The 72,089-nt window shown below is 40.8% G+C and overlaps 2 protein-coding genes across 3 annotated transcripts; both read left to right on the top strand.

Annotated features, from left to right (window-relative positions):
- Positions 1-10,893: 10,893 nt before the first annotated feature.
- Positions 10,894-13,504, top strand: LOC131279235 (disintegrin and metalloproteinase domain-containing protein 21-like). Its single transcript, XM_058301131.2, has one exon. The coding sequence runs from the start codon at positions 10,971-10,973 to the stop codon at positions 13,218-13,220; it is 2,250 nt and encodes a 749-aa protein (XP_058157114.1). The 5' UTR covers positions 10,894-10,970; the 3' UTR covers positions 13,221-13,504.
- Positions 13,505-23,133: 9,629 nt separating this feature from the next.
- Positions 23,134-50,780, top strand: LOC131279236 (uncharacterized). Of its 2 annotated transcripts, XM_071216490.1 has the most exons (4): positions 23,134-30,485; positions 34,583-34,753; positions 44,598-44,694; positions 49,938-50,780. In XM_071216490.1, exons 1-4 carry the CDS (start codon positions 30,148-30,150, stop codon positions 49,968-49,970), a joined length of 639 nt encoding a protein of 212 aa, XP_071072591.1. In that variant the 5' UTR covers positions 23,134-30,147; the 3' UTR covers positions 49,971-50,780. The 2 variants fall into 2 exon arrangements, with proteins under 2 accessions (XP_071072591.1, XP_071072592.1); XM_071216491.1 differs by lacking the exon at positions 44,598-44,694 and having other exon boundaries at positions 49,938-50,776.
- The last annotated feature ends 21,309 nt before the right edge of the window (positions 50,781-72,089 follow it).

Here is a 72,089-nt window from a genome sequence, read left to right as displayed (position 1 = left end):
GGGAAGTCTAAACATGCTTTGTGCATCATAAGCTCCCAAATGGTAATTTCTCAAGCTTTGCTCAGTAACTCTTAAGAATAGAAATGCTGACTTAAAGGGGGAAAGAACTGGAAGGATTGTGGGAAAATATATATGCAAAGTCATGCATATATACTACACCACATCAAATGGCAATTCTATATTTAGCTTCCTGAGGAGCCACCACACTGTCTTGTGGTGCACCATTCTACATTCCCAACAGCAGTGAATGAGTGTTCCTATTTCTCCACATTCTCTCCAACACTTGTAGTTTTGGGAATTTGGGTTTTTGTTTTGTTTTGTTTTGTTTTTTTAGCTTTCTTTTGTCTTGTTTTGTTTTTGTTGATGATGGCCATTCTAGCCGTTATGAAATGGTATGTCATGGTTTTGACTTTCATTTCTCTAGTAGGTAGGGTTGTTGAGCATTTTTTCATGTGCTTTTTAGCCATTTGTATTTTCCCTTTGCAAAAATGTCTGTTCTAGTCTTTTGTCCATTTTGTAATTTCTCTTTTTATTGTAGAGTTGTGGGATCTCTCTATATATGCTGGTTATTAGACCCTTAAGGGATATGGGGTTTCCAAATATTTTCACCCATTAAGTAGGCTGCTTATGTAGTTTTTTGACAAACTTCTTCGAAGCACAAAAGTTTTTAATTTTGAGCAGGTCCCATTTATCTAATTTCTCTATTGTTGCTTGTGCTTTGGGTGTGAAATTTGTGAAACCACTGTCTAGCACAAGATCTCAAAAAGGCTCCCCTACATTTTCTTCTACAAGTCTTATGGTCCTGTTTCTTATATTTAGGTCTTTGATTTATCCTGAGTTGATTTTTTATAGGGTGTGGGAGAGGGGTCCTCTCTCATTCTTTTGGGTATGGATATCCAGTTCTCCCAGAACCATCTGTTAAAGTGACTATTCTGTCCCCGTTCTGTAGTCTTGCAAGTCTTATCAGACTGTAGACTGTAGACTGTACATGTGTGGGTCTATTTCTGATCTCTCAATTTTATTCCATTGGTCAAGGTGTCTATCCTTATGCTACTACCTTGCTGTTTGATACTGTAGCTTTGTAATATGCTTTAAAGTCAGGTAGTGTGCGTCCCCCAACGTAGTTCATTTTTAAGGGGTCCATTGAAGGCCCCTTACCCTTCCAAAAGAATTTGATGATTGGCTTTTCCATTTCTGCAAAAAAGGATGATGAAATTTTATTGGGAATGCACTCAATCTGCAAATCAATTTGGATAAAATAAACATCTTAATATTTTGTCTTCCAAATATTTGATATAATTTGTCTAATTTGTTGGCATACAGTCCTTCCATTTATTTAGGTCTGCTTTGATTTCTTTTAGAAATGTGTACTTTTACATGTACAAGTCCTTTATATCCTTGGTTAAATTTATTTCTAGATATTTGATTCTTTTTAGCTGCTATTTCAACTGAATTTTTTTTTCTTGATTTCTTCTCAGCTTGCTCTTTACTAGTATGTAGAAATCCTATTGATTTCTGCTTTTCGATCTTATATCCTGCCACTTTGCTGAACTCATTTATTGGTTCTATTAGCTTTGAGGTAGAGTTCAGGAAATATATATATATATATATACATATATATATATATATCCTCTGCAAAGTGAAAGTTTTACTTCTTCCTTTGCAATTTGGATGCCTTTTATTTCTTATTCTTGCCTCACTGCTCTAGCAAGAACATCTCATACGATATTGAATAAGAGTGGTGACAGTAGGCATCCTTGTCTTGTTCCACATCTAAGAGGGAAAGCTTACAGTCTTTCACCATTGATTCTAATGGTTAGCTGTTGGATTTTCATATATCCACTTTATCACATTGAGGAAGTTTCCTTCTATTCCTAACTTTCCAAGGTTTTTTGCCTTTGTTTTGTTTGTTTTCTTTCCTTTTTTAACAAAGAAATGGTGCTAGAGTTTGTCAAATGCCTTTTCTGCATTAATAGAGATGATCATGTGGTTTTCTCCTGCAATTTGTTAATGTGGTATATTATATTAATTGATTTTCTGGTGTTGAGCCACCCTTGCATATCTCAGATAAAACCCACTTGATCATGGTGTATATTTCATTTACTTTGTTACTGGATTCTATTTGCCAGTATTTTGTTGAAGATTTTTGCATCAAAGTTCATTGGAGAGATCGGTCTGTAGTTTTCTTTTCTTGTAGCATCTTTATCTGGTTTTGGTATTAGAGTGATGTTGGTTCCTGGAATGAGTTAGGTAATGTTCCATCCTTCTCAATTTTTTTTTAAAGATTTATTTTTTATTTATTTCTCTATCCTTTCCTACCCCCTACCCCAGTTGTCTTCTCTCTGTGTCAATTCCCTGTGTGTTCTTTTGTGTCTGCTTGTATTCTTGTCAGCGGCACCTGGAATCTGTGTCTCATTTTGTTGTGTCATCTTGCTGCATCAGCTCTCTGTGTATGCGATACCATTCCTGGACAGGCTGCACTTTTTTCACTCTAGGTGGCGCTCCTTATGGGGTGCACTCTTTGCATGGGGCTCCCCTACACAGGGGACACTCCTGCATGGTATGGCACTCCTTTCGTGCCTTAGCACTGTGCATGGGCCAGCTCATCACATGGCTCAGGAGGCCCTGGGTTTGAACCGTAGACCTCCCTTGTGGTAGGCAGACACCTTATCCTTTGAGCCAAATCCGCTTCCCCCTTCTCAATTCTTTAGGAGAGTTTAAGCAGGATTGGTAATAATAATTCTTTTTTTGAATGCTTGGTAGGATTCACCTGTGAAGCCATCTTGCCTTGGACTCCTCTTTCTTGGGAAGATTTTGATGACTGGTTCAATCTCTTTACTTGCGATTGGTCTATTGAAATCTTCTATTTCTTCTTTCATCAGTGTAGGTTGTTTATGTATTTCTAGGAATGTATCTGTTTCATATAATTTGTCTAATTTGTTGGCATACAGTTGATCATAATATTCTCTTTTGATCCTTTTTTATTTCTGTGGAGTCAGTGGTGATGTCCACTCTCTCATTTCTGATTTTATTTATTTGCATCTACTTTCTCTTTCTTATTAGTCTAGCCAAGCATTCATCAATTTTATCAATTTTCTTCAAGAACCAGTTTTTGTTTTTGTTAATTCTTTTTTTTATTTTCAATTTTGTTGATTTCTAATTTAATCTTTATTTCTTTCCTTCTGCTTGCCTTGGGATTAGTTTGCTGTTCTTTTCCTAGTTCCTCCAGATGTGCACTTAGGTCCTTGATTTTAGTTCTTTCTACATTTTTAAAAGTTTATTTCTCTCCCCTTTCCCCCCACCCCAGTTGTCTGTTCTCTGTGTCTATTTGCTACGTCTTCTTTGTCTGCTTCTGTTGTTGTCAGCAGCATGGGAAACTGTGTTTCTTTTTGTTGCATCATCTTGTTGTGTTAGCTCTCCGTGTGTGCGGCACCACTCCTGGACAGGCTGCATTTTCCTTCATACTGGGCTGCTCTCCTTATGGGGTGCACTCCTTGCATGTGGGGCTCCCCCACATGGGGGACACCCCTGCATGGCAGGGCACTCCTTGTGCACATCAGCACTGTGCATGGACCAGCTCCACATGGGTCAAGGAGGCCTGGGGTTTGAACTGCAGACCTCCCATGTGGTAGACGGATGCCCTAACCACTGGGCCAAGTCCGTCCCCCAGCTTTCTACTTTTTTAATGCAGGCCTCTAGGTCTATAAAGTTTCTTCTTAGCACTGTCTTCACTGTATCCCATACGTTTTGATATGTTGTGTTCTCTTTTCCATTTGCCTTCACATACTTACTGATATCTCTTGCAATTTCTTCTTTGACCTACTGATTGTTTAGAAGTGAATAGTTTAACTTTCATATATTTGTGAATTTTCCATTCTCTGCCCTTTATTGATTACCAGCTACATTCCACTGTGGTCAGAGAAAGAGTTTTGTATAATATGAATCTTTCTAAATTCACTGATAATTGTTCTTTATCTAACATGGGGTGTAGCCATGACCCATGAGCACGCAAGAAGAATGTATATCCTGCTGTTTTTGGGTGCAATGGTCTTTAAATGTCGGTTAGGTCTAGTTCATTTATCATTTTATTCAAGTTTTCCTGCATCATATGTTGATAAGTCTGTCCATCCTGCAATGAATTGCTTTTGCATTTTTGAAAAATGGCTTCACTCTAAGGTCTAAAGACCAATCAGAACCTGATTCAGTGTACAAGGGAGATGGACCAAGAGTGGATGACTTGAGTAGGGGTCTACCCACAGTGGACAGGACCAGCATTGCATTCCTGTATGTCTTATTTTTGTTTCCTTTTATTAGAGAAATTGTAGGTTTACTGAATGATAATGCATAAAATACAGGATTCCAATCCACCAATCTACCAATATCACTTGGCATTGGTGTGAAGCATCTGTTACAATTGATAATATCACTTATTTTTAATTGTACTAATAATTAAATCCATGATTAGAAATACAGCTCAATGTTTGTGTGGTGTAGTTCCATGTTTTGTTTTTTTTAAGGTTTATTCTGTTACCTTATATACAATCTACCATTTCCCCTTTAATCATATTGAGATATATATTGCAGTGCCATTACTTGCATTCACAATGTTGTTCTGCCATCACAGTATCTATTACCAAAACATTCCCATCATTCCAAAATAGGACATTGTGCATTTTAAGCCTTAACTTCCTATTCTCTATCCCTACCCCATCACTTGGTAACCTAAATTCTAGAATCTGACTCTGGTTTGCTTATTCTAATGATTTCCCTTTCGATTTTCACTATTTGTGGGTTCTCTCTCTTTATTCAATTGTATTGATTTTTTCAGAGAACTAACTTCTGTTTTTGTTGATTCTCTCTATTGTTTATTTTCTATTTTATTTATCTCCACTCTAACCTTTGTTCTGGTTACTTTGGGGATACTTTGCTCTTTCTTTTCTAGTTCATCCTGTTTTGAGGTTAAGTCTCTGATTTGAAATCCTTCTTTTTAAAAATATGTTTTTATTACAGATATTGTGAGCTTACAAACACTCCTGTGTATGTGAAATTCCCATACAATAATCCTTCACCACCACACCACACAATTGTGGTTAGATTATGAGATAATTTCATCAGATTCCTACCACTAACTATGGTCCATAGCATAATTTTGGCATATTTTTTCCATGCCTCGCTTATTATTAATACAATACATCTTTGGCTTTGATACAAGAATATTGCAGTATTGCTCATAACTATAGTCCATCGGTTACATTAGTTGTATTTTTTCCATGCTTCACCACATCCCCCCACCCTGCAATAGTGAAATAGAGCCAGTCTAATTCACAGAAGGACATTCTTGCATTTGTACTATTAACCAGAATTCTCATCTATCTCTGAGTTCACTGTATTCTTCAGGTCCTAGATTATTCTCTAGTTTCCTTTCAGTTGACATTTCCATCCCTAGACTACCCTTTTCAGCCACAATCCCATGTATAAACCAGCTGGTACTCACTATAATGTGTTGCCATAAACTCTATACATTTCCACATATTTACTGTCAAATTAATTAAAACTTCTACATATATTAATCATCAGTACCCAGCACAGCCCTCCTCTTATCTCTTAATAAACTATACTCTAGGTTTTAAGTCCATGTGTTTATTCTTCATATTTAGTTCAAATCAGTGAGACCATGCAATATTTGACCTTTTGTATCTGGTCTGGTTTTATTTCACTTAGCATAATGTCGTCAAGACTTCTCCATGTTATCAATATGGGTCCCAAATTCATTTTTCCTTATTGCAGCACAATATTCTATTGTATGTATATACCACGTTTTGTTTATCTATCTATTGGTCGATGGACATGTCTGTTGATTCAACTTTTAGCAGTTATGAATATTGCTGCTATGAACATCGGTGTGCAGATGCCTGTTGGTATCACATATGTCCAGTTCTTCTGGACATATTCCTAGTAGAGGACTTGCTGGATCATATGGTAGTTCTTTTTTTTTATGTAAGCCTTTAGAGTTGTAAATTTCCCTCTCTCAGCACACTGCCTTCATTATCATTGCATCCCTTAAGTTTTGGTATGTTGTCTTTTCATTTTAACTTGCTCCCAAGAGATTCCCTAATTTCTCTTAAGATTTCCACTTTAGCCCATTGGGTGTTTATGAATATGTTGTTTAGTTGCGACATATTTCCCATTTCTCCCTCTGTTATTGAGTTCTAGCTTCATTCCATTGTGGTTGGAGAATATATATGACATGATTTCAGTAGTTTTGAATTTATTGAGGCGGCGGACTTGGCCCAGTGTTTAGGGCATCCATCTACCACATGGGAGGTTCACGGTTGAAAGTCCAGTCCTCCTTGACCCGTGTGCAGCTGGCCCATGCACAGTGCTGATGCACGCAAGGAGTGCCATGCCATGGAGGGGTATCTCCGCGCTGGGGAGCCCCACAAGCAAGGAGTGTGCCCTGTAAGGAGAGCTGCCCAGTGTGAAAGAAAGTGCAGCCTGCCCAGGCATGGCACTGCACACACGGAGAGCTGACACAAGATGACACAACCAAAAGAAACACAGATTCCCATGCCGCTGACAACAACAGAAGCTGACAAAAGAAGACAAAACAAATAGACACAGAGAGCAGACAAGCAGGGTGGGGGAAGGGGAGATAAATAAATAAATAAATAAATAAATAAATAAATCTTTTTAAAAATTATTGAGACTTGTTTGGTGACTCAATAAATTGTCTAATCTGGAGAATAATCCATGTGCACTTGAGAAAATTGTGTATGCTGTTTTTGTTGACCGCAGTGATCTATATATGTCTGTTATGACTATTTGTTTTAGCGTGCTGCTCAATTCCTATACTTCCTTACTCACTTTCTGACTAGTTGTTCTATCCATTATTAAGAGTGGTGTTTTAAATTCTCTTATTATTGATGCAAAATTGTCCCTTTCTCCCTTCAAACCTGTCAATATTTCCTTCATGTATTTTGGGGCTCTGCTGTAAGTTTCATATATATTTATAATTGTTCCATCTTCCTGTTGAATTATCTCCCTTATCAGTATATGATGTCCATCTTTGGCCCTTGTTATTAGCCAGCCAAATGGGTGCTGATGCAAAATACCCGAAATTGGTTGGTTTTTATAAAGGTTATTAATTTTGGGTAGGAGCTTACAGATACCAGGTCACAAAGCTTAAGTTACTTCCCTCACCAAAGTCTATTGCCACATGTTGGAGCAAGATGACTGCCGACATCTGTGAGGGATCAGGCTTCCTGGGCGTCTCCGTTCCTCAGTCTTCTTTTTCCTGACTTCAGGGTTTCTCTCTTCCTGGGGCTTGCTTCTGCTTCCTCTGTGAGCTTACTTTCCAAGGCTCCAGCTTTAGGCTTCAGCATCAAACTCCAACATCAAAACACCAACATAAAAAAACACCCAACTCTGTTCTTTTCCATGCCTTTTATCTGTCAGTCCCTACCCACCAAGGGGTGGGGATTCAACACCTTAATCACAACTCAATCTTACCCAGGTACAGATCAGATTACAAGCATAATCCAATATTTCTTTTTGGAATTCATCAATACTATTAAACTGCTACACTCCACCCTCTGAATCCCAAAAAGATATTACAATATTCAAAAGAAAACTTACTGTTTCCACTATACAAATGGACAGGTATAAGATAAACATTTTCATTACAATAAGGAGAAATTGGGAGGGAAACATGAGCCACAGGTAGTCTACACTTCAGTAAACCTGCTCAGCATCCTCTGTTTGATTTCAAAGACTGAGCCATTCTTAAGAAGATGGTTTCTTCTCCTTGAGTCCATATGGGGAGGGACCCACCCATTCCACTGGCTTGTCCTATAGCCATTTTCGTGGTTCCACCTTCATCAAGCATCTAGATGTTGACCAAGCTCCAGAACTCTCCTTCCAAGAATGTTGGGTGATTGCCACATCTTATCCAATATCTGGGTTAATATATATTTTTTTATTTATTTTTTCCTTATTTCTCTCCTCTTCCCCATGCCTCCACCCAGTTGTCTGTTCTCTGTGTCCATTCACTGTTGTTCTTCTCTGTCCATTTATATTCTTGTCAGCGGCACCTGGAATCTGTGTCTCATTTGGTTGTGTCATCTTGTTGCATCAGCTCTCTGTGTGTGCAGTGCATTACTGGACAAGATGCACTTTTTTGTGTGCTGGGCGGCTCTCCTTACGGGGTGCACTCCTTGCGCATGGGGCTCCCCTACATGGGAGACATCCCTGCATGACATGGCATTCCTTGCAGGCGTCAGCACTGTGCATGGGCCAGCTCACCACCTGCGTCAGGAGGCCAGAGTTTGAACTGTGAACCTCCCATGTGGTCCACATGGAGAGAGTTGTGCCAGTATGCCAAAGGATAGGGGGAATGTTGTCTTCACATCACTGTACTAGGGGGGTTAAGACTAACCCAGAGAAGCGGATTTGGCCCAATGGATAAGGCCAAAATGCATATGTTTCTTCCCTCATCAAATTCTATTTCCACAAGTTGGAGCAAGATGGCTGCCAACATCTGTGAGGGTTCACCTTCCTGTGCTCCTCCCTTCCTCAGGCTTCTTTTTCCTGGGCTCAGGGTCTCTCTCTTCCTGGGGCTTGCTTCTGCTTCCTCTGTGGGCACCCTGCCTTAAATTCCCTTCATCTTCTCTGCTTCCATCCTTGAAACCACCGCTGTCCTGGATTTATCTGGGGCTGGCTTGAAACAGTGGCTGCCCCACCTTTGTCCAGGGCAGGTTGAAACAATAGCTGCTTTCAGAGCTGGGCACCCAGCAATCCAATTCACTCATCAAAAGCCATGAACAGTGATTAGCCTTGCCTGCCCCTGTTCTTGGAGAAGAGGATTTTTATGTTCCTTTATGAAACTAGGGAGCTAGCCATGGACTGGACCCCAAAGTCACATGTTGTGAGAGTACAGGATGGGTGCTGGTAGCTGTGCAGAGAGAACAATTTACTGTTCTTCAACTGTAGTGTATCAGCCTCTTCCTCCCACCCTTCCCTGCATGCTGAATTGTGTTCTTCTGATGACCTCCTGAGTTTCAAAATACTTGTGGTAAGTTTCTGCCTGTTTAATAGTTGTTTTGCTGGAAGGACTCTGCCATCTTCCTTGGAAGGCCACACATGTCTTCTTGGCCCCTTCTCTCCCTGTTCTTCCTGAGAGCTAAAGGCCTGAGAACATGATATGGCAGGGACCAGCATGGAGGAGAGCATTGGGCTGATGTAGTTCATAGGCTGCATGGTCTGGTTTCCCTCAACAAATGCATTCCTGGTCAGAAAACCATTGTTCACTACTTTATTCATGGATTTCTTCAGATTTGGGAACTTGACAAACATAGTACTACTTCATTGACAGGCATTTTCCAATGTCCTATATCCTGCCTGATGGGTTAGCGTAGTGTGAAGCAATCCACTTATATATCCTGGACCTGGGCCTTGTTGGAAGCTGCTGTATTATCCTGTTCATGACATTTACAGCATGTCTACGGTAACATAATTAACAAGGTTCATGGGACACACTTAGCTTGTGTGGTGGCTTAGAGCAATGTAGCCCAGGAAAATGGAGTCTTATGCTTAATCCATTCTGATGAGAGTGAATCTATTGCAAGTAGCATCTTTTGATGAAGTTGCTTCAGATAGGGTGTGGGCCAATTCAGTCAGGATGGCTCTAAAGCTGGAGTCCTTTATAATCAGTCTGAAATTCAGACAGATGGAGAGAAAGCCATAGAAAGCAAGAAAGTGAAACCAATAGAACCCCAAAGTGAATGGAGAGGCTGACATGGACATTGACATGGGACAGAGCAGCCTAGGATGAAGGGTCACTGGCAGCCAAGCCAAGAATGCCAGGCCTTGGAAAGAGAACATCACCTTGATGACAGCTTCATTTGGAATTTTTCTAGCCTTAAGACCACAAGCTAATAAATTCCCATTTTTAAAGCCTACCTACCTGTTGCATTGTATTTGCTTGAGCAGCCATTGAGTTATGAATGGTATCAGATTGCCACATGAAAATATGAAAGAAAAGAGGAAAATAAGAAAAGTAGGACTGAATAATAGTAAAGGATTAATTCAAGATCCTGTAATTAGGAGATCCATCAATGTGGAATGGAAAATGGTGGAAGTTCAGTTTTCCTTCATCTACTACATCACAGGTTGGTGGCATTGGGGAGCAAATTTGTCTCTAAGCATAGTATCATCCTGTGAAATCCTTTTTACTCCTTTTGACCTCTGTTGTTTCTCTGGGAGCTGTCTCCTGGCCGAAGTGATATTTCACTTTCAGGGTGAGTTTACACTCACTCTGTCTAGAATATTTGGATTCTGGAGAGTATAGATGGGTTTCTGGAGAAGCAGAAAGACCTGCCTGGCAGTTACCACAATAAGAAATAGACACAATTTTCTTTGACTGTGCTGATTCTTGCTATGACTTTACAAATTGAAACTCCCTTCATAGGGAAGGGAAGCAATTACTGTCAGTCAAACAGAGGCTGGGGCAGCCTGAGGCAGGGACAAGACACTAAAATGGTAAAACCAAAGTTTGTCTGGCTTCCTCCTAGGTTTCTGACGTGGTATTGTGTCTTGTGGGTAATCCACCTGACCACAGAAACACCTGTTTCCTGAGCTACACCAGCAAGGATAACAACCATGATGCCAGTGATTTTCCATGAAGCTTGCTCAGGATTGCTGAATGTGCCTAGACAAAACACCCCTGCTTCCCTCACTCTTTCTTTTCAAGTTTGATACCCAATGCCCAGACTCTTACCTATCCCACCTAAGGCCAGGAATTACTCTCCAGACCCACCCACTGCCACACCCAGTGGTTGTGACCTAATGCATTCAGGTTACCAGGTGACCTGCCCAGGGATAGGATGCCCAGAGCCCTGAAGCAGCTCTTTGTGGCTAGTCAGGGCCTCCGAAGGTGGCATGCATCCTCAGCAGATGGCTCAGTCCTGGATTCAATGAATATATACCCTTTATACATTTTCTTTGGACAGGTATCACTGTGTTGGCACATGAAGCTGGTGGAGGACCAGGACACCCTCAAGGTAGCCATCTTCCTGCTTGAGCTCTGGGCACACCTGGGTTCTGCCCAGTGTTCTCAAGATCATCTCTCATGGCGCTACATCTCCTCCGAGGTGGTGATTCCCAGGAAGCAGATGTTCCGTGGCAAAAGTTTTCAGGTACCAGGCTGGGTCTCCTACAGCCTAAAATTCGGTGGCCAGAGACACGTCATCCACATGCAGCTCAAGAAACTGCTCAGGCCCAGATATCTACCGGTGATATCCCAGGACGACCAAGGTGCCCTACACACTGATCATCCCCATGTTCCTCGAGATTGTTACTACATCGGCTACCTGGAGAAGATTCCTTATTCCCTGGTCACTGCGGACATGTGCTATGGAGGTATCGAAGGTATTATGAAGTTGGATGACCTTACCTATGAAATCAAACCCCTCAAGGATTCCCACAGGTTTGAACACATCATTTCTCAGATAGTGGCAAATGGAAATGCAATGGAGCCTGCATATAAACCAGGAACCCAAGAGGAAATAGATTCCTTGTTCTCTGCAGAAAACATCACTGTAGCCCCAAAGTTGTCTAGCACACGATTTGCATCCCATGAACTCAGTATTCAAGGCCTTCCTCAATGTTCTCATGCAATGTATAGAACAATGAACAACTTTACAGAATGTGTCAAATATATGGTAGGTTATACTAATGTAGTTGACTCATTTTTGTGGGGTTTACATGTACGTTACTATATTATTGCTTTGATCATATATAATGTAAGGGATCCGGCCACTCTGACTCCTTATGAGGTGCCAGGAAGTCCATTTTATACATTTTATCAACAGACCATCTATCAAAATATTCAACACAAGTCATCTTTCATGGTGGATAAAGATGGACCAGAGGACTATGCTTTTAGTACGAAATTTTCTCGTGTGTGCCATCGTGACAATCTGGTAATGATTGGCCAGCTAGGGAGGCCGTATATACTGCTTTCTACGATTACAGCACAAAATATTGGGCTATCATTGGGGGTGCCTTTAGATGGGGAATTTTGTGTTTGCCAGAGGAGGGCCACCTGCATTATGCAAATATACCCGGGGATAACAGATGCATTTAGCAACTGTTCCTTTAACCATACAGTAACTATACATCTGTATGGACCTAATTGCCTTGCTGAAGATCGTTACCCCCTTTTTAATGAAACATTAACAGAATTTCGTTGTGGAAATGAAATAGTGGAGGAGACAGAGCAATGTGACTGTGGCTCCTTCAAGAAGTGTTATAGTAATCCCTGTTGTACCACTAACTGTGAACTGACGCCTGGGAGTCATTGTGACATCGAACTATGCTGTACAAATTGTACTTATACCCCAACTGGGACGCTCTGCAGACCTATACAAAATATATGTGATCTTCCTGAGTACTGCAATGGGAACACCCATACATGTCCTGTAGACTTTCATATGCAAGATGGAACCCCCTGCAGTGAAAAGAGTTACTGCTTTAAAGGCAACTGCACAGATCGTGACTTGCAATGCAAAGCCATCTTTGGTAACGTTGCTATGGATGCTCCAGATGTTTGCTATACATTAAATACTGAAGGAGACCGATTTGGACAATGTACGAGAAAGAAAGATGTTAGATATAAAACTCCATGTCCAGAAGAACACAAGTTTTGTGGAAGGTTGCAGTGCACTAATGTCACTCATCTTCCACAGTTGCAGGAACATGTTTCATTCCATCAGTCTCTCTTAGAAAATGCCTTTTGTTTTGGGGTGGATGAACACCGTCGAACAGGATCTAATGATGTTGGAAGACCGAATGATGGTTCCATCTGTGCCCCTGGAAAGTACTGCAATTTTGTCTTTTGCAATGGATCTGTGGCAAATATCGGCTATGACTGTTTCCCTGAGAAGTGCAATTATAGAGGAATTTGCAACAATCTAAAGAACTGTCACTGCCATGTAGGCTGGGACCCACCACTATGTCTAAAACGTGGTGCTGGTGGAAGTATAAACAGTGGACCCCCTCCAAGGAAAATGCGGTCCGTGAAACAAAAAACAGACATAGTGATATATTTGAGAGTGGTCTATGGTCGCATTTATGCCTTCCTATTTGCATTACTCTTTGGGTTGGCCACAAATGTACGAAATATCAAAACTACCACAATCATAGAAGAGGGAACAGAGTCTTAGGATGAAGAGAAAATGAAAGAGAAAACAAAAAGTGGTAAGCCTTAAGGGGGAAAGAAATAGAACAAAAATTCAGTCCACTCCAAAATGACTGTAAAAATATAGGGCATACCAAAAGAACATTTGTGAAGAAAAACAGAGCAACTGTAATGAGACTGAAAAACTTAAGTAAAAAACTATAGACAGCAAGAAATAAAGGAATCCTACCACCAGTTATGGTAAGCACTGATGATAAGAAGTCAGTTCTCTTCAAGAGATCCATGGCATTTACTTGGAATAAATTTCAAATCACATGAAGGTTGGTGTACATGTTTTGTAAGGTATTGATAGCCCATACTGAACCTGAGCTTCTGAAAGCTAGAGAATACCTGAGTAAGCACCTGGGCCATGGCCTCAGATTTTTGGGCACGGAATTAATGGAAGTTGGCCAGAGAATCCTTTGGGGACACATTCAGGACATTTTTCCAAAACCACCTTCTTGAGTGCAGAGGTTTTCCTTATTCCCTAGGCAATCTGTGCTTCTCTAAACCCAAGGTGAGTTTAGGGCAATTGGAGGCTACCCTTAATGCACACTGCCTGCTACTTGCTGCTGTGGAAGGGATGGGGGTCCAAATCTCCACCCAGCACCTGCTGTGCTGACTTGGGGTACACATTACCCATGGGGGACCCAAGGGTCTGAAGGAGGAATGTGGCCCCAGTCACATCCTGTGAGAATTTAGGTACATGTGACTCATAATGCCTCTGGCATCAGTGGTTGCTGATTAAATGTTACTTCCTGCCTTCTTTTAGCCTCTACTGTCAGTGAGCTGAGGTGTGCTTTTAAGCCCAGGATAAGTCAGGATAAACAATGTCTAAGTCAAAAGACTTTGGATATCAATTGAAGACAGGTGTTCTTAACAAGGGGTTGGAGAGCTTGAATTGAAATTAAAAAAAAAAAAAATTCTTGTGTGGACGTGTTGGTGTGGGTGAGCTATATTTAATAAGTCACACACAGTCTTGTGTGGAAACAGTTAGGAGTCCATGGTTTTCATCTGACTGGCAAAGGGTTCTGTGGAACAAAAATGGTTAAGAACCCCTGCATTACGAATGAAATTCACTTATGTTTTTCAATGCCATAAAGGAACAGCTCAGAGAATTTAAATGATAAAATCTCCCTAGCATAACCTAAGAAATTTCACTCATGATATCATTCTCAGTAAACAACTTTTAGCCTGTAGTAATATTTTCTTTCTTTTCTAAATACATGTATAGTTAAATATTACTACCCTCTGTCTGAATTGCTCTGAAAATCCTTCCTCTGCAAGTGCACCTTGATACCATATCTTGAATATTCTTCCAAATTTACAAATTGAGAAGAAAGTGTTTAGAAAAAGGAATACAAAGAAATTTTCAAAAGAAGTTGTTTCATTTGCTATAGAGTGATGGGGGAAATAGGTACCAGAAATGGGAGGGTTTTATATGGGATTTAAGTTATAAGTTTACAATTCCAAGACTGAAAATGTCCAAATCGAGTCATCATCAGAAATGCTGACTCACAAACGTTTGGCTGCTGTTGACCCTGGACTCTCGCCATATGGCCAGACACCATGGTGGCTCTCCAGCTTTCATCTCTGTCTTCTCCTCCAGGCTCACTTTTTCCCTGAGCTCAGATTTAGGTGATCAGGCATATGACTCTTCTCTCCCATCTCCTCTGGGCTATGTTTCTTTCTGCTTCTCAGAGTTCACTTTCCATGCCTCTGTGCTCTACTCATCTGTCTTTGGCCTCTGGCTCCTCTCCCTCAGCCTCTTGGGATTTCTCTGTCTCTGACACATTTTATCAGTGTGCCTCTGCTTTAGGTCCTCTGTTTATGAAGAACTCCAGCAAGAAGACTTAAGACCCCTCTTGGGTCATGTCTCACTCAAGTAATTCAACCAAAGCCTCCCCAACTAAATCCACTCCAATCAAAGTGTTCCACATCCACATGAGCTAAGTCCTAAGGTCATGATTTTCTGGGATCCACAGAGCTTGAAACTGTTACAGAAATATTTTTTTATATTTTAATTATAATTCTTCTGTGTAACTCTATTTTTTCACATGACAATGATCTATCAAATAATCTGTTATTTGTACATTTCAGAAAATATATATGATAAATGATAATTTATTAAGATATAAAGTAATTGTACAGAATTCTCAGTAACCTGAAACATAACAATTTAAAAATCACCTCCTGGTTTTCCAATGGGCATTTTGGGGTTTAGGACAATGAGGAGGAGGCCAGGCAAGAAGGATCCCTCAGCCCCAATCCTGGTTCACCCTCAGTTATTGGTTGTCTGTTGTAAAATTTGGGTTTGGAGGAACTTTATTTCAACAAAGGAATCCATAACCAAATCATTTTTTAAAACTGTTACATCTATCATGCTACCTCACAGGAGTCATCCTCTGTAATTCACCTTCACCATTTTTCCCCACACAAAGCACAAGGTATGTGAGGGTGATACAATGAACAGCCATGCAGAAGAGCCAATATGAGCCAGTGACCCAATTCTACCATGAGGATGACTTTCATTCATGTCATAAGTTCTACAAAGCAGTAAATAGAAGGATGAGATTGCACCTGAGTTAATATCAGTGGATGGCCTGGTGAGGGGCCCCAGATCACATGGGGTAACCAGGAATTATTTTGCACTGGGCAGACTGACACAGTAGATTCCATACTAAGACAGTGACCTTGTACTGGAGTGGCAGACCCAGCATTGCCTGAGAACACCACCTGCTGCCACTCCTCAACCAATTTTCATGGGTGTTGTTGATCCAGGTGCTCTCAGGCGTTCTGATGAAGTAAGAAAAAGATTAGCTTCCCCATCTGCCTCCCTTGCCTCATATCTCCCGTGGCTGTCCTATTACTTGAGGAGAGGCCTGCCCCGGTATTATGAGGCAGACTGTCTAAGCCTTGAGGCTGCAATCTTTCCAGGGGCCCAGTATTCCCGTAACTGTAACATGACCAATAACTTCTGAGAATGGTCATCTAAGTCTGGAATGAGTAGTCACATCCTGAGCAAATTTGTCGTGCTCTGTAATTTCATCCAGGTTTATTGATGAGTCAGGCACTCATGACAACACCAAAGAATTGTTATTGCCTTGGTATGCCCAGGTCCCCTCACCTTCCCCATGAGTTCTCACCACCTGAGTCATCAGGGTCAATATAGCTTTGGATTGGAATCAGGGTTCCTGCCAGGGATACCAGTGCTGTGTCAATGGCAAACCACCTGCAGGATTTCATTTAGAGTGAAATAAAAAAAGAATCACTGAGTATACTGAAGATGGGATTGTGTAGGCATAGACTAGGGAGGTGATTTCCTAGTACTTCTCCAAACCCACCAAGCTCAGTATTTCAGAACATGCTTTGCCAGGGCTATGTTTCTCTCATTTAGTAGTGTTAAATGTCCACACTGACCTAGTTAGCAGGAAGTACCATCGTATAAGCAGCCATCCTGATGTCCTTTCTCCAGTTTTGCTTTTAACCACTTGTTGACCCCTTTTGTTACATGGGTAGTCCAACTTATTGTACATGAATGTGCTCATTGCTTGTTTGTGCAGTAAAAGATATCCCCTGATGAGAATGCAATCTCATAGCATCCTGCAAAGCATGGCACAGACACTTTTGCAATGCAACTACTGTGTATTGCATCTACATTCAACTCCTTGCAAAGCATGGACATGCCACAACACGATAGTGGTTCCATAGCTATGGTAGGTATCAGTGGTGGTGAGGTGTCATTGGTATCCATGACTAGGAGCCACTGATCTGATGTAGTGGAGTTGCCAGACTTGTGTGGAGTCTAAGCTCCAGCTGATGTGGCCCAATTTGCCAGGTGCATGTCCTAAGATCATTTGCAGGAATCACATGTCTGTGCAATATCTTTAATCCCACTTCCTCTAGGGTGAGTTTGCATGATTTATCCCATTCTCTTATCTAAGATGGGCTTCCATGATCCATTCAGTTGTGAATCCAGTGGCTATTCATGGCACCTGTTGAGCACACACTTCTTCAAGGCAGAATATTATTCATGTTCTGCAATAAATCATCCTTTTTCAGAGGGATCGTCATGTGTACCAAAGATATCCACACCTGAGCTGACAAGCTCTTGTCTTTGTCCTAATATTGAGAGTCCTTTTATAGTTAAGTCATCAGTTTGGCAGTACCAGGGCTTATGGCAGACTGTTTCCAGTGACCATGAGTCTTTAAATATTTTCAGGAAGTTGTTGGGGTGGCCTGCACAGCCATCTCCACCACATGGAAATCAACTCAATGTTCAGAATGAATTCATCCAGAGGGTGGTAATCCTTAGATCAGATGCCAGATAGCCCAAAAGTACTCCATCTGTCTTAACTTTGTAGGTTGATACAGTCCATATCATCAGGAAGAATGTCTTTAAACTAGATCCCCACTTAGCCAAGGGAGGTGCAGCAGGGTCCTCTACATTTAGTCTGCATCCTCTGGCAAAGAATTAATCTCTTCATGGAGCCATTGAGTTCTGGAGGTTTCAGCCTTGGATAGACAATTTCCATTTAAAGACGGAGCTTTGTTGATTCTCTCTTCCTTTAGTAGTAGGATTTGTGAGTACTGGACTTAAAGTGAAATCTCATCCAGAGTGCTAAAATGCCCATGCTCCACTAAGGACCAATAGCACAGTAATAGTGGCTGCTCAAAAGGGATGTATCAGTTTGCTGTATCAGGCAATTTGGGTGTCCAGAACAAGAGTGGCCAGTTCAACCTGCGGCCATTTCTTTCTCCCGAAGGCTCCAATTGGCATCAGTTGCGATCGCAGAAATTTGCAACACTTTATGGGTGGGGCTGGTGACTCTAATGGCCCCAAGGGCATGACTTGAACCCTGCCTTTTTTTTTTTTTTAATTTTTTTATTTTTTATTGACTTTGTAATAATATTACATTAAAAATATATATGTGAGGTCCCATTCAACCCCACCCCCCCACCCCCCCTCTCCCCCCCCCCAACAACACTCGTTCCCATCATCATGACACATCCATTGGATTTGGTAAGTACATCTTTGGGCACCTCTGCACCTCATATACATTGGTTCACATCATGGCCCATACTCTCCTCTATTCCATCAAGTGGGCCCTGTGAGGATTTACAATGTCCGGTGATTACCTCTGAAGCACCATCCAGGGCAGCTCCATGTCCCGAAGACGCCTCCACCTCTCATCTCTTCCTGCCTTTCCCCATACCCTTTGTCCATTATGTCCACTTTTCCCAATCCAATGCCACCTCTTCTATGTGGACATTGGATTGGTTGTGTCCATTGCACCTCTATGTCAAGAGGAGGGTCAGATTCCACCTGGATGCTGGATGCAATCCTCCCATTTTCAGTTGCCTTTTGTCTGTTCCCTAAAGACTGCTGCTGCAGGACACCCCCATTCAGCAATTGTTGCTTCGAGCATCACCTTGACCAAGAGTCTAAGAGAAATTTGCAGATGAAGAGCCCAGGTAGGTCCATCAATTGATAAGCCTCCTTCTCTTTCGTAGGCAACACCAAGGATGGAAACTTCTGTTCGGCCTTGTCTGAAATATTTTTTGGTTCTCTGCTCATGTAGCTCTTGGAAAAATGTGTAATACCTTGAACATTATCAGAATAGACTGCCACAGCACATGGACTCTCAGTCCCATGGTGGGTGCTGTAACCAGTATATCATCTTCTGTAATTGATTGACCACACCTCAGAGTGAATTTTGACTCAATGGCCATCAAACACCATCCCTTGGTGATGAATGGCCAAGGAAATGAGATTCCCTGAGATAAAGGTATTAAACAAATCAATACTGCCTACTGTGCATCTGTCTGGACTGCCACCAATGTGATGACGGCAATTTCATGAGGCACTGGGCATACCAAGGGCCATGGCAATTAACTGGCTATAGTCCATGGCAAGCCGCCAAGCTTCAGAAGCCTTCTTCACCAGCCAAAATGGACAACTGTTCTGTGACAGGGCGGTGTAAACACGGCAGCATGGACTAAGATTTAATTAAGAGTAATGTCCTTTAGGCTATACAGTCCAACCCAGCTCAATTTCCAAACATAAAATGATATGTTCATGTTCTAAATATACTTAAACATTCCTTTTTCCCCAAGGAATAATAGAATTCAAAACTGAACATTAAAATGGCCTGTAATCAATCAATTCTACAAAAATACCCTTTCTTAACATTCTTATACCATCTAATTGCCTCTTATTGGTGGTGAAAGTGAAATGGAAGAAAAGTAAGCATTACTCATTCATTTTGATTGATAATTGGCTGTTCTCTTTACCATTTCTCATAGGTGGAAAGCTGTTGATCTAAGTATCTCTAATACAGAATTAGATTTATCTACACACATAGCCTCTCACACTCTTGCACACATACATACACATGAAAAATTCCCTTTTGCCTCATCACCCATATATGAAATTAAAAGCAACCTATCATATTCAGTTTCTGAAAATCACTTTAAGAGACCTAAAATTCCAAATATCAATTTAAGAGACTTAAAGACAAAGGTGAAATGCTGACAGTTGTATTCTTCTATAATGCACCAAAAGTAATTGCCTCCTTGTAAATACTTTTACATTAAAGAAATTCACAATTTGTTACTTTTCAAACTAACTGAAAATAGCATTTACCCATATTAACAAAATAATAAAAGGGAAGGAAGGAGGGAGGAAGGGATTGAGAAAATAAACAGTTATCGGAAACATATGAGAAAGATGTTAGCTTTTGTTCTTTCTTTGTTAATAGACCATGGCTGGTTGTTGAAAATAGGAGGCTTCTGCTGAAAGAAAAACATTAGCAAAATATTACTACTAACCAAAGTATTTTCCCCCATCCCACCCTATGCTATTATTATCTTTATATCATTTGTATATGAACATACATAAACAATAAGTGTGTAGTAAAAGTTCTGAACTTACAAAGCAAACATCCTTAACATCATACAGGGATCCCATATATAGACCTACCACCAACACCTTGCATTGTAGTGAGACATTTGTTATAGATTATGAAAAAATATTGTCAACACCCTACTACTAAATATAGTCCTTATCTTACATCGAGTGCATTTCCCCAATACACCCTACTATTATTTTTTAAATATATTTTTATGACAGAAGTTGTAAATTTACAAAGCCATCATGCACATGTGCAGAATTTGCAAATTCCCTCTATCAACACACCACACTGTATTTGTAACATTGGTTATAAAATGCAAGATAAAGTCATCCAATTGTTACCATTTTCATAGTGTACATTTGACCCACATTTTCCATACTGCCCCATTATCAACACAGTACATCTTTGGCATAGATGCAAGAATATTACATTATTCCTGCTAATCACAGTCCATTTGTCCCCCCAGTTGTATTTTTCCCATGCTTCTCCACATTCCCACCATATTTTCCCAAATTTGTATATGATCAAATAGTAATGTGCATTTGCTCTAGCTCAGAAAGGATGCTCTTGCATCTGTACCATCAACCACAACTCTCATCCACTTCTGGGTATACCGTGCTATTCAGTTCCTAGATTATTCTTTAGCAATCTATCACTTGGCGTTTACATCCCTAGACTACCATTTTCAGCCACATCCCCATTTATAACCTGGCTGTTACTATGTGTTACCATCCACACTATACATTTCCACATTTTTACAGTAAAGCTCATTAAAACTTCTGTGTACATTAAACAACAGTAATGCATCTCAGTTCTCCTCTTAATCTGCTTTAAGAATCCACCACCTACCACCAGGTCTTGAAAATATTTTCCTACATTTTCTTCTAGAAATTTTATGGTTCTTGCTTTTTTGTTTCTGAACCATTTTGAGTTAAATTTTGGATAAGGTGTGAGAAAGGGGTCCTCTTTCCTTCTTTTTGCTATGGATATTCAGTTCTCTTGGCACAATTTGTTGAATGGACTGTTCTGCCTGAGCTGAGTGGGTTTGAAAGGCTAGTCAAAAATCCCTTGATCATACATGCCAGGGTCTGTTTCTAAACCATCATTTTTGTTCAATTGGTCTATGTGTCTCTCTTTATGCCAGTACCATGCTGCTTTTACCATTGTAGCTAACTAATATGATTTATTATTTTTTAAAAAGATTTATTTATTTCTCTCCCCTTCTCCCTGCCTGACCCAGTTGTCTGTTCTCTGTGTCTATTTGCTGCATCTTCTTCTTTGTCCGCTTCTGTTGTTGTCAGCAGCACGGAAATCTGTGTTTCCTTTTTCATTGCTTCATCTTATCTTGTCAGTTCTCCGTGTGTGCAGCACCACTCCTGGGCAGGCTGTACTTTCTTTCCCACTGGGCAGCTCTCCTTATGGGGCACAGGCCTTGTGCATGGGGCTCCCGTACATGGGGGACACCCTGCATGGCACGGCACTCCTCGCGTGCATCAGGACTGTGCATGGGCCAGCTCCACACGGATCAAGGAGGCCCAGGGTTTGAACCGCAGACCTCCCATGTGGTAGACAGACGCCCTAATAACTGGGCCAAGTCCGCATCCCTAATATGATTTAAAGTCTGGTGATGAGAATCCTCCAACTTCACTTTTCCTTTTTAAGATGTTTCTGGCTATTCTTGACCCCCTACATTTCCAAATAAATGTGATAATCTTGTTTTCAGTTTATTTTCAAAATGCTGGTGGAATTTTTATCAGGATTTCATTGAATCTGTTATCAATTTGAGTAGAATTGACATCTTAATGATATTTAGTCTTCGAACCCTTTTTTTTTTTAAGATTTATTTTTATTTATTTAATTCCCCTCCCCTCCCCTCCCCTCCCCTCCCCTCCCCTCCCCTCCCCCAGTTGTCTGGTTTCTGTGTCTTTTTGCTGCATCTTGTTTCTTTTGTCCGCTTCTGTTGTCATCAGCGGCACAGAAAGTGTGGGCGGCGCCATTCCTTGGCAGGCTGCTCCCTCCTTCGCGCTGGGTGGCTCTCCTTATGGGTGCACTCCTTGAGCGTGGGACACCCCTGTGTGGCACGGCACTCCTTGCGCACATCAGCACTGCACATGGGCCAGCTCCACACAGGTCGAGGAGGCCCAGGGCTTGAACCGTGGACCTCCCATGTGGTAGACGGATGCCCTAACCACTGGGCCAAAGTCCGTTTCCCTAGTCTTCGAACCCTTGAGCATGGAATGTTCTTCCAATTGTTTAGGACTTTTTCAATTTCTTTTAACGTTGAGTTGTAGTTTTCTGAATACAAGTGCTTTATATCATTGGTTAAGTTTATTCCTGATTATTTGTGTTTTATTGGTCATATATTATTTTCACCACTCTTTTATACTTTTAGTTACTTTTATTGATATAATCTTCATTTCTAGACTCTCTTCCAGGCTTCTCTCTCCTGTCTTCTCTTTTCAGACTCCATCACACCCCTAAGTATTTCCAGAAAATCTGGTCTCTTGGTGAGAAATTTGCTCAGTTTCTGTTTATCTGTGGATATTCTAGACTCGCCCTCAGTTATGAAAGACAATCTTGCTTGATATAAGAATCTTGGCTTGAAGTGTTTCTCTTGCAGTATCTTAAATAAATCATAATACTGTCTTCTTGCTCCCATGGCTTCTGGTGAGAAATCAGCACATAATCTTACTTGGTATCCCTTACATGTTATGATTTGCTTTTCTCTTGCTGTTCTCAGAATTCTTTCTTTGTCTTCGGCATTGGACATTCTGATTAGTATGTGTCTTGGTGTTGCGCTATTGGATTGTGCTTCTTGGACATGGATTTCTATGTCCTTCAGTAGGGGTGGGAAATCTCCTACTGTTATTTCTTCAAATATTCCTTCTGCCCCTTTTCTCTTCTCTTCTCCTTCTGGGACACACATGATACCTTTGTTTGCACTTCCTTTGCTGTCACTTATTTCCCAGAGACCTTCTTCACTTTTTTTATTCTTTTCTTGATCTGTTCTTTTGCATGTTCACTTTCAGAGGCCATTTCTTCAAGCTCACCAATCCTTTCTTCTGCCTCCTCAAATCTTCTATTATATGATTCCAATGTATTTTTTATTTCATTTATCACAGTTTTCATTCCCATAAGATCTACTGTTTTTCTGCATAGCATTCAACTTCTTCTTTGTGCTCATCCATGTCTTCTTAATGTCTAATCTCTTTAGTCATCTCATTGGATTTATTAAGATTTTTTTGAACATCAGTGATTAGTCATCTCAACTCCTTTATGTCATCTGGCAGTTTAGCTTGTTCCTTTAACTGGGCCATAACTTCCCGTTCCTTGGTGTGGATTATAATTTTTTGTTGGAGCTTTGGCTTCTGGCTTACTAGAGTATTTATTCTGGGTGCAGTTTTTCTCTTTAGTTTAGGGCTTCCTGCTCTTTCTCCCTTGCTGGTCATTCAGTAGGAACCAATGATGTAGCTGGTGCTATAATTTGTGGAGGTTGAAGCTGCCCTCATTGCCCCAGGGACTGATGAAGTTTCTCCTAACTTTCTCCTTTCCCAGGAATAAGAATAGAGCCATAGCTGTGTGGAATAATCCAAGTCATGCAGGCCTAGACTGTAGTCTCCAAGAGAGACTGATGAAGCTTCATGCCCCTTTCTCCCCTGCCTGGGGCAGGGATGGAGCTCCAGGTGGTGTAGGCTATCTATGCTGCAGAATGATCTGGGTGAAAGAAACCAGTCCCTAACATCACTGTGATTTTTCAATCAGTCTGTCTTCCCCTCAAACTAGGGGTGGAGTAAAAGTGGCTGCCACAGACCTCTTTCTGACCTGGACAAGTTCAGACTTTAGCTGTTTCCTGGTTATACTTTAGCTAGCCAAATTTACTAATCATTAGCTTAAATCGGTCGCCAACTGTACCTTCCTCCCCTGTTTATTGGAAGTGGAACTTCCAACTCCAGCTGTGAATGCCCCGGCCAGCAGGGCTGCGAACTGGGGCTCGTGGCTTGCGTGGAGGAGAATGATGAGACAGGAGACGCGAGGAATGACAGCGAGACAGGGTGAGGATCAAGCTGCAAATTTTATTGAGGGGAACAAAGGATATATACTCTTGGGAAAAGGAGGGGTAATGGGTGGAGGTGAAAGTTAGGGATTGGTTGTGGTCACTACTGATATGTAGAGTGGGTTTCAGTTTACCTGCCTTGTGCCTGCACACTGCCTTGTCAGCCTGGGCAGTGGCGGGAAGACAGAGAACAAAGACCTGAAGGGGAAGAAGAATGAGGAAGTGACAAGGCAGATTTGGATTCTGCCATGTTGTGGGACCTGACCGTATTGTGAGGAGCTAATTATAGTTTGCTTAATTGAGAGGGTTGGCTCTTCTCTGGCAGCCGTGCTACTGATTCTCGCTGAGTTCAACATACATTCTTTTTATCGCTCCCAACATCTCCTCCCTTTTTCTTTTATTAGCACAGTACTTTCTGCATGGCTAACTGAGGGAAACAGAGGCCTCATTTTCTCGATGTGAAGAGGGGGCTTTACCGACTGCGCTACAAGGGCGAATAAAAAAGGGGGGACCGTGCCTGTCTTAGGTCGGAACTGCACCTGGTGAGCCGTTTTAGCTCACTCACACACGTGACCAGTCTTACCCGTCATTGGGAAGCATGGCAGCGAAAGGCCATGTCCCTGTCTTAGGTTGACTGTTAGGTCAGTTCAGTTGCCCGTCATTGGCTAACCAGCCCAGCTCCCTGAGCGGCCAGTGATGCTGTCGATGCATGCGATCGAAGCACCCTGCCCAGTGGCCCTTGCGAACAGAGCGGGTCCCCTAAATTAGTGAGGCATGCTTCTCAGAGAACAGCTAGGTTGTGCTTACCTCTAACCGTCTCTTGCAGTGTTGTACCTTGCACTCAGTAGCCTATGGGCGGGGCGAGTTGATGTCTTAGGGGAGGTTATCTGAGTGGTCCATAGATATACCTTGATCAGCGAGGTGGAGTCGATGGTAGTGCACTTGAATGGGCTTACCAAGAGCGGAGTCAATCTGGTCCTTAACTAACTGAATAATTCTTTTTACGGCCCAAGGTCCAAAAGACAATATGAGGAGTATAGTTATTAGTGGGCCCAATATGGGAATATAAGGGAGGATTCCATTAATCCCCCAGGAGAAATTTCCTTGGGTTTCTCTTTATTACGCTTTGCTGGTCCATTTCTGAGCTGAGCTACGTTATTTCTAATAAGGCCGGAATGATTAGCATAAAAAAAAGCATTCCTCTCCTAATGCCGCATAAATCCCTCCCTCTTTAAGAGGAGCCTTCTGCAATTTTGGAGGACAACCTCAAATAATGAATTTAGGGACTTTTCTAGATGGGAAATGGAGGTTTCGATGCGGGCTATATCTTCATCGATGGCTCGCCTGATAGAGGAGAAGGAAGTTTGTTGTGTAGTTAGGGCTGCTACTCCAGTGCCAGCTCCAGCGAGACGATCACCATCATCAGAAGTTGTAGAAGTCTCCATCTCTTCATTCTGGAGTTTAATCCTTTTTGCAGATAACTAAACTTGTTTTCCATTTTCTGAAATGATAAGAGCATAGCCTCACCCCCTTACTTTAATCCTGCCTTTTTTCCACACATTGCTTAAAATATCTTTCCAGAATATTGGTTGATCTTCATTTCCTGTGTCTACTGTAGATGTTTGACATTTTCTAAGTGACATTCCACAGGTGTTAATGAATTATAAACATTAAGAGAATGTAAAGTAAATAAAGCTTTAGCTAATTGATCTTTTGGTGTTATAATACCATCATCTCCCCCTTTTTGTTTTAAAAGCATAGTTTTTAGGGTATGATGGCTGCATTCAACTATGGCTTGACCTGTAGGATTATAAGGAATGCTGGTATCATGTTCAATACCATATTTTAAACAAAGATTCAAAGATTTACTAATGTAAGAAGGTCCATTATCAGTTTTAATTTTCAGAGGGCATCCCATTACAGCAAAAGCAGACCAGAGGTGTGAGTGAACATGATGAAACTGTTCCCCACTTTGAGCAGTAGCCCAAATGAAATGAGAATAAGTGTCAATATAAACGTGAACAGATTGTAGTTTACTAAGGGACGGTATGTAACATCCATTTGCCATAATTGATTAGGAGTCAGGCCTCTGGGATTAGTCCCAGCCTGAAAAGACACTGTAGTTAAGGGTTCACTGGTGGGACAGGTACAGATAATTCCTTGTGCCTGTAGTCTTATTAACTTTTGATATTTATTTCACAGGCCTTTAGCATTAATATGAGTTAAAGCATGGCCATTGCAAGCACTTTGTAAACACCTTACTAATAAATCAGCTCAAGCATTATTTGATGTCATAGGACTAGGCAAAGAGGCATGAGAGATATATGAATAATGTAAATAGATTTTAACCTAATGAGATGTTGCAAATCAGCGCAAAGTTGAGATAACTCATCAGTAGCAAAGATATGAGCTGTTTCAATATGCTTGACAGTAAGGCATACATATTCAGAATCAGAGACAATATTCAAGGGCTCTTAAAACATTTGTAAAACTTTAATGATGGCTCAAAGCTCTGTGCATTGAGCAGATGAATAAGGAGTTGGCCAAACCTGTTCTTTTTGAAAAGTAACGTATGCTGCTTTTCCATTACTATTACTATCAGTAAATACTGTACAGGATGGTTGGGCTATGCACACAGCCTTGAAAAGCACTGCAAAAGTTTATTGTTGGGTTTTTTACAGATAAAGGAATGCAGCTGGCTTGATTTAAGAAGACACTAAAGAAAGTCTTAGCAAGTTTTAAAACAAAGTGATAGCAATACAGCTGGACTTTAACTTTTTGCAACAAACTAGCAGTGTTTGGGATTGCTGCATAGTATGTTGTTACTTTAATCTATGATAAGAGGTTGTTTTGTGATACTCTTTTATAATAACTAAAACCATGAACAACCACATTGTACTTTTCTTTAATATTATGCTGAAATATTGGTAACTTTGTACACTTTTAAGCATTCATAGAAACCTTTTATCCATACGACTTTAATTAATAGAGGGTTTAAGGGAAGAAAAAGTTGTTAATTTTATAACACTGTAAAACACCTTTATTTAGCTTATAACATATCAAATGAAGTTAATTATTACTTTAATTTTTCTTTCAAGGTAAAAGAACAAATCTCATAATTAGTTTGGAATAAAAGGCTACTGTTCAGGATTAGGTTTTGAGAAAGCAGTTTTGAACGTTATGTTCCTTTAAGAGATAAAGCTTTCCTTCTTGGAATACCTAGGAAATGATAAGCACAAGAAACACAAGACAGACTTTCTTTGTATACTGACTGAGGATAAGAACTTTACCAAAACAGATTAATGGTGAGAGGCTTTGAGAAAGAACAAAAAAATGAACTTTGCATCAGCATACTACTCGAAGACTCATTAAATTTTATTTAACTTTAACTGTAAAAATTCCTTTTCCACCAACTTTCTGCAGTTTCAGCATTCACTCAGGTTCCGTCTTATAGTCTTATACTCTACTCTTTCCAATAGTCAATTATTTTATCTCAGGACAAAATTATTTTCTGTTTCCTTAATAATAAAAACATTCCATATAGCCTACATACAAAGTTATTAAGCAAACTTCTTATAATACTGAGAACACTAAACAAGCTTGTTAAAATAATGAACCTTTCTTTAAATACTTAGTAGCATGCAATATTAGAAATGGTTTTTAGAAGCAAGTTGGCAGGGGAGGTTGGTTGCTGTTAATCTTTCCTGTTATAAAATTACCTTTTATTATTATCATCATCAATTCAGTTTTATATATATTTAAGAATGACCTTTTGGAATTAGCCATTTAATACCTTAATGTAAACAATGCTTTATTAAACCTTTTATTTATAACCATATAGACTATTGAAGACAACTTTTATCTTTACAGAGCACATTTCCTTACTTAAAATTATCACAATACCTTTTACAACTTGCCACATGCAAATTAAGTTTCAAGAGTTTATGAAAAATTAGCCATTCTACTTTAGGACAAAACACCTTTTTGCAAAGACTTATTAAATTTCAGTTAGCATTTTCACAAACTTTTAACCAAATGTTCACTTAAGTTTTGCATCTTTCATATTATCCTGTGAAGAAAGATAAGTTATTCATTTTAATCTAGGCAAGAACAACTTTTTATGAAGACGTACAGTTAATTTTGTTAATTAAGATTTACAATTTTTATTATTGTAGATATCTTATTAACATTTAAACTTATGTATTAATATAATAAACTTAAGTATTAATATAAGCGCTTATTTGATTTTTGGCCATTTGAATAGAGCTCTTTTAAAAATTTCTAGTAATTTATATTTACCATCAGGAGGTATTACAATATACATTGACATTGAACGAACAGACAGACAAACACAGAACAATTACAACACATTAACAGAAATATATAATTTATTTACGATTGACTCATAATTCTTACTTTCTTGGTATAGCTGCTTTTAAATCTTCTGTTATATAGCATATCATAGATTATACCCTTGAAGATTTCTTCTGGACTTCATGTTGCCTGTAATATGAAAGCTTGTGCTTGGAAACATTTTTATTAGTTATCAGCAATCAGTTAAAATAACTTGAGCAGCATAAATGTAGTTAAACTCTAATTTAGCAGTTTAGACCATTAACACAAATTTTTGGATTATTATTCTGTAAGACTATACTGAGACTTGAAGTTCAGGAATAAACTACTGATCTAAAACTGAAAATTCCTTTTTAAACCTTGATAAAAATTTTGTACTAATTTTATTATCGTGGTTAAATAAGCCCAATTAGAATTAGCAGGAAACAAAACAGAACACCAATGTTGCCATGCCTCTCTCCCTTTTCAGTGGCTTAACTCTATTAACCCCCACTAGCCCACAGCTACATTGTCATGTAGACAGCAGGGAGTTTGAAAAGTTGCGAAAAGTGGGCTAGTGTTTGCCTGGATAAAGTTGATTGCCTCGTAAAGTTTGTTTGGATTTTGGGGCTTGTGGCTGCCTTTGTTTCCCACTTCCCTAATGGGAAGCAGGGGCAGTGCCTTGCTCTTCGTGGTGGCGCAGATTTTGGCGGGCTTCAATCAGCAGGCACTTAAGCCCGCCCGCGGAGCGCAGGGAGGGTGCCATGGCCAGGAAGGCTTGGGCCGAGTGCCGCCTGCCGCCCGCTGCGCTCCCCCCAGCCAGCGCCCGAGGCAGGGCTAATTTCAGAACAAAGCCTGAAGTAACCAGACAAGTTCTCCTACTTTCTGTGAGGTCTAACTGCTGCCTGATAAGCTGCATTTGCATTTACAAAGGCAATTTGCTTTACAAAGTCTGTTTCTGTGTTGATATAGCCAAACAGTTTTTCTGTAGCCGTGCACAATTTGCCTACAAACTTTGAAAAGGGTTATTTTGGCCCCTGCTTAATATTAGTGAGGGAGGAGGCAGGGCGGAAGTGAGAGCAGTTTAAGATTACAACTTACATCTTCATTGGGAGTTTCTGGGTTATTTTCACAGACCTCATCCTCAGGGGAGGGGGTAGAAGGAGTGGAGGGTTTGTTATCAAAGGAAATTAAACTGAGGGGTGAGTTTGAATGTAAGTGATGGGGTTGCGAGTGATGCTCAGACTTTTTACTGCAACTCGAAGGGGGTTGAGAACTTAATTTTAAAGCAGTCTCCCCTTCTGTGATGATTTCAGTAACATCAGGGAAGCGGGGGGGAAGCCCGAATCATCTCATATATCAGTTGACAATAATTAAATGCAGTGACAGGGATTTGGGAGGGGCTAAAAGTCTTATAATAGTCGTTCAAACAGTCACTGACTCTTTTCCAACATCTTTCATCTATGGTTCCCTCATCAGGGAACCACGGGCAAGTTTTTATGATAAACCTAAAAAATTCACTAAGACCCTTCTTTTTTACCACAATTCCTCGCGCCTGAAGTGCTTCCTTTACTTGATTAAGAAATAGATCGTGTTGTGAATGTTCCTGTCCCATGGAAGAAAAAAACTTTAATTTTAGAAAAAGTAAGAAAAATGAAGAGACTAGAAGAAACTTTACCTCGAGTAGGTCTTCCCAGGACTCCCTCCTGGACAGGATCCTTCCCGGATGCCTGGACTTCTGCGCCGCTAATTTCGCCTCTGCATCGGCCAGTAGTGAAGAGAGCTCTCTATCTTGGTGGGTGCGGCGGTTCCCTCTCACACGCAAGCCAAAAGTCCCACGTCCGGGCGCCAGCTGTGAATGCCCCGGCCAGCGGGGCTGCGAACTGGGGCTCGTGGCTTGCGTGGAGGAGAATGATGAGACAGGAGACGCGAGGAATGACAGCGAGACAGGGTGAGGATCAAGCTGCAAATTTTATTGAGGGGAACAAAGGATATATACTCTTGGGAAAAGGAGGGGTAATGGGTGGAGGTGAAAGTTAGGGATTGGTTGTGGTCACTACTGATATGTAGAGTGGGTTTCAGTTTACCTGCCTTGTGCCTGCGCACTGCCTTGTCAGCCTGGGCAGTGGCGGGAAGACAGAGAACAAAGACCTGAAGGGGAAGAAGAATGAGGAAGTGACAAGGCAGATTTGGATTCTGCCATGTTGTGGGACCTGACCGTATTGTGAGGAGCTAATTATAGTTTGCTTAATTGAGAGGGTTGGCTCTTCTCTGGCAGCCGTGCTACTGATTCTCGCTGAGTTCAACATACATTCTTTTTATCGCTCCCAACATCCAGCCACAGAACAGCTCCCGGGGCAGCTTGTGCTGTCAAAGTAGGATCATTACTGGCCTCTGTGGCATGGCTGGTAATTTCCAGGGAGGCTTCTTCCCTACAGGAGGAAGGGCTGAGGCCTAGGTTAGAGCTGCCTTCTCTCCTGGATAGGCAAAAGCTGTTCACCCCCAGCATTGGGACTTTCAGTTCACCCTGCTTCCCCTCATGCCATGTGAAGTGTTAAGATTGTAGCTACCTGTCTCTTTGACTTGGACAGGCTCAAACTTTAGCTCTTCTTAGGATTATACTTTAGTCTGCTGAATTTGTAAATCGGTAGCTGAAGTTTGTTCCCAAACATCTCTTTCTCCCTCATTTTTGGGAAGTGGAGTTTCCAATTCCATCCACAGAACAGCTCCCGAGACAGCTTGTACCTCCAGTGGAGGATGGGTGCAGGCCTCTCTGGCATGGAGCATTCTGTCTACAAATCATCTCTGCAGATGGGCTATCTCCTCCTTCCAATCCTTCAAGCATGCTGCAAGAGGCTCTTCTGGCCTTCTGGAGCCCCCAAACATGTACTTCTGATACCTCTGCATGATTAGTAACTGCCCTGTATCAAGAGCTGACTCTAGGAATTCCTTACTCCACTGCCATTTTGCTGGTTGTCCTTTACCATTGATTTTTAAGAGTTCTTTCTATACTTTAGAAATTAGTCCTAATGTTACCAGATTTTGTTTAGGTTCTTGGCTATGCTGCAGAAATGAATGTGAGTAGGCCAGTAATTTATTCAGGTAGTGAGGGAAGAGAAATGGGAGAAAATAACAGAGCAGGGATGCCAGGCAAAAAGGAAGGGGGTGAAAAGGTATAAAGAGGACTGATATACAGGTTACAATTTCCCATTATAGGTTATAAATGCCCAGGTTTACTTGTGTGGCCACATGGATGAGGAAAAAATGTAAGAGTGGCACACAGAAGGCAGGAATGGGTCCAGAGACAAGAGAGCTGAGAGTGAGAGGATTTAGGCTCTGTTCCCACCTTTTGAACTGTTAATTATTCCACTCCTTTGCTAATGGCAGGGGAGGGATTCCAGCTGTTTGCTGTTTTAGTTGTTTACCCCACCCATCAATTCCCCATGATGGCCCAATGATAAAGGCCTTGGGAAATATCTGGGGCTTTTTCTGGCTTCCACAAGAAATCTTTTTTCTGAATAGCAGGGTCTTGGGGGTGAGGGTCTTCCAGCAGCCATCTTGGGGATTATTCATATCCTTGTGGGCTCTCTGCCAGGTTCCAGATCCATCTATTGATTCCCTATTTTACTAGTATGTTTCACTAAGTGGAATATGAGTTGGAAAATATTTTATCACTGTCTATGTCTTCACTTTCCATTCTACATTTTTTGCAGATAAACTATAGAAACTATAATAATGTCCTTTTGGTCAATTTTTCCTTTTATGGGTCATGCAATGCTGGCAAGCATAGGAGTGCTTTCCCTAATCTCCGATCTCAAAATTTTTTCTTGTGTTCATCCCATGGATTTATCCTTTTGAATTTTACACTTAAGTTTAATGTCCAATTTGAGTCAATTTTGGGTAAGGTGGAAGTTTTATGTTTTGTTATATATTCTGCCTAAGAAGGTGCAAAGTCCCCAGCCATTTGTTGAAATGGTTAGCCATCTTCAATTTCTTTGATTTTACACTTTTGAAAAAAGTCTGTCTGGCATGTTTGCATGGGGTTTATGTGCAGGTACTCTATTCTGATTCATTCACCTATGCGTCCTTCTCTTCATTCATACCATGATTTCATCTTTATTCTATTTATTAGTAAGAAACTGAATGCAAAATTTATCATGTAGTCTGGATACTTTATTGATATTTTTTGCATATCAATTTTATCGATATGTATTTTTTTTTAATTTTTATTCATTTTAAAAAAATATTACATTCAAAAAATATGAGGTCCCATTCAACCCCACCGCCCCCACCCCACCACTCCCCCCACAGCAACACTCTCTCCCATCATCATGACACATCCATTGCATTTGGTAAGTATATCTCTGGGCATCGCTGCACCTCATGGTCAGTGGGCCACATCATAGCCCATACTCTCCCACGTTCCATCCAGTGGGCATGGGAGAATCTACAATGTCCAGTAATTGTCCCTGAAGCACCACCCAGGACAACTCCAAGTCCTGAAAATGCCTCCGCATCTCATCTCTTCCTCCCATTCCCTGCACCCAGCAGCCACCATGGCCACTTTTCCCACACCAATGCCACATTTTCTCTGTGGACCTTGGATTGGTTGTGTCCATTGCACATCTATGTCAAGAGGAGGCTTAGATTCCACATGGATACTGGATGCAATCCTCCTGCTTTAAGTTGTAGGCACTAGAGGCTACATGGTGTGGTGGTTGACATTCTTCAACTCCATGTTAGCTGTTTGGGGTAAGTCCAATAAATCAGAGTGTAGGAGTTGAAGTATGTTGAGGCTCAGGGCCTGGCTATCATATTGTCAGTCCAGAGATTCAAATCCCCTAGATATATCTTAAACCCTAGCACCAACTACAATTCCAGTAGAGTAGCATGAAAGGCTTGTGAAAAGAGATCCCATCTGATTCCAGCTCCATCACCCAGAAACACCAGCTCCAAAGAAGGGCCAAATGACATGGCAGTGAACCCCATCTGCCATGACCATAGAACCTGTGGGTCTCTTTAGCCCTCAAAAGGGCCAATACCTGGGGTTGTATCTACTTTATCTGTCTCTGAGACTCTGCTCAGGTGTGCATAAGGGCAATCCTTCTGACAACCTCCAGACTCTTTTTTAGAGACTCATAGCCATATGAACTCATTTGTCCTTTCCATTTCCCCCTTACTTTAGGTCAAGCAGCATTTTTAACTCCTGTTATTATATGTAGACAGGGATATTCTGCTGGTCCATGTTTAACCTTTAATTCAAGGTCATTTTCTAGTTGACAGTAATTGCTTCAATTCCCTGTGAGGGGAGTTTCACTTTGTAGAGTGGTAGCAAGAATCAGCACAGTCAAAGATAATTGTGTCTATTTCTTATTGGGGTAACTGCCAGGCAGTTCTTCCTGATTCTCCAGAAACCCAACTATGCTGAGACTTGTGTACTCTCCAGAATCCAAATAATCTAGATGCAGTGAGTATAAACTCACCCTGAAAGTGAAAAATCACTCAGACCAAGAGACAGTTCCCAGAGAAATGACAGTGGTCCAAGGGAGTAAAAAGGACTTCACAGGATGATATCATGTTTAGAGACAAATTTGCTGCCTAATGCCCACCTACTTCTGATGTAGTAGATTAAAGAAAAGTGAACTTCCACCATTTTCCATTCCAAATTATACGATCTTGAATTAATGCTTTACCATTACTGTTTACCATTATTTTCATATTCTCTTTCATATTTTCATGTGGCAATCTGATAAGATTCATAATTCAGTGGCTGCTCAAGCAAATACAATGCCAAAGGTAGGTATGCTTAAAAAATGAGAATTTATTAGCTTGTGGTCTTAAGGCTAGAAAAATTCCAAATGAAGCCATCATCAAGTTGATGCTCTCTTTCCAAGGCCTGGCATTCCTGGCTTGGCTGTCAGTGACCCTTTGTCCTAGGCTCCTCTGTGACATGTCAATGTCCACGTCAGCCTCTCCATTCACTTTGAGGTTCTATTGGTTTCACCTTCTTGCTTTCTATGGCTTTCTCTCCATCTCTCTGAATTTCAGACTGATTATAAAGGACTACAGTTTTAGAGCCATCCTGACTGAATTGGCCCACACCCTATCTGAAGTAACTTCATCAAAAAGATCCTACTTGCAATGGATTCACTCTCACCAGAATGGATTAAGCGCAAGACTCCATTTTCCTGGGTACATTGCTCCAAGCTACCACACAAGGTAAGTGTGTCTCATGCACCTTGTTAATTATGTTAATGTAGACATGCTGCAAATGTCATGAACAGGATAATATAGCAGCTTCCAACAAGGCCCAGGTCCAGGATATGTAAGTGGCTTGCTTCACACTATGCTGACTCATCAGGCATGATATAGGACATTGGAAAATGCCTATCAATGAAGTAATTTGTTTGTCAATCTCCCCACATCTAAAGAAATCCATGAATAAAGTAGTGACCAATGGCTTTCTGACCAGGAATGTATTTGTTGAGGGAAAGTAGACCCAGGCAGCCTAGAACTCCATCAGCCCAATGCTCTCCTCCGTACTGGTCCCTGCCATATCATGTTCTCAGCCCTTTAGCTCTCAGGAAGAACACGGAGAGAAGAAGCCAATAATTCCTGTGGCCTTCCAAGGATAAAGACTATATATGAAAAACCCACAGCCAACATTGGTTACAATGGAGAAATCGTAAAACCCTTCCCTCTAAATTCAGGAACAAGACAAGGATGCCCACTCTCTCCCCTTCTATTTAACATTGTCTTAGAAGTACTTGCTCGAGCACTGAGGGAAGAAGCAGATATAAAAGGCATTCAAATTGGAAAGGAAGAAGTCAAAATTTCATTATTTGCAGATGACATGATCCTATACATAGAAAACCCTGAGAGTTCTACAACAAAGCTGTTAGAACTCATAAAAGAGTTTAGTAAGGTCACAGGCTATAAGATCAATGCACAAAAGTCAGTAGCATTTCTGTACACCAATAAAGAGCAAGATCAGGAGGAAATCAAGAAACAAATACCATTCACAATAGTAAATAAAAAATCAAATATTTAGGAATAAATTTAACTAAAGATGTAAAAAACTTATACACCAAGAACTATACAAGATGTTCAAGGAAATCAAAGAAGACCTAAATAAATGGAAGAATATTCCTTGTTCATGGATAGGAAGACTAAATGTTATTAAGATGTCTATCCTACCAAAAGTGACCTACACATTCAATGCAATCCCAATAAAAATCAACACAGCCTTCCTTAAGGAACTAGAAAAACTAACTATGAAATTTATTTGGAAAGGAAAGAGGCCCCGAATAGCCAAAGACATATTGAAAAAGAAAAACAAAATTGGAGGAATCACACTACCTGACTTCAAATCATAATACAAAGGTACAGTAGTGAAAACAGCATGGTATTGGCATAAGGGGTGCCACACAGACCAATGGAATCGAATTGAAAGTTCTGATATAGAACCTCATATATATAGCCATATAATACTCGATAAAGCCACCAAACCCTCTCAACTGAGAGAGAATGGCTTATTATACAAATTGTGACTGGAGAATTGGATATCCATAGGTAGAAGAATGAAAGAGGATTACCATCTCACACCTTATACAAAGATCAACTCAAGATGGATCAAAGACCTAAATATAAGAGTCAAGACCATAAAGACCTTGGAAAGCAGTGTAGGGAAACATCTACAGGACCTTGTAATAGGAAATGGCTTCATGAATATCACACCAAAAGCACGAGCACCAAAGAACAAATAGGTAAATGGAACTTCCTCAAAATTAAAGCCTTCTACACCTCAAAGGAGTTTCTCAAGAAAGTAAAAAGGAAACCAACACAATGGGAGAAAATATTTGGCAACCATATATCTGATAAGGGACTTATAATTTGTATATATAAAGAACTCCTATATCTTGAGAATAAAAAGGTAAACAACTCATTTAAAAAATGGGAAAAAGATTTAAACAGACACTTCTCCAAAGAAGAAATACAAATGGCTAAAATGCACATGAAAAAATGCTCCAAATCTCTAGCTATCAGGGAAATGCAAATCAAAACTACAATGAGATACCATCTTACTCCCATAAGATTGGCAGCTATGAAAAAAACAGAAGAATACAAATGCTGGAGAGGATGTGAAGAAATGGGAACACTCATCCACTGCTGGTGGGAATGCAGAAGGATCCAACCATTCTGGAAAACAGTTTGGCGGTTTCTCTAAAAACTAACCATAGATTTGCCATATGACCCAGCAATACCACTGCTGGGTATATACCCAGCAGAACTGAAAACAAGAACACAAACCGATATATGTACACCAATGTTCATAGCTGCATTGTTCTCTATCGCCAAAATTTGGAATCAACCCAAATGCCCATCAACAGATGAGTGGATCAATAAAATGTGGTATATACATACAATGGAATACTACTTGGCTTTAAGAACAAATACACTACAAACACACGTGATAACATGGATGAATCTTGACAACCTTATGTTGAGTGAAGCAACCCAGGCATTGAAGGACAAATACTACATGACCTCAATGATATGAAATAAGCAAGCTGCCTCAGAGAGCTAGAGACTGGAAGATAGGCTTACAGGAAATTGGAGGATAGAGGAAGGATGTAAGCTGACATCTACATGGGTGAAATCTTTGTTAAGCTGGCGGTAAGTATGTGTACAAGGAAGCGATGAAATGGGGGCATATGGTTACCTTTGGGTGGGGTTTGCGAGTCTGAGGGGGACTAAGGATGGGCGGATTGGTAATATTGCCCAAGAAATTGGGGGAAGGGAAAGGCAACATATGAACATAGGTGATTGTCAGGTGTTGGTTGAAAGTAAAATGCTGAGAACACCTTTCAAAAATATCATTAGGAAAGTTTCGTGTTTAAGATACTCAATGGGGATAATCTGACAAAGGACAGACTCCTAGGGAATATATGAATGCTCATTTTGCCAGAGTGGGTTATACCATTGGGTAGAGACCCATATAATGAGAGTGAAGGTAGACCCACACCTTGGGGAGGACTAATGCCATCAAATAGAGGGAACTGTATCTCTCAAGAGAAAGGGTGGCTCCCATGGCATTACGGCAGTTGAGCAAGTCAAGCCCTCGACACTGTTACAAGTATCTCTGAACATGGCTCCTCAAGAAATGAAGATTGACTGTCACTGTGGGGCCCAAGGGGAGAGGGAAATAGATATTGAATAGATGGAACCAATGTAAATGTGAGGGCAAAAGAAGTGTTTCACAAGGGTACACAAGGATGGATATAAAACATGTAATATTACACCAAAAACATACAGGGGATGACAGACTAATAAAGTAAACCATAATGTAAAGCATAGGATAACTAAAAAATTTAGAAAACTGTATAGCCTAAAGTATAAACCACAATGTAAACACAAATGTTACCTTGTTTCAAAGCTATTGTCTCAAAATCTGTACATCAGTTTCAGTAAATATGATATGAATAAGTTAAAAGATTATTGCTGTGGAAGGGAAAAGGTTTTATAATGGATATGTGAGAGTACTGTATATTGTATATATGAATTACTGTGATCTAAGGCTCTTGTGAAGAGAAGCTCAATAATTAGGAAAAAAGAAAAGAAAATGATAGAATGTAGAATTTTTCCTAATCAATATGTATTCTATATCTAACCTTTAAACCCATCGCTATATTCCATTTTACTAGTAAGGGATCCTGACATTATATTGGGCTTCACTTTTCAGGAAGTTTGGATCACAGAGTGGTTCAACAATGGCAGCAGAGGAATACTGGTATGGGATGTTATTGACAGGGGACATATGGTTGACAGGGAGTTATACAGGGCATGTGTCCAGGGTGCATGGAAAAGTTTCGATATACTTAAAAACAACAGCTGGTGGGGTACTGGGTTCTTGGCCGGTGCGGGGGGGAGGCTCTGTTGTGGTCCCTAGGGGAGCAGCAGCAGTCCCCCAGATGCAACGGTAAGGACCAAGAAGGAATGAGGGTCCTACAGTGAGCCCCTGATACTAATAACTATGCTTGTGAGCCTATACACCTGAAATAAGAACAAGGCCTAGAGCAGCACTGTGCCTGGGAGTTTCCTCCTGACGGCCTTCATGTTACTCAAGTGTGGCCAGTCTCGAAGCCAAATTCAGCATGTAAATGCAATGCCTTCCCCCCAGCGTGGGGCATGACACCCGGGGATGAGCCTCCCTAGCACCGAGGGATCACTACCAAGTACCAGCTGATGATGCAACTAGAAAATGACCTTGAATTAAAGGTTTAATGCAGACCAGCCGAATATCCCTGTCTACATATAATAACAGGAGGTAAAAATGCTGTTTGACCTAAAGTAAGGGGGAAATGGAAAGGACAAATGAGTTCATATGGCTATGAGTCTCTAAAAAAGAGTCTGGAGGTTGTCAGAAGGATTGCCCTTATGCACACCTGAGCAGAGTCTCAGAGACAGATAAAGTAGATACAACCCCAGGTATTGGTTCTTTTGAGGGCTAAAGAGACCCACAGGTTCTATGGTCATGGCAGATGGGGTTCACTGCCATGTCAGTTGGCCCTTCTTTGGAGCTGGTGTTTCTGCATGATGGAGTTGGACTCAGATGGGATCTCTTTTCAAAGCCTTTCATGCTACTTTACTGGAATTGTAGTTAGTGCTGGGGTTTAAGATATATCTAGGGGATTTGAATCTTTTGACTGACAATATGATAGGCAGGCCCTCAGCCTCAACAGACTTCAGCTCCTACACTCTGATTTAGTGGACTTACCCCACTCAGCTAACATGCAGTTGAAGTATGTCCACCACCACACCATGGAGCCTAGAGTGCTTACAACTGAAAGCAGGAGGATTGCATCTAGTATCCATGTGGAATCTAAGCCCCTTCTTGACATAGATGTGGAATGAACACAACCAAGCCAAGGTCCACAGGAAGGAGGAATACAGTAAGGACTAGAGTGGACTTAATGATATCCTATTCATGAACTATTGTGGTTAATAATCGAGAAAATGTGGCATTGGTGTGGAAAAAGTGGCCATGGTGGCTGCTGGGTGTGGGGAATGGGAGGAAGAGATGAGATGTGGAGGCATTTTTGGGACTTGGAGTTGTCCTGGGTGGTGCTGCAGGGACAATTGCCGGACATTGTTTGTCCTTCCATGGCCCTCTGGATGGAACGTGGGAGAGTGTGGGCTATGGTGTGGACCACAGGCCATGGGGTTGCGGCGATGCCCAGAGATGTACTCACCAGATGCAATGGATGTGTCATGATGATGGGGGAGAGTGTTACTGTGGGAGAGTGGGGGATTGGGGTCGGTAGGGGTGAATGGGGACCTCATATTTTTTGAATGTAATATATTTTTTTAAATGAGTAAATTGAGTAGAATTTGGGGGAAAAAATAAAAAAAAATAAAGATGTGGGGGAAAAGGGATAGTGTAGGTGGCCAAAATCAATTCACACAGAAATGAGGCAATTGAGGATGAGGAAACCCAGCAAATGTGAGGTGTTCCCTGAAGTACCTATTGTAATAATTAAGATAAAATAAGAAAAAAAGAGGGAAAAGAAAAAAAAACAGAAGAAAAGATTAGGAGATAATGCAATATTAGCAACCAGGACAATAAAAAAGTAAAGAACAAAAAAAAAAAAAAAAAGAGAGAGAGAGAGAGAGAGAGAGAAAGGAAAGAGAAAACAAAAAACAAACAAACAGAAAAACCACAAACCACAAATGTTGACGGCTAGGACAATCAAGGACCTCAGATGGACCTCAGGGCGTGGTGGATTCACGGATGGGAAGTCTGTGATATCGCAGACCCAAGAGGTGTGAGTTTCTGGGCGTGGGCCACCAGGGTTTAGGGGACACAGACCTGGCAACCTCAAATCTGGTTAACAGGGAGCCTGAGAGCACTGCTGTGCAACACAGCCTTCAGGGATCCCCGCAGCTGGGTGCCATCCCTTTGAGGGGGGTCACATCCCTAAACTCTGACCTCTGTGTCAGAAACCCAAAATTCTCCCTCTCACAAGAGTCTCTTCTGTCACTGTGTCACCAATTCGACTTCAGGACACCTCCCTCCCTGCAAGCCCCTGAAACAGGCTGCTGGGGGCACCTCTTTATTGGGACTGATTTAAGGACCTTTGCTGATCAGCAGCCAGGCCTAGGGGGCGGGGCTCTAGCTGGAAGCACTGGACTCCTTGTCAGAAATCCAAAATTCCCCGCCTTGTGAAAGACTCCTCTGTCTGTTTCTCCTCATTGGCTTCCAGCCACCTCCTTCCCTTCAAGCCCCCGAAACAGCCTACTAGTGATGCATCTTTATTGCCATCGATTTAAGGACAGCTGCAGATCGGAGGCCAAGTCTAGGGGCCGGAGCTCTAGCTGGAAGCGCTGATACCCGTTTCTGAAACCCAAAATTCCAAGTCTCGCATAAACTCCGTCTCTGTCTCCACCAAATCGGTTTCCAAAGACCTCCTGCCCTGCAAGCCCCTGAATAGCCTGCTCGGACCTTATGAATTCCCCAGTATCACAGAGCCTCCAGGATTCACCACTGCCCTGCCGCCCACCCCAGGGGGCAGCGTCCTGTGCGCAGCCCCTAACTCCATGTAAGAGAGCCTCAATTCTACCATTTACAAGAATCTTCTCTGTCACCGTCCCACCAAATCAATCTCCAGACACCTCCTGCCCTGCAAAATCCCAAAACAGCCTGGTCCTGAAGAATTTCCAACTCTGCTCAGCCACTTCTTTGCAGGAGAGACTATAAGGTGCACTCACTCAGAGACCATCTTGCCCCACCTCTCTGTCAAAGACTCTTGTGTGAAGCATGATCCCAGAATCCCTGTGCCCTTGGCAAAATGACTCCACTCCCAATGTGACACCAGGCCAAATCACACCAATATCCTCCTCTATTATCTAAGAAAAGCTCTGGATTTATCTACTCAAGCTATGTCTCTTCCAGAAGGCAGGCCCTTCAGAGTCATTCATCAACACAGACTCATCTCCATGAACAATTGTGCATCTCTGAATCTGTCCCAGCCCCCAGACCTTCCTGCTTGACCAAACATCCACCATGCCTTCTTCTATTTTTCTTTTTTTCTTTATTTTGTTTTTGTTTATTTTGTTTCTCACCATTCATTTTGTTTTTCTCCTCTACCAGCAATTAGTGAGGGCCCCTGTCCTAAGTACTGTCAGTTTCCTTTTGAACGATAGCAAATTACATACACTTGGATTTGCAAGGTACATTGCAGAAAATGTGAGGGCACTCAAGGAAATTCGGCCACTCCTTAAAGAATCATTGATATTAAGTGGGAAGAAGATTTAAGAATGGTGGAGGGGAAGAGGGAGAAAGCATTTCAGGCCTGAGAGAACCAGAGCTGATATTCCCCTATAAAAGGAAGCCTGGTGCATGAGCAAGCAGAGAGGGGGCTCATGAGTTTGGTGTTGAGGGATGTGAGGTCCGACTTCTGCAGCCAACCTCTGATGTGATTATCTGTTGAGGTCAATGGTGATGTTTATACAACACACAGTGAGAATAGCAGCAGTGGAGATTTGCAACATGGTTCTGGGAAAATACAATTGTTTGATCTGTAGAGTCCTGCTCCCTCCCCACAATAGTCCCCAAGAATGGTGTAATATTGGTTGCAGACCTTTGGGAGAGTACTTCTGTGAACAAAGATTCTCAATTGCCATGTTTTGTCATGTAAATCCTCCCTGGTATCCCTGGTCTCATGGTGGGTAGCGGTACTTCTGAGTAGCGGCATTTTATAGAGTTTTTATAGAGTTTCTAACATTTCTGTTTATCTATGTTCCCTATTTCCATTCTTCTATAGTCAAATCACCTGTTATCTTGGTCTTGTTTTTCTCATTAAGTTTTTTAACTGGACCATATTTTCTTCCTCAGGATGTAATTCAGATGTAAGAAGCAATATTTTATGTAGCTAAAATAATACCTCTTATATATCTACTATATTATTTTTTTGAGGTACCATGGCCCAGGAGTGGGGGACCTTATATGTGGGGAGCCAGCACTCAACCAATGAGCCACACTCACTTCCCTGAGTTGTTTTTATTTTTGTTTTTGTTTCATTTTGTTTTTTCATAGGACACCAGGAACCGAATCTGGGATGTCTCATGTAGGAACCAGGTGCCTAACCACTTGAGCCACATCCGCTTCCCGATATTTACATTTTAACACCAATTTTTAGTTATTTCAACATCTTTCAATTCAAGAGGCAAATGAAGAGAACAGTGTCATAACTGCATATTCACAATTGTTAGGCACACTTTAACTAAGGAGTTATATAGGTACTTTTGTCTTATTATGGAGTCCTTGCAACATTTCCTTCAATGAAAGCACAGTTGTTTCTGGGCTCTGAAGGAAAGGGCATTCTTTAGACGGAGGAAGTGAGAATAAGCAAGGCAGGTCAAGATAGAAAGAGGGTCATGACAGAGAGAAAGTAGACTGTTTTCTTCCCCAAAGCTGGAGGTCATTTTTCTAGGGCATCCCTTTCACCCCAGAGTTATAAGGTTGACTTTGGTTTGTATTTCCCTAAACAGTCTCTAAGATTCATGGGTTGATCATAATTGTTTGAGTGATTCTTCCAGCTACTAATAGTAATGATAATATTTTTATTACCAGATCTTTGATTACTTCATCTTCTCTACATTCATGTTAGGAAATCTAAGAAAAGATGGTTATGCCTAAATTAAATATCTCTTATTCTATGTGTCCCACTTTCATCAAACTATTTATATAGTACTTTATTTTTTTCCAGTTGATTATTTTACAGATAACATCACCAATGAGGGTTCAGCTTTTATGAGCCCTGATGGAGAAATGGGATTTCCTCAGATAAAGCAGGAGGATGTGAATATATCAAGTTAGAATGTTGGCATAGGAAGGCTTAATTTTTTTTTTTTTTAAGTAGCATATATAAATAAGAGAGGGCCAGAGGGATTTATCTGGAGAGTCTTTTTCCTTTACAATTTTTTTATTTTTAGGATTTTTTTATTGTCTTTTTTTAAAAAGTACATAGATGACACAAGATGTTATATTTTTTTAAAAAAGGTCTATATATCCCACTCCCCATCCCACCCACCCACTCCTCCCATATCGACAACTTCTTTATCAGTGTGGTACATTCATTGCACTTGGTGAATGCATTTTGGAGCACTGCAATGGCACATGGATTATAGTTTACATTGCTTTTTACACTCTCCCCCAGTTCATTCAAATGGTTATGGAAGGATATATAATGTCCTGCATCTGTCCCTGCAGTACATCCAGAACAACACCAAGTCCTGAAAATGCCCTCATATCACACCACTTCTTCCCCCTCCATACCCTCAGCAACTTCCGTGGTCACTGTCTCTACATCAATGATACAATTTCTTCCATTGCTAGAGTCACAATAGTTCATAGGAAAATACCAGTCAGTCCACTCTAATCCATATTTTATTCCTCCATCCTGTGGACCCTGGGATGGCGATGTCCACTCCAACTCTAAATCGAGAGGGGGCTTAGATCCCACATGGCTGATGGATGTGATCCTCCTGCTTGCACTTGTGGACACTCTTGGTTCCCTAGTGTGGATGTTGACCATCCTCACCTCCCTGTTAGCTGACGTGGGTAAGTCAAACCAACCAGAGAGTAGGTATTGCAACTCTGCTGAATCTCAGGGCCCAGCTGCCACAAGGACAGTCCAGAGATTCAGGCCTCCTGAGCATACAACAAATCCAACACCAACCACAGGTTTAGTAAAGGTGACAGAAGAGGCATGTGTAAAGGGGTCACATCTAAATCCGACTCCATCACATTCAGGAGCACAAATTCCAAAGTAGGGCCAACTGGCAAGGTACTGAACTCCAGAGACATCTGCCATGACTGTAGATCTGTGTTTCTCTGTAACCCTCTGGAGCACCAGTACCTTGGGTTGTATCTACTTCGGTTATCTCTGGGGTCATGAAGAAACGTGCATAACCGCAAGCCCTCTGATGACCTCCCGACTCATTTTGAAATCTCTTAACCATATAAACTCATTTGTCTTTACCATTCTCCCTTTTATTCAAGGTCTTTTTCTAGTTCCATCACCAGCTGGTGGTTGGTAATAATCCCTCGGCACAAGGGAGGCTCATCCCCAGGAATCATGTCCCATGCTGGGGGAAAGGTAATGCATTTACATGGTGAGTTTGGATAAGAGAGTGGCCATATTTGAACAACATGGAACAACATGGAGGCTTTCAGGAGGTAACTCTTTGGCACCCTGCAGCTCCAGGCCTAGCTGAAATTTCAAGCACACAGGCTCATAAGCATAGTCATCAGTATCAAGAGCCCACCATTGTAATTTTCTTCTTACTGGTCTTTTCCCTTGCACTTGGGGGGTTGTTGAAGTTCCACTGGGGAAAATGACAGAGCTCCCCCAGCTAGGAACTCCCTCAGTTGTCAAGTGTGACTCTACCCACTATGACAATACCCAACAAATAGCCAAACATTTTTATATACCCTATATACATGCCCTGGAGAACTCCCTCCCACCCTGGCATCCTCCATCAATGACACCTCACAGCAATGCCCCTCCCCTGCCATAATTGAGCCCCTCTGTGACCCAAAACTTCTTCAAAAATGAAGCCTATTATATCACCAAATTCAATTAGTATGAAAATGAAATAGTAATGATAGGTTTAAAGATTAGAAATAGAACACATAATAATTTAGAAAAACTTAGGTAAAGTAAAAAATAAATTGGGGTGTTAAAAGATGAAAAATATCATAAAACTTTGTTTTGATATTTTGCCTTTCATCATTGTAATAGGTGTTGCACTATATACAGTGGTAAGGCAATCTCTTCCATTCCTTCCTCAGTGTCTACACTCTTTTATTTTAAAGTTAAAATTTTGTCTTTAAAAAAGTCTTAGATCACAGTGAAGTCACATATAAAATATGTGGGACTCCCATATACCCAACATTAAACCCTTTTCCCCTTCCTAAGTAATGATCTTTATACTTGTGCATGTTATATTTGCTACAGCTGATGTACAGATATTGCAACATAGCTACTAACTGTGGTTCCATTATGGTTTACAGTATGGTTTATATTTGAGACTGTACACTTTTTAAAATTTTTGCTTATGTCATGGTTTACATTATGGTTTTCATTTTTGACTATACACATTTATAAATTTTGGTGACATTTAACATGGCCTATATCCATTGTTGCACAATGTTTTGGAACACTTCCATTGTCCCCCAGGTACCCCCACTTCCATCCACTCCATTTCTCTTTCCCTCTCCCCTTTGGGCCCACAGTGACAACCAAGCTTCACTGTTTGAAGGACAAGATTCATAGATACTTGCAACAATGCTGAGAGCTTGACACACTAGTCTATTCTCTCCCATTGCTAGCCACCCATGCTCTCAAGAGACATGCTCTCCTCTGTTTAAGAACATCAGGTGTCCCCAAGGAGGGAACCCAACACCTTCCCGCTCATTGTATAGGTCTCCACCTACTGATATAACACACTATGACAAGAGGGGCACTCACATGCTCCCTAGAAGCCTGCTCCAGGTGCATGCTGTGCCAGATGCCCCCCATCAAACACCTTAAACCAGTAACACTTCCTTATTATAGTTTCTAAAGAGTTTCTCAACATTATACTTTCAACCACGTACCTGACAATCTCCCGAGTTCACCTGCTCCCCCAACCTTCCCCTCAATTCCAAGGACCTTGGAGTTGGGACCATCCTCCCAACTCTAGCATCCCTCAAGCCTGCAAAGCCCCACACAATTGTATGCCTATGCCCCCATCTTGTCCCGTCACTGCACAACTACTTATCTCCACTTCATCATAGATTTCACCTATGTAGGCATCAGCTCACAACTTACCTCTCTCCTTTATCCCCTGTAAGCCTGTCGTCCAGTCTCCAGCTCTTTGACAGCTTGGTTTGCTTAAATTATATCAGAGAGGACATGTAGTGTTTGTCCTTCAATGCCTGGCTTGCTTCACTCAAAGTAAGGTCCGCAAGATTCATCCATGTTATCCCATGTGTTAGTGCTTTATTCCTTCTTATAGCCTAGTAGTCTTCCATTGTGTGTATATATATATATATATATATACCACATTTTGTTTATCCATTCATCCGTTGATGGGCATTTGGATTGATACCAACTTTTAACAATAGTGAATAATGCCGCTGTGAACATTGGTGTGCATGTATCAGTTTGTGTCCTTGTTTCACTTCTTCTGGGTATATACCCAGCAGTGAAATTGCTGGGTCATATAGCAAATCTATAGCTAGCTTTTTGAGGAACTGCCAAACTGTCCTCCAGAATGGCTGGTTCCTTCTGTGTTCCCACCAGCAGGGGATGAGTCTTCCTAATCCTCCACATCCTCTCCAACATGGAAATTGTCATTAGATACAAAGTTTCTATTTTGCTTTTTTGTTTTTGTTTTAAATTTCAGAATAATCTCTCCATTTTCCTGCTCATTCCACATTTCCTACTTCTTTTACTTTCAGGTCACCTTCATGCATATTTCTTACCATGTGGAATCTATAAGTTGCTTTGTCCAAGGACATTCAGGGTAGCTTCTTTCATATATTTGGTCTGATGTTTGGTTCATTTGTTTTGTTTTTCCTTGATTTGACATTTTTGCCATTTCTCTCTTAATTCATACTTTAAATAAAGGAAGATTTTTTTCATCAAGTTAAAATATTTAATAATGCATTTTTTATTGTCACTATAAGTTCTAGAGATTTTTCTTGCTCTAAGGCACTTTACACATTAATAATTTGTACACAAAATATTTCATGTACTTCTTTCTAAGTTACTATATACATTACTTCATCACATTTTACTCACCGAAAGGATGGATTTTGTGATTCCTGAAGGATGAATGGGTTTTTATATGAGACAGCAGGTAAGACACATAACATCAGGTCACAGGAGGCTAGATGAGCGGGGATTTACATCGGAAGGAACATTGCATTTCTCCTAAACTAGTTTTCATGAGTGAAGAGAATACAATGTTTAAAGATTTCAGGTGAAAAATAGAATATACTTTTGTGAGTATTTGAACTCAGTTAAATATAGGTTCCTACAAGTACACCATTTATCTGTGACATCCCTTTAGGACCAAAGAGTCTATGTCACCATGGTATCTTGTGGTTATTGGAATCTTATGTTGTCTTGGTATTTGCTTTGTTTTAATTCCTCCCCCCTCTTGCAGCTTGCTTGCTGTCTGTTCACTGTGTCCATTTGCTGTGCATTCTTTTGTGTGTCTGTATTTTTAATTTTTTTATTTATTGTCCCCCCTTGTGGCTTGCTTGTTGTCTGCTCTGTGTCCATTCACTGCATGCTCTTCTGTGTTTTTACTTGTCTCCCTTTTTGTCGTGTCACCTTGCTGAGTCGGCTCTCCACAGCCCTTGAGGGCCGGGCATCACACCGCTGTGCTTGCCAACCTGGGTGTCACTCCATGGCGCCAGCAGGCCAGGCAGCACCTCGCGCCGCTTACAGGCTGGTGGCTCTCCACAGTGTGTGGGCCAGCCTGCCTTCACAAGGAGGCCCGGGACGTGAACCCAGGGCCTCCCATATGGTAGACAGGAGCCCAACTGATTGAACCACAGCCACTTCCCTTTGCTGTTTTTTTTTTTTAATAAGACTCTCTCTATGTTTCTGTTAACCCAGGATTCCCTCATTTCATTAATTACTGGACATTTTCATGGAAATTTAACTACAATGGGGAGACTTTCCTCTCTGTTAAGGCAAGGTATTTTCTGTGTACTTTTCATGATCCTATTCTTTCAACTATCAGGCCAATTTTTGCTTCGTTTTGTTTATGTGGGTTCCTTTTATAATTTTCATCTCTTTCCTTCACTAGTACACAATTCAATTTGGAATACTAAGGACAAAGTATAGATTTCTAGATAAATTTTGTGTTTACTAGAACACTAAACCACTCTAACACTAACAAATAATCTTTCTTTCTCCCTTCAACAAAAAGGAATCTGGTCAGCTAATATTTCCAGCGATCCTTAACAGTATTAAAAGCCATCCCAAACATACATTAATTGCCTGAAAATTTACTTTATGATTGACAAAAATAACTGGTAAGTCAGTGATGCTGGTGAGTTTGAAAGATTGCTGTTTTGGAGAAATTAAATTTTGAGAAAATATTTTCAGTAATTTGCTTATAGACAATGTATTGTGTATAGCAGATATGGGAGTGGTCTTTTAGAGAAGATGACTGTACAGATACATTATGCTGTCTATAAAAGCAAGGTATTATAAGGAATACATCATTTATTCTTACTTTCAAATCACAGTCTGCAAAAATCAGGAATGACCTGATGTAAATATAGCAAAGTGTAGGATTAAATTCTGTGTTTTCACTAAGCTAAATGTTCCATGTAACTTCTTAGCACGTTCTGGCGTAAGGAAACTTGCTTATGGTTATACTCAATTCCATTTAATCAGAGTTTAAGTGATTTTCCCCAGGTGCCAGTTTTTGCCTGGTAATTGTATCCACAAAAAGAAAAATGTACTTATAACTTTCTAAGATGAGTAGATCAATTCAAGAAGACCAAGCTCCAGCACTCTTCTTCCTTTTTAGTACGTGGATGTGAACACAATTACAGAAACTGTCTGTGCATTTGTTTCTTCACGTGACAAGAAAGGAAAAGAATGAGGTCAATGTCTTTAAATGTCTATGTGAAAAGAAAAGAGATCAGGGCCAGTGCTCTTTAAACAAGTGAAATTCTATATATAAAACTGATAACACCAGAGAATCTGTGATTGGAGGCAGACCTAAGCCCTGGACCCCCAGCCTTCACAGCAACCTGTGGGCTGGCTGTTCTCTGGAGAATGTTCTCGATGCTCGATGGATGTTCACACTGTGGCCATGTTTCATCATATTACAAACTATTAATTCATGTCAGCAGGGTGACTGCAAATAAAATGAGGCAGATAATATCTACTCATCACATTTTATATCTAAAATCACCCTCCTTGGGCTAATGTTAGGAGGCACATATTTAACACATTTGGAAAAATCCTCTAGATATTTTTTCTTTCATATGTGTGTGTGTATTTTTCCCCTTATTTCTGACTTGGTTCTATCACTTTCATTATTTCTTTAGGCTCCTAAGTTATCTTCACCCAAGGCCTAAGATGGATGTTCTTGCATGTTTGATAATGCACAAGTATTTTTTTCAGAACAGAGAGAGGCATCATTCAGAAGAGTATTTTTAATAAAACAACAGGTTTTACAACTGTGTTTAGATTTTAAAGATTTCCCTTTATTGAAAGTAGATAGAGGAGTGTATTTATTTTCTTCCCCTTCCTCCCTACCCTGCTGTTTTTGCTGCCTGTGGCCATTCTTCTGTATCAGTTTCTTTTTTTGTCTTCTCTTCTAGGATTCACTGGGATTCGATTGTGAGGACCTCTGATATGGAGTGAGGTTCCCTGTCAATTGCACCACCTCAGTTCCTGGTCTGTGCTGCACTTCACCTTGGCTCTCCCCTTTGTCTTTCTTTCGTTGAGTCATCATCTTGCTGCATGACTCACTTGCAGGGCGCTTGCTCACTGTGTGAGAGCTCAGTTCACCACACAGCACTGGCTTGCCATGCGGACACTTGGCTCGCCGCACAGGCACTCAGCTCACCATGCAGGCACTCATGTGGGCACTCATATGGGCACTCAGCTCACCATGCAGGCACTGGCTCACTGTGCAGGCATGCTTACTCTTGTTTTTCACCAGGAGGCCCCAGGGATCAAACCCAGGTCCTCCCATATGGTAGGTAGAGGCCTTATCACTTGAACTTCCCGAGGGATATATTTTTCAAGGTTCTCCTGAGTTGGAGGAGGAGAATGAATGAAGACTTCAAGAAGGTTAAAAATTAGATGAACAACTCACCCCATTCCATGGACCCAATAGTGTCCCTATAACCCCATTACATCCATTCACTGCACAACTGCTCACATTATCTATCCTGCCATAACCCACTGAATGGACTGTGAGAGAATGTAAACTACAATGTAAACTATAATCCATGCTGTGAAGCAGTACTCCAAAATGTATTTATCAACTGCAATGAGTGTACCACACTAACGAATGAAGTTGTTGATGTGGGGAAAGTGGGGGAAGTGGGGAATGGGGTAAATGGGAACCTCCTATACTTTTTAATGGAATATTTTGTGTGATCTATGAATCTTTTAAAAATAAATTTAAAAAATTTTAAAATTTGGTGAGCACTTAAATTTGTATACTTTTCATAGTTTTCAATCATTTTCTTCTCTAGAATTTAAAAACTCTACTGTAAATATATATATAATATTTGAATTTTAATAGTGACCATGCATTATCACTTATTAAAACCCGGAAGAGGCAAACAAAAATAACTTTAAACTTATTGTCAGTATTTCTTCATACCAATTCATTTGTTTAACCTATCCACACAATCACCTGGTCCCCAAATTTCCTTTATTTGTAAAGTGGATGCCTTGATAAAAGACTGAGTCATCAAGTGAATTCTCTTTGGAAAATTGTACAGACCTTACAGTCTTCATGAAAAGAATTTCTTCATTTAAGAAATGATGGTGCCAAGGGGAAATGGAGAGAAGACCAGAGACATAAGAAAATTGTGCAAATGGAAATGTCAGAAACAAAATCTACATGTTTAGTATCACCAAAGAGTGTGTGGGAATCTCCATTTACTTAGAGAATTTGATTTAATAGGAAACTTAATGAAAGAGTTGATTAGAGTTTCCAATTCATGGCTCAGTTGGGCATAAATTAAGAATATGCTGTGGAATACCACAGCATATATCACAGCATACATTTTAAAAATAATCACCTTTAATTATTAAACTGGCTTGATAATGAAATTTTGGCACACAGTATATCACTTCTCTTAAAAGTACCTCATTCCCATAAGCTCTTTTAATTTTCTATTCAATTTTTCTGATTCTTCTTGGTGCTTGCCCAGTGTCTTCTTGATGTCCTTTATCCCTTTTGTCATACAGTCTTTCAACTCCTTGATTTGATTTAGATTTGTGTGAACATCATTGATTAGTTTTCCCAAATCCTGTGTCTCATCTAGAGCTCTGATATATTCCTTTGCTTGAGTGATAACTCCCTTTGCTTCATATAGCTTGGAATGTTTTGCTGATTTCTGGACATCTGATGATGGTTGTGAGCTATTCTGTTGCTCAGTTCCCCTCTCTTGCATAGGGATTTAGGGGAGGGAGGCTGTGTGTTACTGCTATTCTTTGATTCTTGGTTCAAACTGTTCTAGCTCTTTAGGATTACCCCTGTTTTGTTGCCCAAATCCAAGCCATGGACCAGTAATGGGTGGCAGACAAGCTTCCAAGGGTCTTGCTGAGGAAGGCTGTAAGGCCTGAAAAAGCCTCTTTTGTTTATATTCTTTTATTATGCTTGCATGCACGTCCTTGTCTGCCAGTGGATGGCACTCTTCCGTCCACCTCTCAGCTCAAACCCTGGTCAGAAAGTGTTCACTACAACCCGAACCAGAATGATGTGAAAGGGGCTCCTGGCTCAGGGCTAATCAGCACCTTGCAAATCCAACTGTCTCAGAAGCACTTCTCCTCCCTTGGCCAGATGCCCCATCCATTTCCCAGAAAGGAAAGAATTCCACTCCATTGCGCATCCCCAACAACTAGTCCTAGTCAGTATGGAAGGTTTTTGAGAGGGTTGGATCTATTTCATCCCCTGCCAGCAAACAGGGCAAACAGTGGCAGGGCCCACCCAGGCTGGAAGAGCTCAGGGGACAAAAAAGACCAAATTTCTTGGCCAAAAGCAGAATCAGCATTAAGACTTTCCTGGGGATGTGGGCCCTGTAGCGCCCTTTTTCTGTCGGGGCCAGCCAGAGACCAGAGGACTGAAGGCCATCTGCTGCAAGAGAGGGGAGATGGGCACCAGAATTTCCCCATGGAGACTCTTTTTCATTGTTCTTTGCCCCTCTCTCTTCAGGATTGTGGCCAGGCTTCCCTTGGTGTCCTAAGCCCTCGAACATATTTTCAGACAGTTTCTGCCTGTCTCATGCTATTTTTCTGGGAGAGAAGTGAGTCCTGTATCTCTCTAATCCTCCACTCCCTGGAAGCTTCTGTTTCCTTTTTAATAATTTTTGTTTGTATTAGATCGGACTTCTTCTCCTGAAAAAATTGCTTTGCCTGAAAAGCTTATTTTTCCCAGTTAATAAATGAAATATCAGACACATTAGAGCTAGTCTTTCCAAAACGGTGGCCACTTGTTACTATATTTTGGTGATTTCAATTTCAATTAAATTTAAACTAAAAATTCAATTCTCAGTTGCACTAGCCACATTTAAAGGTAATATATAAAGTGTATATTTAAGATATGTAGAATAATTCGAAAACCAAGGGCAGTTCATTAATCTACTCATAAGACATAGAATATCAGTACCTTTAAGGCATTCTGCATGCACCACATTCATATCCCTGTCCCTCACATCCAGACATAATTAATATCCTTATTTTTGTGATCATAAATCATTTGTTTTTTATTAAAGGATCATCACATTTTGAAATCCCCAAACAATATACTGAATTTCTTAGTGTATTTTCTGTTTGTTGCATTTGTGCATGTCAGCGTATACTTGTTTACTGACGTTTTCTCATGTGCCAGGTATACCGTTAGGTGTTTAACTGGAAGCATCACATTTATTTCTGCTAATTTCTCCCCATGAGAAGCTCTATCCAGTCTTTAATGATGAATACGTAAGAAACACTTTTTTCAGGAGCTATATGAACGTAGCAGGACTGGAAAGCCTGTATATCTCCAAATCACAATCTGAAATATCGTGCTTCCCAACACCTTTTTTAATATTTGAAATTCTACTTTGAATTATTCATTCTTTTAAGTCCACATTGCTTGTTAAATGGCACTCCTGTGATTTTCACATTCCTCTGTATTTTGTTATATGGTACTAAAGATAACTAAATAGCAAGGATATCACTCCAAAAATGCATTATTCCTTAACTCTTAGGCTGGTGCAGTTGTAGATAACAAGGAGACACAAACTTTAAAAGATGTCCTGGTGTTGCCTCAGTTGCCCTAGACCTAATTTGACTGATCACAAGATCCTCAAGGACAAGCCCAGACAGAGCCCACCAGAGTGAGGTCCACGCTAAGGCTTCCCACATTCAAAGATTCCCGTCATCTACGTTCCCACTCCTCAGCATGAGAAGAAAACCAAGGATCCTCACACAGCAGAGCAGGGGCTCTATGAAAGGTAGAGACCAGGTCAAGAATACAACAAAATGGCAACATTAGCTTGATCTCAGAAAAGTAACCTAAAAACATAGGTATTTGGGGAGGATTGGGGTAGATGAGAAGGTTTCTCAACTATGGTAGGGTGTGGGATGGATGAAAAGAGAGACATACATGTGTTTACACTCAGAAATATGTGCCCACAATAATCAGGTGATGCACTTAGAAGTGGGTAATTCTTCAGAAGGAGGAGTCAGGGCTGAGGCTAGAAAAGGTCTTTTGCTGTTTGTCACTAGAAACATTATAAATTATTTTTGTACTCATGGCATGGATAGTTTGGTTACAATTTAAAAGAAATAAGGATTCCCACATCCACGCCAACACTTAAAGTCCTCTTTTTTTTTAATAGCTGCCAGTCTAATGGGTATAAGATGGTATCTCATTGTACTTAACTTTGTGTGTGATTTATGTATCTTTAAGAAAAAAGATACTGGGAAACGGACTTTGGCCCAGTGGTTAGGGCGTCCGTCTACCATATGGGAGGTCCACAGTTCAAACACCGGGCCTCCTTGACCCGTGTGGAGCTGGCCATGCGCAGCGCTGATGCGCGCAAGGCGTGCCGTGGCACGCAAGGGTGTCCCCCGCGTGGGGGAGCCCCACGCAAGGAGTGCGCCCGTGAGGAAAGCCGCCCAGCGTGAAAAGAGCAGCCTGCCCAGAAATGGCGCCGCCCACACTTCCCGTGCCGCTGACGAGAACAGAAGCGGACAAAGAACAAGACGCAGCAAACAGACACCAAGAACAGACAACCAGGGGAGGGGGGGAAAATAAATAAATAAATAAATCTTTAAAAAAAAAAAAAAAGAAAAAAGATACTAAAAAAAGAAATAAGGAATGCCAATATCATAGAGTGAAATCATATAAGGTGGGTGCTTTGATTAAAGATACTGATTTGTACCAGCAACCATACTGCAGGAAACTTCCCCTCATCCCTTACAAACACATTCATACATAAAAGAGAACAGAAAACACCCTCAATCATAAGTTTTCTTGTTATTTTTCCACAACTGCTCTTGTTAATTTTCAATCTGATGGAAGTAAAGATATAGAGCTAGACATATGGTAAAACAGCATAGAGAAAGCCCTTTTAGTATTTAAAACCCCCACATTGAGACATTGAGAGAGGTTATATAGAAAGGCCAGGACTCAGGAATAATTTTGGGAAGGAGAAAAGGATTTATTTATGACCAGTCCGTCTCAGTGTCTCATTCAAAATCTGAGCCTTGAACAAGATTTTTCAGTTCTTTTTATACAGAGGAAGGGCCAAATAGTTCTTTGTTTCAGTGCTTGATAAGCTTGAATTAACATATATCTTTTACATTCTAGGTAAACTTTCAGCATGGAGTTCATACATTCCATGTAAGCTTTTAGCATGGATTTCATACATTCCATGTAAGCTTTTAGCAGATTTGTTTTGCATTTTCCCTGAATATTTAAAGCTTATAGTGTTTGCATTGCTAAATTCTTTTTCCAGGACTGGAGTCATTGCCATGGTTACCAAGGGCAGGGCTGCCACTCTTACTGTTTCATATGCACAGCTCAGGACACATACAGCTCCGGTTATCTATGAAGAGATGAACAGCCTCCCACCCAAAGCCCACACCATTTCCCCCCTTTATGCCAGCCTAACTTGCTAAGCTTTGGCATAAGTATTGTTGGAGTCATGCGGTGGGTGGCTGTTTGTTGTTTTGATTAATTACTCCCCTTATCAATTTCTCAGTGAGGGTGTAAAGACCAAGTTCCTGGGTAGCATCCAGGGCTTATCCTGTTTTCAGAAGAAGTTCTTGTCCTGGACAGTAGAATCTTGGGGGTGGACTCCCCCTAGCAATCATCCTGGGGGTTATTGGTGCTTATGTAGAATTCTTGTCAGGCTCCAGATCCATCTATTAATTTTATTTTACCCTTAGAGTTTACACCTTTAATCTTAAAGGGGTGCTGAAGGGAGATGCTCTCTTTTCTGTAACTACTTTCTCCTGCTGCTCATGGGTTGTAGTCCTTACCTAATAAGGTGTAAAACTTTGTTATTTTATTTTGACTGGAGGGAGATGGATCTGGCATTCTGTATGAAGCTGGATGAAGTTTTCATGTGGCTAACAAGATGTTCATTCTGAAAGAAACAAATTCAATTAGAATTTTGGAATACCTGTTTTTAAGAGGACTTTGGATTATAGAGGTAGGCAAGGTTAGGGGCCTATAAAGATGGCATCTTTTTAAAAGTTGGTGGGGAACAGTATACATATATATATTAGGTTATTTTCAGAGAAAAATTGTAATAGATAACAGTATTAGGTACTAAGCTTTGTTTTGAAGATGCATTTAAGGCTGTTTAATGATTGGCACTCATGTGCTTCACCAGGTGCTTCTGGTGAATTGGCACCTTTTGGGCAGTTGGTTTCATTCACGATTACTGCACCAAGTTGGAAATTCTCTTAGTTTTTAGTTGTAGGAGTGAACAGAACTACAGAATAAAGTTTTTTACTTTTGGTTTCAATTGTACAATTCCTGGTAACTTTGACTGTTCAGTAGGTGACCCATCACTAGCAAGCAAGCCTCATTTCATTACGCAGTAGAGTACAGTAGAGTAGTAGGGTGGCTGACCTGACACTGATCAACCGGCTACCTGCAGCCACTGGTGGCCCCATTGTTTTTAGCCAAGATGGCTACCATATTTTATGGACATGTTTATTAACTATTTAGCAAATGAAATTTACCAGGAATTTAATATATCTAATATACTTTTGTACATGATTTAGAATAGAAAAGCTAATATAACTATTTGGCATATTAGAACAGAATAAAAGTACAGCACTTAATATTAATTAATGTACTACTTAATACATAAGGATTCTTAGTTGCAATTAATAGTTCTAAGTTTTAGGTTTGTAATACTTTATATGTTATGTCTCCATGGGAGCAGGCCATAATGCCAATCTGTATTTAAGATTTACTTACAATATTCTGGTGATTATGTCTCCACTTGGTATGTTCTTCATGCAGTGAGTAAGTCACAGCATTATTGATCCTAGAGAGAGATACTTTCTAGTATTTTAAACGATCCTAGAGAGAGATACTTTCTAGTATTTTACACGTCTGGTATACAGAGTTCTCCAGCACTATGGAACAGTGTCAGTCTTGAGGCAATATCCATTGTACATTTGGCTGTACGGAGCCATCATTGGCTGCTGCAGGAGTTTGAAACTGCAACTTAGTTTCCCTTGAATTCAGGGGCACAACCAGAGGCCTGATGTGGTAAATACTTGTATTGTGTGGCGGGTCAGGGATCAGCCTAGGCAATAACTCCTACGGAGAGGCAACCTGCAATGTATTCAAGGCCTGGTTTGAATGCACAAGAGAGTTTGACAATGTTGAAGTTTATCTTTTGGTTTTTCTATACCTTTTAAACATTTCCAATGCAAAATGTTACATATCAAATGACTTTGCTTACTTCTACAATTTTACCATGAAGATATTAGTAAGTATTTTACTTTAGTAATAGAGGGGGGAAAAAACTATTTTTCATTGTTAAAATGAAAACAGAAGATTCCTAATGGAATCAGATAACTTTCCCTTACTATTTACTTAAATATGCACCTTGCAGTGACTTTCAGACAGGTTTTATTACCACGAAGTTAATTTTTGCCTTCAATACCAATCCAGGTTTTTAACTTAACAGTGGCTTCTAGACTAGAACCAATTAAATGCTTTCGTTTGGAAGATGTTTCTTTTACAAACTTTTTACAATTGACCATAATTATAAACTGGCAAATTTAATCCAGATTACAATGGGCAACCAAAGGTATCTACCTCATGCATTTAAGAGAGAGCAGTTTTATACTTAATTTAATTTTATTAGACATGAGCTCACAGTTTCTGTTGTTTAAAAGATTTATCACATATAATGTTTATTTATTAACCTGGTATTTTGTAAACTTAAGAGATAATACTTAAGCTAAAGTATTAAAGAGATAATACTTAAACAAGTTCAAATTGTTATTGATTAAACAAAAATGTTTTCTTTTTGACAGGGGCATAAAACCTTTTACATCTTTGATAATTTTAAAACTGAATGATTTTAGAAGCATACTAACTTTTAGGCTCTGGAACACAAGGCAATTATTTAATCTGTTTTAATTATAATTTAATAAGGATTTCATAGCTTTTAACAGTTCTGCATATTTAGACTTTTTATACCGTTTAGTTTAATTTGGGTTTTTGAAATATATATATTACTTATATAACTGCACATTTAAGCTTAACAAATTGAGCAATTAGACAGACATGAATAGTTTGACACAGAAACACCATTTAGTTATTTAAAAGTCCTTTTCCTTTGCTGGTTAATTCAAAATGTAGTTCCCTTACTGGTTACATTGTTGTTTGGAGGGAACTTGGCAAGCGTTTGGGTTTTGGTTAGACTGGAAAGAAACTGGGTATCTTTTACTCATTCTTTGTCCTTTGAGACAGCCATGTCCCTTTTATTCCAGGCTAAATGTGGTTTTGTTCATACAGCTCTCTCAAAAACTTTTTGGCTTAGCATGCAGGAAGCAGAGGTCCAGTCCATCAAACAGCAAGACTTTCCACAATTCTTTTCAGGATAACCGCTTTTTAAATCCTGATTTACAAGTTCCACATTTAGTTAAGTCCTCAAATGGAATACTGTCTTCTGGGGGCTTGATTTTCAGAAGCTTGGAATTTCTGGAACCAGTTTCTGGCTTCTTTGTGCCTGACACTTCAGTCCTCAGCATCTCTCTCATCTAGCATTTTGCTAGAAGATGCAAAGAGAAGACAAGCCTCATTCTCCAAGTTTACTTTGATCTTAGAAAAGTAACCTAAAATTATAACCACTTTGAGAAGATTGGGGTAGATGAAAAGGTTTCTCAACTATGGTAAGGTGTGGGATGGATGAAAAGAGAGACATGCATGTGTTTACACACAAAAATATGTACCCACAATAATCAGGTGGTGCACTTAGAAGTGAATCATTCTTCAGAAGGAGGAGTCAGGGCTGAGGCTATAAAAGGTTTTTAATGTTTGTCACTAGAAACTTTATAAATTATTTTTATAGTCTTGGCATGGATAATTTGGTTACAATTCAAAAGAAATGATTCCCGCATCCTCTCCAATACTTGAAGTACTCTTTTTTTGAATGGCTGCCAGTCTAATGAGTGTAAGATTGTATCTCACTGTACTTAACAGTTTGTGTGATTTATGTATCTTTAAAAAAAAGAAGATACTTAAGTCAAACTAAGCATGTAGATGCATTGTCTTCCTTCCAATGTGGGACATAACTCTCGGGGATGAGCCTCCTTGGTACCAAGGGATTACTACCAAGCACCAGCTGATGATGTAACAAAAAAAGACCTTAAATAAAGAGGTCAACTCAGATCAGCAGAATATCTCAGCCTACATGTAATATCAGGTGTTAAAAACTGCTTTTTGACTTTGGCTAAAAGAGGGAAATGGAGAGGACAAGTGAGTTTATATGGCTATGAGTCTCCAAAAAAAGTCAGGAGATTATCAGAGGGGTGATGCTTATGCATGCCTCAGCAGGGTACCAGACACAGCCAAGATAGATGGAAACCCAGGTGCTGATTCTCCTGAGGGCTGTAGAGACCCACAGGTTCTATGGTCATGGCAGATGGCTCTGAAGTTCAGGGCCATGTCAGTTGGCCCTACTTTGGAGTTTGTGTTCCTGAGTGTGATGGAGTTAGACTCAGATATGACCTTTCTACACATGCCTCTTCTCTTTCTTTTACTGTTTCTTTTACTGTGGTTGGCGTTTGGGTTGGTGCATACTCAGGAGACCTGAATCTCTGAACTGTCCATGTGATGGCCAGGTCCTGGGCCTCAGCAGACTTGCATCTCCTACTCTCTGGTTTCTTGGACTTACCCTGGCCTGCTGACAGGGATGTGATGAGGGTCATCCACTACACCAGGGAGCCAAGAGTGCCTACAGCTGCAAGCAGGAGAATTGCAACCATCATTCATGTGGAATCTAAGGGTAATTGGACATAACCATCCCAGGGTCCACAGAATGGAGGAATAGAGTATGCATTAGAGTGGAGTTACTGGTGTTCTGCTGGGGAACTATTGTGATTAGTAAGGGAAGAAATTGTAGTAGTGACGTGGAGAGAATGGCCACAGTGGCTGCTGATGTTAGGGAGACAGAAGAAGAGATATGGTGTAGGGGCATCTTCAGGTTTGGAGTTTTCCCAGGTGGTGCTGCAGGGATGGATGCTGGATGTTGTGTGTCCTGTCATGGCCCACCGAGTGGCCTGGGGGGCAGAGTGGGGACTACAAAGTGGACCGCTGTCCATGTGGTGCAGTAGTACTCCAGAATGTATTTGCCAGGTGCAGTCGATGTGCCCCAATGATGGAAGCAGTTGTTGATGTTGGAGGGGTGGGGGGGGGGATTGGGAGTATTTGGGGACCCCATATTTTTAATGTAACATTTAAAAGAAAATAAAGAATAAAAAAAAAAGACTTAAAAAGACAATGGTCCAAAGGAGAAATACAAAGGGTGAAGAAGCACATCAAAAAATAGTCAACATCACAAGGCATTAGGGAAAAGCAAATCAAAACTATATGATATCATTTCACATCTATTAGACTGATCACTATTAAAAGTCAGAAAACTAAATATTGGAGAGGATGTGGAGAAAGAAACACATATTCACTGTTGGTGGAAAGTAGAATGGTACAGCCACTGTGGAAGACTGTTTGTGAGTTCCTAAGTAAGTTGAATATATACTTATGTGATCAGGAAGTACCATTACTAGGTATCTTCCCAAGAGAATTGAGAGCAGAGACACAGACATCTGCACACCAAAGGTCATAGCAGCATTATCCACAATTGCCAAAATTTGGAAACAACTCAGTTGTCCATCAACTGATAATTGCATAAACAAATTGTTGTGTATACACACAATGGACTATTAAGCAGCAGTAACACAGAAATGCAAACTCCAAAGTAGTTTATATGGCTATGAGTCTCCAAAAAGAGCCAGGAAGTTATCAGAGGGGTTCCTTTTATGCACACCTCAGCAGAGTCCCAGAAACAGTTAAAGTAGATACAACCCCAGGTGTTGGTTCTTCTGAGGGCTACAGAGACCCACAGGTTCTATGGTCATGGCAGATGGAGTTCAGTGCCATGCCAGTTGGCCCTACTTTGGAGTTTGTGTTTCTGTGTGATGGAGCTGGACTCAGATGTGATCTCTGCCCACAAGCCTCTCCTGATACTTTTACCGGATCTGTAGTTGGTGCTGGGCTTTAGTGTATACCCAGGGGACCTGAATCTCTGGACTGACCATATGATAGCCAGGCCCTGAGCCTCAACAGACTTGCAACTCCTACACTCTGGTTTATTGGACTTACCCAGCTCAGCTAACATGGAGGTGAAGAAGGTCAATCACCACACCAGGGAGCCAAGAGTGCCTACAACTGAAAGCAGGAGAATTGCATCCAGCATCCATGTGGAATCTAAGCTCCCTCTTGATATAGATGTGGAGTGGACATGCCCATTCTAGGATCCACAGGATGGAGGAATAGAGTATGGATTAGAGTGGATGTACTGATATTCTATTCATGAACTATTGTGATTAGTAATCAAAAAAAATGTGGCATTGGTGTGGAGAAAGTGGCCATGGTGGCTGCTGGGGTTAGGGAGTGGGAGGAAGAGATGTGATGTGGGGGCAATTTCGAGGGCTGGAGTTGTGCTGGGTGGTGCTGCAGGGACAGTTACCAGACATTGCATGTCCTCCCATGGCCCACTGGGTGGACTGTAGGAGAGTGTGGGCTATGGTGTGGACCATTGACCATGGGGGGCAGCAGTGCTCAGATATGTATTCACCAAGTGCAATGAATGTCTCATGATGATGGAGGAGGTTGTTGTTATGGGGGGAGGGGTGGGGTGAGGGGGGTAGGGGTATATGGGAACCTCACTTTTTTTAATGTAACATTAAATAAATAAAGACAAAAAAGGCAATCAATAAAAAAAGTGCATGGGGGAGGAAATTTGGAAGGGTACTAAGAGCTGCCTTAAATTCCCATCACCTTTCCTGTCTCCACCATTGAAACCATGCCTTTCCTGGCTTTATCTGGGGCCAGGATGAAACAGTGGCTGCCCTCACCTTTGTCCAGGGCAGGTTGAAAAAATAGCTGCCTTCAGAGCTGGGCCCCCAGCAATCCAATTCACTCATCAAAAGTCATGAACAGCGATTGGCCATGTCCACCCCTGTTCTTGGAGAAGAGGAATTTTATGTCCCTTTATGAAGCTAGGGAGCTACCTATGGACTGGACCCTAAAGTCACATGCTATGAGAATACAGGATGCATGCTGGTAGCTGTGCAGAGAGAACAATTTACTGTTCTTTACTGTAGTGTATCGAGCTCTTCCTCCTATCCTTCCCTGCATGCAGAATTGAGTCCTTCTGGCCTCTTGAGTTTCAAAATACTTGTTGTAAGACAGTTTTTACCTGTTTAATACTTGTTTCACTGGAAGGACTGATTCCTGTTGGTTTGTACTCTGCCATCTTCCTTGGAAGGTCACAGGAATTCTTGGCTTCTTCTCTCCGTGTTCTTCCTAAGAGCTAAAGGGCTGAGAACATGATATGGCAGGGACCAGTATGGAGGAGAGCATTGGGCTGATGGAGTTCTAGGCTGCCTGGGTCTACTTTCCCTCAACAAATACATTCCTGGTCAGAAAGCCATTGGTCACTACTTTATTCATGGATTTCTTTAGATGTGGGGAGATTGACAAACAAATTACTTCATTGATAGGCATTTTCCAATGTCCTATATCATGCCTGATGAGTCAGCATAGTGTGAAGCAAGCCACTTACATATCCTGGACCTGGGCCTTGTTGGAAGCTGCTATATTATCCTGTTCATGACATTTGCAGCATGTCTACATTAACATAATTAACAAGGTGCATGAGACACACTTACCTTGTGTGGTAGCTTGGAGCAATGTACCCAGGAAAATGGAGTCTTGCGCTTAATCCATTCTGGTGAGAGTGAATCCATTGCAAGTAGGATCTTTTTGATGAAGTTACTTCAGATAGGGTGTGGGCCAATTCAGTCAGGATGGCTCTAAAACTGTAGTCCTTTATAATCAGTCTGAAATTCAGAGAGATGGAGAGAAAGCCATAGAAAGCAAGAAGGTGAAACCAATAGAACCTCAAAGTGAATGGAGAGGCTGATGTGGACATTGACATGTCACAGAGGAGCCTAGGACAAAGGGTCACTGATAGCCAAGCCAGGAATGCCAGGCCTTGGAAAGAGAGCATCAACTTGATGATGGCTTCATTTGGAATTTTTCTAGCCTTAAGACCACAAGCTAAGAAATTCTCTTTTTTAAGCATACCTACCTTTGGCATTGTATTTGCTTGAGCAGCCACTGAATTATGAATCTTATCAGATTGCCACATGAAAATATGAAAGAGAATATGAAAATAATGGTAAACAGTAATGGTAAAGCATTAATTCAAGATCGTATAATTTGGAATGGAAAATGGTGGAAGTTCACTTTTCTTTAATCTACTACATCAGAAGTAGGTGGGCATTAGGCAGCAAATTTGTCTCTAAACATGATATCATCCTGTGAAGTCCTTTTTACTCCCTTGGACCACTGTCATTTCTCTGGGAACTGTCTCTTGGTCTGAGTGATTTTTCACTTTCAGGGTGAGTTTATACTCACTGCATCTAGATTATTTGGATTCTGGAGAGTACACAAGTCTCAGCATAGTTGGGTTTCTGGAGAATCAGGAAGAACTGCCTGGCAGTTACCCCAATAAGAAATAGACACAATTATCTTTGACTGTGCTGATTCTTGCTACCACTCTACAAAGTGAAACTCCCCTCACAGGGAATTGAAGCAATTACTGTCAACTAGAAAATGACCTTGAATTAAAGGTTAAACATGGACCAGCAGAATATCCCTGTCTACATATAATAACAGGAGTTAAAAATGCTGCTTGACCTAAAGTAAGGGGGAAATGGAAAGGACAAATGAGTTCATATGGCTATGAGTCTCTAAAAAAGAGTCTGGAGGTTGTCAGAAGGATTGCCCTTATGCACACCTGAGCAGAGTCTCAGAGACAGATAAAGTAGATACAACCCCAGGTATTGGCCCTTTTGAGGGCTAAAGAGACCCACAGGTTCTATGGTCATGGCAGATGGGGTTCACTGCCATGTCATTTGGCCCTTCTTTGGAGCTGGTGTTTCTGGGTGATGGAGCTGGAATCAGATGAGATCTCTTTTCACAAGCCTTTCATGCTACTCTACTGGAATTGTAGTTGGTGCTAGGGTTTAAGATATATCTAGGGGATTTGAATCTCTGGACTGACAATATGATAGCCAGGCCCTGAGCCTCAACATACTTCAACTCCTACACTCTGATTTATTGGACTTACCCCAAACAGCTAACATGGAGTTGAAGAATGTCAACCACCACACCATGTAGCCTCTAGTGCCTACAACTTAAAGCAGGAGGATTGCATCCAGTATCCATGTGGAATCTAAGCCTCCTCTTGACATAGATGTGCAATGGACACAACCAATCCAAGGTCCACAGAGAAAATGTGGCATTGGTGTGGGAAAAGTGGCCATGGTGGCTGCTGGGTGCAGGGAATGGGAGGAAGAGATGAGATGCGGAGGCATTTTCAGGACTTGGAGTTGTCCTGGGTGGTGCTTCAGGGACAATTACTGGACATTGTAGATTCTCCCATGCCCACTGGATGGAACGTGGGAGAGTATGGGCTATGATGTGGCCCACTGACCATGAGGTGCAGCGATGCCCAGAGATATACTTACCAAATGCAATGGATGTGTCATGATGATGGGAGAGAGTGTTGCTGTGGGGGGAGTGGTGGGGTGGGGGCGGTGGGGTTGAATGGGACCTCATATTTTTTGAATGTAATATTTTTTTAAAATGAATAAAAATTAAAAAAAAATACATATCGATAAAATTGATATGCAAAAAATATCAATAAAGTATCCAGACTACATGATAAATTTTGCATTCAGTTTCTTACTAATAAATAGAATAAAGATGAAATCATGGTATGAATGAAGAGAAGGACGCATAGGTGAATGAATCAGAATAGAGTACCTGCACATAAACCCCATGCAAACATGCCAGACAGACTTTTTTCAAAAGTGTAAAATCAAAGAAATTGAAGATGGCTAACCATTTCAACAAATGGCTGGGGACTTTGCACCTTCTTAGGCAGAATATATAACAAAACATAAAACTTCCACCTTACCCAAAATTGACTCAAATTGGACATTAAACTTAAGTGTAAAATTAAAAAGGATAAATCCATGGGATGAACACAAGAAAAAATTTTGAGATCGGAGATTAGGGAAAGCACTCCTATGCTTGCCAGCATTGCATGACCCATAAAAGGAAAAATTGACCAAAAGGACATTATTATAGTTTCTATAGTTTATCTGCAAAAAATGTAGAATGGAAAGAGAAGACATAGACAGTGATAAAATATTTTCCAACTCATATTCCACTTAGTGAAACATACTAGTAAAATAGGGAATCAATAGATGGATCTGGAACCTGGCAGAGAGCCCACAAGGATATGAATAATCCCCAAGATGGCTGCTGGAAGACCCTCACCCCCAAGACCCTGCTATTCAGAAAAAAGATTTCTTGTGGAAGCCAGAAAAAGCCCCAGATATTTCCCAAGGCCTTTATCATTGGGCCATCATGGGGAATTGATGGGTGGGGTAAACAACTAAAACAGCAAACAGCTGGAATCCCTCCCCTGCCATTAGCAAAGGAGTGGAATAATTAACAGTTCAAAAGGTGGGAACAGAGCCTAAATCCTCTCACTCTCAGCTCTCTTGTCTCTGGACCCATTCCTGCCTTCTGTGTGCCACTCTTACATTTTTTCCTCATCCATGTGGCCACACAAGTAAACCTGGGCATTTATAACCTATAATGGGAAATTGTAACCTGTATATCAGTCCTCTTTATACCTTTTCACCCCCTTCCTTTTTGCCTGGCATCCCTGCTCTGTTATTTTCTCCCATTTCTCTTCCCTCACTACCTGAATAAATTACTGGCCTACTCACATTCATTTCTGCAGCATAGCCAAGAACCTAAACAAAATCTGGTAACATTAGGACTAATTTCTAAAGTATAGAAAGAACTCTTAAAAATCAATGGTAAAGGACAACCAGCAAAATGGCAGTGGAGTAAGGAATTCCTAGAGTCAGCTCTTGATACAGGGCAGTTACTAATCATGCAGAGGTATCAGAAGTACATGTTTGGGGGCTCCAGAAGGCCAGAAGAGCCTCTTGCAGCATGCTTGAAGGATTGGAAGGAGGAGATAGCCCATCTGCAGAGATGATTTGTAGACAGAATGCTCCATGCCAGAGAGGCCTGCACCCATCCTCCACTGGAGGTACAAGCTGTCTCGGGAGCTGTTCTGTGGATGGAATTGGAAACTCCACTTCCCAAAAATGAGGGAGAAAGAGATGTTTGGGAACAAACTTCAGCTACCGATTTACAAATTCAGCAGACTAAAGTATAATCCTAAGAAGAGCTAAAGTTTGAGCCTGTCCAAGTCAAAGAGACAGGTAGCTACAATCTTAACACTTCACATGGCATGAGGGGAAGCAGGGTGGACTGAAAGTCCCAATGCTGGGGGTGAACAGCTTTTGCCTATCCAGGAGAGAAGGCAGCTCTAACCTAGGCCTCAGCCCTTCCTCCTGTAGGGAAGAAGCCTCCCTGGAAATTACCAGCCATGCCACAGAGGCCAGTAATGATCCTACTTTGACAGCACAAGCTGCCCCGGGAGCTGTTCTGTGGCTGGAGTTGGAAGTTCCACTTCCAATAAACAGGGGAGGAAGGTACAGTTGGCGACCGATTTAAGCTAATGATTAGTAAATTTGGCTAGCTAAAGTATAACCAGGAAACAGCTAAAGTCTGAACTTGTCCAGGTCAGAAAGAGGTCTGTGGCAGCCACTTTTACTCCACCCCTAGTTTGAGGGGAAGACAGACTGATTGAAAAATCACAGTGATGTTAGGGACTGGTTTCTTTCACCCAGATCATTCTGCAGCATAGATAGCCTACACCACCTGGAGCTCCATCCCTGCCCCAGGCAGGGGAGAAAGGGGCATGAAGCTTCATCAGTCTCTCTTGGAGACTACAGTCTAGGCCTGCATGACTTGGATTATTCCACACAGCTATGGCTCTATTCTTATTCCTGGGAAAGGAGAAAGTTAGGAGAAACTTCATCAGTCCCTGGGGCAATGAGGGCAGCTTCAACCTCCACAAATTATAGCACCAGCTACATCATTGGTTCCTACTGAATGACCAGCAAGGGAGAAAGAGCAGGAAGCCCTAAACTAAAGAGAAAAACTGCACCCAGAATAAATACTCTAGTAAGCCAGAAGCCAAAGCTCCAACAAAAAATTATAATCCACACCAAGGAACGGGAAGTTATGGCCCAGTTAAAGGAACAAGCTAAACTGCCAGATGACATAAAGGAGTTGAGATGACTAATCACTGATGTTCAAAAAAATCTTAATAAATCCAATGAGATGACTAAAGAGATTAGACATTAAGAAGACATGGATGAGCACAAAGAAGAAGTTGAATGCTATGCAGAAAAACAGTAGATCTTATGGGAATGAAAACTGTGATAAATGAAATAAAAAATACATTGGAATCATATAATAGAAGATTTGAGGAGGCAGAAGAAAGGATTGGTGAGCTTGAAGAAATGGCCTCTGAAAGTGAACATGCAAAAGAACAGATCAAGAAAAGAATAAAAAAAGTGAAGAAGGTCTCTGGGAAATAAGTGACAGCAAAGGAAGTGCAAACAAAGGTATCATGTGTGTCCCAGAAGGAGAAGAGAAGAGAAAAGGGGCAGAAGGAATATTTGAAGAAATAACAGTAGGAGATTTCCCACCCCTACTGAAGGACATAGAAATCCATGTCCAAGAAGCACAATCCAATAGCGCAACACCAAGACACATACTAATCAGAATGTCCAATGCCGAAGACAAAGAAAGAATTCTGAGAACAGCAAGAGAAAAGCAAATCATAACATGTAAGGGATACCAAGTAAGATTATGTGCTGATTTCTCACCAGAAGCCATGGGAGCAAGAAGACAGTATTATGATTTATTTAAGATACTGCAAGAGAAACACTTCAAGCCAAGATTCTTATATCAAGCAAGATTGTCTTTCATAACTGAGGGCGAGTCTAGAATATCCACAGATAAACAGAAACTGAGCAAATTTCTCACCAAGAGACCAGATTTTCTGGAAATACTTAGGGGTGTGATGGAGTCTGAAAAGAGAAGACAGGAGAGAGAAGCCTGGAAGAGAGTCTAGAAATGAAGATTATATCAATAAAAGTAACTAAAAGTATAAAAGAGTGGTGAAAATAATATATGACCAATAAAACACAAATAATCAGGAATAAACTTAACCAATGATATAAAGCACTTGTATTCAGAAAACTACAACTCAACGTTAAAAGAAATTGAAAAAGTCCTAAACAATTGGAAGAACATTCCATGCTCAAGGGTTCGAAGACTAGGGAAACGGACTTTGGCCCAGTGGTTAGGGCATCCGTCTACCACATGGGAGGTCCACGGTTCAAGCCCTGGGCCTCCTCGACCTGTGTGGAGCTGGCCCATGTGCAGTGCTGATGTGCGCAAGGAGTGCCGTGCCACACAGGGGTGTCCCACGCGCAAGGAGTGCACCCATAAGGAGAGCCACCCAGCGCGAAGGAGGGAGCAGCCTGCCAAGGAATGGCGCCGCCCACACTTTCTGTGCCGCTGATGACAACAGAAGCGGACAAAAGAAACAAGATGCAGCAAAAAGACACAGAAACCAGACAACTGGGGGAGGGGAGGGGAGGGGAGGGGAGGGGAGGGGAGGGGAGGGGAATTAAATAAATAAAAATAAATCTTAAAAAAAAAAAGGGTTCGAAGACTAAATATCATTAAGATGTCAATTCTACTCAAATTGATAACAGATTCAATGAAATCCTGATAAAAATTCCACCAGCATTTTGAAAATAAACTGAAAACAAGATTATCACATTTATTTGGAAATGTAGGGGGTCAAGAATAGCCAGAAACATCTTAAAAAGGAAAAGTGAAGTTGGAGGATTCTCATCACCAGACTTTAAATCATATTAGGGATGCGGACTTGGCCCAGTTATTAGGGCGTCTGTCTACCACATGGGAGGTCTGCGGTTCAAACCCTGGGCCTCCTTGATCCATGTGGAGCTGGCCCATGCACAGTCCTGATGCACGCGAGGAGTGCCGTGCCATGCAGGGTGTCCCCCATGTACGGGAGCCCCATGCACAAGGCCTGTGCCCCATAAGGAGAGCTGCCCAGTGGGAAAGAAAGTACAGCCTGCCCAGGAGTGGTGCTGCACACACGGAGAACTGACAAGATAAGATGAAGCAATGAAAAAGGAAACACAGATTTCCGTGCTGCTGACAACAACAGAAGCGGACAAAGAAGAAGATGCAGCAAATAGACACAGAGAACAGACAACTGGGTCAGGCAGGGAGAAGGGGAGAGAAATAAATAAATCTTTTTAAAAAATAATAAATCATATTAGTTAGCTACAATGGTAAAAGCAGCATGGTACTGGCATAAAGAGAGACACATAGACCAATTGAACAAAAATGATGGTTTAGAAACAGACCCTGGCATGTATGATCAAGGGATTTTTGACTAGCCTTTCAAACCCACTCAGCTCAGGCAGAACAGTCCATTCAACAAATTGTGCCAAGAGAACTGAATATCCATAGCAAAAAGAAGGAAAGAGGACCCCTTTCTCACACCTTATCCAAAATTTAACTCAAAATGGTTCAGAAACAAAAAAGCAAGAACCATAAAATTTCTAGAAGAAAATGTAGGAAAATATTTTCAAGACCTGGTGGTAGGTGGTGGATTCTTAAAGCAGATTAAGAGGAGAACTGAGATGCATTACTGTTGTTTAATGTACACAGAAGTTTTAATGAGCTTTACTGTAAAAATGTGGAAATGTATAGTGTGGATGGTAACACATAGTAACAGCCAGGTTATAAATGGGGATGTGGCTGAAAATGGTAGTCTAGGGATGTAAACGCCAAGTGATAGATTGCTAAAGAATAATCTAGGAACTGAATAGCACGGTATACCCAGAAGTGGATGAGAGTTGTGGTTGATGGTACAGATGCAAGAGCATCCTTTCTGAGCTAGAGCAAATGCACATTACTATTTGATCATATACAAATTTGGGAAAATATGGTGGGAATGTGGAGAAGCATGGGAAAAATACAACTGGGGGGACAAATGGACTGTGATTAGCAGGAATAATGTAATATTCTTGCATCTATGCCAAAGATGTACTGTGTTGATAATGGGGCAGTATGGAAAATGTGGGTCAAATGTACACTATGAAAATGGTAACAATTGGATGACTTTATCTTGCATTTTATAACCAATGTTACAAATACAGTGTGGTGTGTTGATAGAGGGAATTTGCAAATTCTGCACATGTGCATGATGGCTTTGTAAATTTACAACTTCTGTCATAAAAATATATTTAAAAAATAATAGTAGGGTGTATTGGGGAAATGCACTCGATGTAAGATAAGGACTATATTTAGTAGTAGGGTGTTGACAATATTTTTTCATAATCTATAACAAATGTCTCACTACAATGCAAGGTGTTGGTGGTAGGTCTATATATGGGATCCCTGTATGATGTTAAGGATGTTTGCTTTGTAAGTTCAGAACTTTTACTACACACTTATTGTTTATGTATGTTCATATACAAATGATATAAAGATAATAATAGCATAGGGTGGGATGGGGGAAAATACTTTGGTTAGTAGTAATATTTTGCTAATGTTTTTCTTTCAGCAGAAGCCTCCTATTTTCAACAACCAGCCATGGTCTATTAACAAAGAAAGAACAAAAGCTAACATCTTTCTCATATGTTTCCGATAACTGTTTATTTTCTCAATCCCTTCCTCCCTCCTTCCTTCCCTTTTATTATTTTGTTAATATGGGTAAATGCTATTTTCAGTTAGTTTGAAAAGTAACAAATTGTGAATTTCTTTAATGTAAAAGTATTTACAAGGAGGCAATTACTTTTGGTGCATTATAGAAGAATACAACTGTCAGCATTTCACCTTTGTCTTTAAGTCTCTTAAATTGATATTTGGAATTTTAGGTCTCTTAAAGTGATTTTCAGAAACTGAATATGATAGGTTGCTTTTAATTTCATATATGGGTGATGAGGCAAAAGGGAATTTTTCATGTGTATGTATGTGTGCAAGAGTGTGAGAGGCTATGTGTGTAGATAAATCTAATTCTGTATTAGAGATACTTAGATCAACAGCTTTCCACCTATGAGAAATGGTAAAGAGAACAGCCAATTATCAATCAAAATGAATGAGTAATGCTTACTTTTCTTCCATTTCACTTTCACCACCAATAAGAGGCAATTAGATGGTATAAGAATGTTAAGAAAGGGTATTTTTGTAGAATTGATTGATTACAGGCCATTTTAATGTTCAGTTTTGAATTCTATTATTCCTTGGGGAAAAAGGAATGTTTAAGTATATTTAGAACATGAACATATCATTTTATGTTTGGAAATTGAGCTGGGTTGGACTGTATAGCCTAAAGGACATTACTCTTAATTAAATCTTAGTCCATGCTGCCGTGTTTACACCGCCCTGTCACAGAACAGTTGTCCATTTTGGCTGGTGAAGAAGGCTTCTGAAGCTTGGCGGCTTGCCATGGACTATAGCCAGTTAATTGCCATGGCCCTTGGTATGCCCAGTGCCTCATGAAATTGCCGTCATCACATTGGTGGCAGTCCAGACAGATGCACAGTAGGCAGTATTGATTTGTTTAATACCTTTATCTCAGGGAATCTCATTTCCTTGGCCATTCATCACCAAGGGATGGTGTTTGATGGCCATTGAGTCAAAATTCACTCTGAGGTGTGGTCAATCAATTACAGAAGATGATATACTGGTTACAGCACCCACCATGGGACTGAGAGTCCATGTGCTGTGGCAGTCTATTCTGATAATGTTCAAGGTATTACACATTTTTCCAAGAGCTACATGAGCAGAGAACCAAAAAATATTTCAGACAAGGCCGAACAGAAGTTTCCATCCTTGGTGTTGCCTACGAAAGAGAAGGAGGCTTATCAATTGATGGACCTACCTGGGCTCTTCATCTGCAAATTTCTCTTAGACTCTTGGTCAA

Source organism: Dasypus novemcinctus, chromosome 7 (assembly GCF_030445035.2).
Source record: "Dasypus novemcinctus isolate mDasNov1 chromosome 7, mDasNov1.1.hap2, whole genome shotgun sequence".
NCBI lineage: Eukaryota > Metazoa > Chordata > Mammalia > Cingulata > Dasypodidae > Dasypus > Dasypus novemcinctus.
The sequence above is the reverse complement of the archived record's forward strand: the minus strand, read 5'-3'. Positions and strand labels throughout refer to the sequence as shown.

Coding starts and splice junctions, on each gene's coding strand:
- LOC131279236 (XM_071216490.1), top strand. CDS start 30,148: ATGGAAGAAAAAAACTTTAATTTTAGAAAAAGTAAGAAAAATGAAGAG. Junction 34,754..44,597: donor GCTCCAAGCTACCACACAAG/GTAAGTGTGTCT, acceptor CTTTTATTCAAG/GTCTTTTTCTAGTTCCATCA. Junction 44,695..49,937: donor TGTCCCATGCTGGGGGAAAG/GTAATGCATTTA, acceptor CTTCTCTTCTAG/GATTCACTGGGATTCGATTG.
- LOC131279235 (XM_058301131.2), top strand. CDS start 10,971: ATGAATATATACCCTTTATACATTTTCTTTGGACAGGTATCACTGTGT.